Source organism: Erpetoichthys calabaricus, chromosome 2 (assembly GCF_900747795.2).
Source record: "Erpetoichthys calabaricus chromosome 2, fErpCal1.3, whole genome shotgun sequence".
Lineage (NCBI taxonomy): Eukaryota > Metazoa > Chordata > Cladistia > Polypteriformes > Polypteridae > Erpetoichthys > Erpetoichthys calabaricus.
Genome location: NC_041395.2, coordinates 208,601,206 through 208,673,294, shown reverse-complemented (window position 1 = coordinate 208,673,294; position 72,089 = coordinate 208,601,206). Strand labels below are relative to the sequence as shown.

Genomic DNA, 72,089 nt, shown 5'->3' with positions numbered 1-72,089 from the left:
TTCCCCACATGGCTTTTGTAAGAATGGACAATGAAGAAAATCTTTATTATAAAAAATGATTTGTTGACAATAATGAAAAAATATCAAAATACTAAAAAATGTAACAAATAAAAAGAATGTGCCAAAATGCAATCTACAGCAACCAAGCCCCAGTCAAAAAATCCATTAACTGAAATCCAAAGACAGGCATCATTTCCAACAAGTCAAGTAAATTGAAATAAGGGCACTACTCACAATGCACAACTCTACTCCACCAAAGTGCATTCAAGTGAAATGCAAAGAGCTCACTATGTCAGGCTGCCTTTATAGACTGGGGGCGGTTACTTACTGGTGAGGTAATGGTGGCCACACCTCTTAGGATTCCACTGTTATTGTTATTACCTTGTATTTACCAGTGGTGTAGCTAGAGTTCGTGCCACTCGGGGTGGGGCAGTGCTTCAATTTGCTGCCCTCCAACATATCTGAATAAGTTAACATATTTAAATAGAAAATTAAAATGATGTATACAGAAAAATTAAGGTAAAATTTGCATAGATTTATTCATATATAGAGAAACAGCAATAATTTTTCACATATAATTATTTATAAGTATCAACTAGACAAGTATAAAGTATAGATGCACTGATAAGCTGTGTTCTAATTATTAGTTTAATATAATTACGCTGCAAAAACCAGAACCAGTGTAGTGTACAAGTGATAGGTGGGGATGCTTTCTGCACAGAGCAAGAACGCATTTGGATTGATAACGATACGAAATTAAAAATTGTAAATTATTTGTTTATCTTCCTAGAAATTATTATCGGTGTAATGTTTAAGTTTATTTTTGTTATTGCCTGATAAATTTCAACTGCTGTGTCTGAGGTTGTCACAGAAGGACAGTCTGAAAATTATTTTTGAAACATTTGTGGATAAAAATCAGAGAATTTTACTTTTTTCATTCATGATGTTATATTTTTCCGAACCCTGCTGCTTACACACAAATTGTACTGAGCCTTTTGGCCAATAATGCTGCCCCCAGATATGTGCTGCCTGGGCCGGACCGCCCCCTCTGCCCAACCCTAGCTACACCACTGGTACTTACTGTGTAATACAATGTAACAGTATAATTAAGTACTCAGTTGTAATTGCTATTCCACAATTTATATAAGTATGTGTATATATAAATTGTGAAATCACAATTACAACTGAGTACTGAGTAGTTTTACATTGTATTACACAGCACAAGGTAATAACACCTACTGTAGTTACTCTGTAATGATACAGGTAATTGCATGGTAAGTACAACATATTTGGACACCTAATCTAAAGTCATACCACATATTTCTATATATGTCGCCAGACTTTATGTAGTTGAGGTGGATCACATGTGGAGTTCATGTTGAATTTATTTGCCTTAAAAATGCCATAAAGGAACATTTAAGGAAAATTCTGGATAATTTTATTGGAGAAGAGGGCACATAAGAACCTTTTAACATCATTTAGTTTTACATAGCTTTTTAGTTCTGTGTGTAAAGGTCAAAAGTGCACATGGGTTTTTGTGTGAAGTAATACTTCCTACGATTTGTGCACAGTTATCCTTTAACCTTTAACCTTTCTAGCAGCCATACAACATGCACTTCAGAACAGGTCATCCACCTGAAGCTAAGCATGTTCAGGCCTGGCCAGTACTTAGATGAGAGACCAACCAGGAAAAGCTTGGGTTGCTGCTGGAAGAGATATTGGTGAGACCAGCAGGGGGCACTTACTCTGTGTCCTGAATGTGGAGCCCAATGTCCCAGTGCAGTGATGGGAGCACTGTGCTAAAAAAATGGCACCATCCTTTGGATGAGACATAAAACTGTGGTCATTCTTCGTAAAGAGTAGGGTTTATCAAAAAAATTCTGGCTAAATTACCCACCACAGTATGGTCATTCTGGACCCTAATCATCCTCTATCTCTGACTGGCTAACTATCTCTCACCCCTTCACCACCTAACAGCTATTGCGTGGTGGGTGTACTGGCACAAAATGGCTGCCATCACGTCATCCATATGGATGCTGCACATTAGTAGTGACTGAAGTGGCTCCCACTCACTATGCTCAGCTATGAAAAGAGCTTATGTAGCAAGAAAAGTGCTATATAAATGTGAAGAATTATTATTATTATTATTATTATTATTATAACCAAGGCAATGCAGCATGGTGTCACAGTGGTAGCGCTGCTGCCTCTCAGTAAGGAGACCTGGGTCCTCCCTGCATGGAGTTTGCAAGTTCTCCTCGTGTCTTTGTGGGTTTCCTCCGGGTGCTCCAGTTTCCTCCCACAGTCCAAAGACATGCAGGTTAGGTACATTGGCGATTCTAAATTGTTCCTAGTGTGTGCTTGGTGTGTGTGTGTGTGTCCTGCGGTAGGCTGGCGCCCTGTCCGGGGTTTGTTCTTGCCTTGCACCCTGTGTTGGCTGGGATTGGCTCCAGCAGACCCCCGTGACCCTATGTTAGGATATAGCGGGTTGGACGATGGACCAAGGCAATACAATACCCAAGGCACTGAAAATCACTGAGTAAAATTCTAAAAATTTGCAAATGTAGGTATCTTTGTAGAACAATGTATTCAGAAAAATCTGAATATCCAGATGAGAAGGGCGCTAGCCAGAGAGTGTGACAGAAGGTCCATCACAGCTTGCAAAGAATTACAGTTTGGGTGAAACGGGAAAAACTGTTCATACGGCTAAGGTCAACTAATCTAAGTTTCATGTCCATGTGGAAAAATTAAAGCTCTTATATAAAAATAAAGGAAAAGCTGATATCTGCCAGAAAATACAGTATGTAAGAAAACAAAGAAAATAATTTTTTAATCTGGTGAGAACCAAATTCACTTTCTCTGCCCTGCCCGTGTGAGCCTACTGTGGAGCAGAGAGGTGGCAGCAACAGCAGATCGGATAGCTGTTTCTAAAGTCCCCACAAGGGGGAAGCACCTGCCTGCAGGTGACATTGTGATCTCCCAGGCACACCTGCCTGCTCATGGAAGTCTAAAGTTAGTCTGGAGGAGTTTATTTGCTCTTTGGCAGACTTGAAGGGTCTGTCCACTTAAAAAGAACTGCATTCTAACATGCAGGCCCTTCTCTTCAGGGCTGACCCCTTGACCACAATTCAAAACTAACACAACTCTGCCATTTTATTGTTTCCGTTTGAATTGCATGTTATACCAATAATGGGCCCTTTATGAGCTCATAACTCTTTTTGACATGTTAATGGTGCAAAGCCGATTTACTGCCAGCTTTGGGATTTTAGTGCAGTCTGGTAGTCAGTGATGACTTGTTAGGCTTCAGTATTAGGGGGTGGGTGAGGGGGCAGTGCAGCCAGGTGCTCTTTACATGAGTTGTGCTTCTGGGAATTTAGATTTGATGACTAATTTTATTTGAGCCAAACATGGAAAAGCACAAATATTTACAGTATATGTTTTTGTTTTCATTAAATTGCAAAAGTGGAGGAAGTTCTAAATGTGGCACCTTTTCTGTTGTCATTTCCTAAAGTAAATTGTATCGATGTGTTAAATAATTTCAAAGGACATTTCATGAACTTTTTAAATATACCACGATAATTGTCTGAATAGTTAGATGGTAGTATTGAGTGAAAAGTATGACGTTTGGAATGCCTTGACAGATGCTCTAAGTGCTAAGCCCATAGGATAAATTTACTGCTCAAAGGTTGATCTTTGATGGCTCATGACACTTAAAAGAGATTCTTGCTTATATTTCATATAAGATTCACCTTTGTCAGAGATTTTTTTCCTATAATTCCTTAGGAGAAATAGCTTTAGACAAAAAGAGATGCAAGATTCAACTGAGGTAAAAACGAGATAATACTGAGAATTTGGTTTGAAAAGTATGTTATATTTTGTGCAATCTCCTTCTAGTCTGGTTTTAATCTCTATCATGACTTCATATTTTTTATTTATTATCAGACTAATGCCTTTATTCAAGTGACTTACAATATTTGAGATGCGATTAGTTCCATTTCTTTTGTTTTTCCAATTGAAACACAGGGAGGTGAGGTGATGTTCTTATGGTCACATAGTGGTGTCAGTAGTGGGATTTGAAATCACGGCCTTGGAGATAGAAGTCCAAAGCCTTAAACCACTATGCAACACTGCCTGCCTTGTATTCTAGAATGATCTAATTGGAGCATGTGACGATGCGTGTTTGCTGCATACTCCCATCTGCTGTCCGGGAGCCCTTGAACCCATCACTGTCGGTAATGCAACCGATGAGCTAGGCAGTGAGGCAACAACATAGCAAAGGGGATGGTATATAAAAGTGCCAAGTGCTTTTATTTTAGAACAACAACAAACAATGTCCAAATAAATAAGTGCAGTGCTTATCAAAGTCTTCATGAAATAAATAATCCATAAAAACAATTGTGAAACATGGAGGTTAAAAACAATAGAAAAAACAACGAGGTTAAAATAATGCAGGAAGCAGTCTTTTTAAAAATCCGGTGCATCCTTCTACTACTGCTGGCGGCTCCCCTGCTTCCCGTTTGGGCTTCTTAATAGAGGAGTCACCCTAGCTGCAGCTGACCTGCTCTGCCTGCTTCAGCTGTTCGGTTTGCCTCTCTGACTCCTGGCTCCGGTAGGCTCCTCCAAACAGTGACTTGAGATTCCTCAATAACCAGGGCTCTCACGCTGGAGAATCCATGTCCCAAGTCCTGACTCCCGCTGCCTTCCGCGGAGAGTCAACGGCCTTCCAGTCACTCCTGCTCTATGATCACTCAGCGGGAGCGACCACTACTACTTCTCCCCATGTGTCGGCCCAACACCCAGGCTACCTGCTCAGCTGCATGCGAATCTGTACTCGCTCACTCGCTGGCTCTCCTGCACCGGCTTTCTCTCTCTCTCTCTCTCTCTCTCTCTCTCTCTCTCTCTCTCTCTCTCTCTGTCTCTCTCTCTCTCTCCCCTGCATCCTGCTTTGTCCTGCAACCTCCGTTCATTCTCGTTCTAGATTTTTTCTTTCCTCCCCTTAGCCGACTCGTGCTTCTATTTATCAAGAGGGCATGGCAGCTGTGCCAAATCAGCAGCCCCAGGAACAATCACGGATGTGGGCAGTTTCTCACCTGTGCACTTAGGTGAGAAAAGCCCACATCGCATATCGCCCTGAGAACTGCTTCAGCCACACAACCACCATTCCCCCTCACCAAGCCGCGAGCGCGGTGATTATTTATTTTAAAACTGGCCTTAGAATGGGAGCTGTGGACCCGCAACACCACAGAGCACAGCAATATAAGTTAGAGCAACTAATATTATTATTCAGAAGCAGGGTCTACAGCTTTGTAATCATAGTAAAGCATTTAAAACTGTCCACACATTTCACCAGATATTACTGAGAACACAATGCAAATACTTTGAAATGTCAAAACTGCTTGGAAAATCGGAGCCCCCTGTGTGACTTTGTTGAGATCTCTGCTGAAGCTCAAGAGGAGATGCCTGTTAAAATTCCGGGTAAGTTTGTCTCAAGAGAAACATCTGAGAAGCGTTTGACAAAACAACATGTCTTGATTTTATTTGTTTCTGATCTCATTATTGTCTAGGAGAAATCAAAAAGATATTACGGAGATCTCTTTTTTGATTTTTCATTCCTATGGGAGGTGTTGCGTGTGAAGTGGAGTTTTGCAGGTCGGCTGTGCTGGTCTAATTTCTGGAGAGTTATGGAGATGTGCGTGAAGTTCACCAGTTACCTGTGGTAAGACATGACTGGCTGAGTTGTCATTAACAAATGAGATGTTGGATTATTTTTATTTTACCCTTATTTGACTCCTTTATCCAAGGTTACCTACAAGCCTAGCATGCAGTGTTATTTTTTTTAATTGGATTTCAGGTACATTAGGTGACTCTGTCACACAGTGAGTTGAACATGAGAAGTGCATTGGAAGCCTTCTTTGTTAAAATCCACCCCACCACACTGTCTGCAATAAGACAATAGCAGGGGGTACATTTTTTATCAATGAGATTTGAAGTTGAAATGACAGAGCGCTGCCATTATTGAGGTATGTGGTGAAAACGTGGAGTGCCTTTGTGGCATTGTTAGTGAGATATAAGTGCAGTGTTATTGTCATCAAAGTCCTGAGAAGAATGAGATACGTGAGGTGTGTTTGTGACATTGTTAGAAAGTGCAGTGTGGTAGTGAGAGGAGGTGATAATCTCATTATTAGGGAGTACAGTGAAATAAGAGGAGCTGGTGTCATTCATACTACTGAGGTGAGGAATACACCATGAGTGGGGTGTCTTTGACTTTTTTTAAAGAACTATAATTGGGGGTGTTATTGAATTTAATGAGGAGAGAATAAAGGTGTGTGATGGATGGCTGGCTAAATATTCTGGCCCACCCCTCCAGGCCGCCAAGTGGAGCTCTCCCAACAGCATGGAGGTTCCCCGAATTCCAGCAGGGCCTCATGGACCTTGTAGTTTGTATGCGCAGCCCTGCTTGATACCATGGGGGCCACCGGGAGTCGCTGTAGGGAGGCTGTCAGACTGTTATGTGCCCTATAACCTGGAAGTACGTCCTGGTCACATGAACAGGAGAAATGACGTACTTCCAGGTTGAAGAAAAGGACTTTGACTCTGACCCGGAAGTAATAAGGACTTATGGATTGTTGGACAGGAACCACTTCCAGGTCAGGGGGTATAAAAGGACTGTGGGAATGCCCAGACACTGAGCTGAGCTGGGAGGAAGGGTGGCGAAGTGTCTGGGAGAGGAAGATTGGTATTTGTAGAGAGTATTGATTATTGTATGTATAGTGTGGAGTGGAGGGTGCTTTGTGCACGTAATTATTATAAAATAAATAAGTCTTGGACTTTTACCTGGTGTTTGGCGTGGTACCTGAGGGTTCAAGAGGTCAATAACAGCCTCTACTGCTGTTAGTGTCTCTGAGTCACTAGTAGACTGTGGACCTCAGAACGTTGCTGCCAGACTGCAGAATCAAACCAGATAAGGTGAGCACATCATCCCTCCTTTGGCCTTTCTACACTGGCTTCCAGTGACGCATTAAATTATTCTGAAAACCCCTGCTGACAGCACAAAAAGAGTTTTATTCCAACACTTCAGAATTCTCACTCTATGCTGCTTACACCACATAGACCCGTTGGAAATTCAAGGACTACTGATGAAGGTCTTCTTGTTTTTCCAAATCCCTGTTATGCAAATTTTTGCTGGATATTTAAGTGTCTTGTATGTCTGTTGTATTAGGGTGTTGTACCGTGTTAGCCATTATGAATGCAGTGAGAAGTCAAGCAAAATGACACCTTTTATTGGCTAACTAAAAAGATTACAATATGCAAGCTTTCGCGGCAACTCAAGATCTTGCCTGAAGAAGAGCCTGAGTTGCCTCGAAAGCTTGCATATTGTAATCTTTTTAGTTAGCCAATAAAAGGTGTAATTTTGCTTGACTTCTCACTATATCCATAATGGCTAACACGGTACAACACCCTAGTACTGTTTTGTATTGTACCTGTTTTTTGTATTTGTAGCTAGGGTGCGTGTTTCAGGAAGGCAGTGTGTTGTAGTGGTTATGACTTTGGACTTCAGACCCTGAGGGTGTGAGTTCAAATCCTACTACTGACACTGTACGACCCTAAGCAAGTCACCTAACCTGCCTCTGCTACAATTGGAAAACAAAAAGAAATGCAGCCAATTGTATTATAAATGTTGTAAGTCACCTTGGATAAAGGAGTCAGCCCAATAGGTAAAAACATACTTCATACTTTATTTAATCTCGGTTGCTCATAAATCAACATGTGATGCTGCATACTGACAAGGGCACTGTACAAAATAAGGCATGAGCAGTCCATATAAGTGAGGGTGTTAATTTCCTCACTGAGGTTGGGATTAAGGTGTGAGGAAGAGGAAGACAGAATTAGTGTTTGGAATGAGATGATATGACAACATTAGAAATTTTTGGGTAACAACAGGCCATTCACCCAAACAAACTTGTCAATCCTATTCACCGAAATCAGAGGCTTCGATTATTAATAAAGCACAGGGGTGTCTGTATAGTGTGTCACAGCGACAGATTATTGGGCTGTTAGTGTCATTACTGAGCTAAGGAGGTAAGCTGGTTTGTAACGCATGTTTGTCTCTTCATTGCCTTTATCAGGGTGAACAGTAAGGTGTGAGAACGTCAATGTGTGTGTGTGTGCTGAGATGGAAGCAGAGGGTGTTGTTGCCTTTAATGATGCATGGAATGAAAATGGGGGCTGCATTGCTGTCATTACTGAGGAATGGGTGATATGGCTGTTGGTGCATTTGTGTCTTTATTAAGAAGATGAAAACAACGACATGACCAGTAAGATGTGAGATTATTTTTTGTTATTTTGAGCTGTTAGACATGTTAGTGTCGTTAGAATTGCCACCATACATTTGACTTGCAATATTCGTAAAAGAATTTGCATTAAGGCGTTGAAAATATTTCTTTTGATGTGCACATATTACTGAAGTCGAGTCTCACTTTGCGTGGCCTACTTTTTTAAAGTTTTCCATTTTAGACAAACATCCAATTACCCTCAATTATACATGGTATACGTTTTCCTTTATTCACATTTTTTTTTTTGCTGGAAAAAATTCTCAAGAATGTAACACCAATAAAACGAAGCTGGGGAGAGAAGAGAACACTAAACTGTCAGACGGGAAATTTTATCCAGATGGCCTTTAGACTGAGCTCATTAAAAGCCCTCTTTGAATAAAATCAGGGAATTTCCTGTTTTAAAACAAAATCACCATGAAAAGACTCACTGGCTTTTTCCCCTTCTAATGGGCCACAAAGAGCAGGTCTCAGACTTCAAAGACTGGAGAAGTGGGGATCTGCTTTGGTAGTTTCGAAACTTCCCGTTCTTGTGGATTTTCGTGTTTTCTACATAGGGGGTCTCTGTTTTTTTTTTTTTTCTTTATTTTCTCAGGTAAAGCCTTCTGACTAAGCAGCTCTGCTGAGATGTCTGAACCTGCATTTCACTGAAAGCCTCCACTGAATTCAAACAATGAAGTGACCAGTTGTCTTGCATCACCTCGCTGATTCATGCCTTTGTTCTGGTAATTGCTTGGCATGATGGCTGGTCAGTCCACATAAATTAAACCAAGTATGACTGCTGTAAAATCTTATTAAGAGTTTCAGGTAACACCCAGGAGGCTGTAAATATCTGATTTTATGACCCAATTGTAGTGAGCTTATGTGACTCTTAGGGAGAAGACACCATTTGTGTAGTACATGCCTGAAAAATGAGCAAACTCGTCCTTCATGATTTTTAAGATTTTTCAAAATTTTTAACAAGCATTACAGTTGAACATTGGCCAGCACAACTGTGTCACCGTTCCAGGAGACTGGGCTGGACTCTTGGCCAGGTTGCTGTGTCTGTGATGTTTGTCTATTCAGGTACATCAGATATCCACCCACATCATCTAACACATGCATGTTCCACTAACATTAGAGGATTTCAAAGTTTGACATTCACCTAATTTCTCAAAAAAGAAAAAAAAAATCAAATGAGATTGCAACTGACAAGTTTAAACTGTTCCCATGCCTGTGCAGGTGGGTGTCCATGCCAGGGCTGACATTTGCCTTGCGCCAAGTGCTACCAGAACAGGCACCCTGCCTATGCAGCTCCACACCAGAACTTTATGGATGGGCAGATAACCTCACAACACTCCTTCAATTCAGCTCTTTATTGCTGAAACACTGTTAGATTCCTGCTAGGTGGAGTCTGGTCTTAGGTGTCTGGAACTTGTTAGTTACTGTGCTGTTTTTTATTTAATGCTTTGAATTATATAGTTTTTATTCATGTGGTTTACCATATTTATCTTTAATTTGATGACATCATTGCAAAAGATTCACTTTGATGTTTTAAGCTTTGCATTGTGTTTCCAAATCTAACATTTTTACTTTCTATGTGTAATACTTTATTTTTTATTTAATTTGATGACATCACTGCATAAGGTTTACGTTCATATTTTAAACTTTGCATTGTGTATTCAAATCTAACATTTTTACTTTCTATGTGTAATACTTTATTTTTTATTTACATTAAATATCATTGCTCACAAATCCTCCCAGGCCTGTATGCTGTTCAGGTCCCTAAATTGGATGAGTTGACATTATCTGCCTCTCCCCATTTCAGTACAAACTTGTCCAACTTGTATCTATACTCCTATACAGATGATGTTGTGGCAGGAGGCTGGGGGCCAGACCCAGCCGGGACACCTGGAAGGACCGGGAGGCAGATTGTACATCCCCTGAACCGCGAGGGGGCAACTGCCCTGGATAAGGAGGGGACCACAGGGACGCAGCAAAGAGGCTCAAACCCAGTGGGGCCCATGGCCGCTGCCAGGGGGCGCCCCGAGCATCGTGGAGCCCGGGAGATCTGTACTTCCACCACACCTGGGCAGGTGGAGGATGGAACTTCCAGGGACGCCCAGAGTGCTATTGCGGCACTTCCGCCACACCAGGAATTGCCGCCGGAAGGTCATCAACAAGCACCTGGAGCACATCTGGGTGAATATAAAAGGGGCCGCCTTCCTACAGTCGAGGAGCTAGAGTCAGGAGCTGGAGGTGGATGAAGCTCCAGCGACAGGAGGAAGAGAGGCAGCCCATGGACATTTAAAGGCCCATATTGGAAGGTGTTTGGTACTGGAGCACTGTGTGTGGTGCAGAACTGTTCATTTGTGTAAATAGTTTAATAAACATCCGGTGTCTGTCTGTCTGTGGTTGGGCTGTCTATCACAATGTATATATTTAAGTATACAGTATTAATAAGAGCAGAGACCCCATCAGTGACAGAACTCAAGGTCAAGATTGGACACTGCAGCACTCCGCCTACATCTTATTAAGCTGAAAAGTATAAGAGACGGTCTTTTACCATTCCATAAGAACTAAGAAAGCAATGGTCTTACTTTGGACTTGTATCTGGTAGGGGGTAAAAAACATGGAGCTGATGAAGTTAAAACAATTATTCATTTTAATAAGTGAAGTTGAGATTGAAAAGAGAAATGGAGCTTTGTCCGACCTTTAACAGAGGCCCCAGAGAAAAACAATTTTTAACACCATTTAATTCTGAAAATGTTCCTTTCACTGTAACTGTTTGATCAAAGCGTTTAAGCAGATTTTGTACCCTCCTTAGGCATAGTGCCCTGAAGTCACACTTTGTTAAGGCTGACCCCCACCCTACTGTGGGGCCTTACCAAAAGTTTTATGAAAATCAGTTTTTTTCTTAATAATTACACCTATTTATTTACCTGTATTGCATATTACACTTACTGACCTAGAGTTATTTGGATCAGAGTGATCACATTTTCATATAACAGGATAATATTTGCTAGCTTCCAGTCCTTTTTTTTGAAAGATTTATAATCCTCATATATAAAGTTAATCCACTTTAATAAAAGGATAAGTTTCTGTGTGTCTGTGAGTCCATCTGGCTGCTACAGTATGTCTCTATCATCCCAACAGATGCCACGTCACAAACATTTGTAGAAATAAAATGCATAGCATTTGTCATTCCAATGGATGGCACATTACAATAATTAACACTGGATTTATAACTGAGATATATACATTGCATTTGTCATTCCAACAGAGGACATGTCACAAACATTTGTGATAATGTATTTTATTTCTACAAAGCTTTGTGATGCACCATCTGTTGGAATGGAAAAGCATTTAATTAGTACTGTACATGCATTACAAAAACATTCCAGTAGATGGTGCATTACAAATGACAACAGTGAGGCCTACGTTGATTACTTAGATTTCAACCCATCCTAGAAGCATAGCACAGCTAGTAGATATGTAAATATTTACCTCATGCCTTTTATCTCACTATAATTTCCAAATCACTAACCCTTTAGTAATTATACAAAAAGGTACTCCTATGTGCTCAGATTCCAGAAAGTGAAGATCCGTTGCAACTTATTTGACATTTTTGGAGACCAGGATGACATTCAAGTTGACCAGAGTCTGCTCAGGCCTGTTTTCACGTAACCGAATCCTGATTTTGTGCTGATTTTAAAGGGAGAAGTGGGTTCCAGCAGTCTAACAGTTTATCTATAAACACACCAGCATTGTAGACTTCTGCTGTGTAGTATGACAGCACCCACCCATTATTTGTCACGGAGTACAGAAAATCCAATAAATCGTCACAAAACTATTTAGTACATTTGTAGTTTTCTGGGATAAATGTCTGTTTTGACACTAATGTCAATGAATTTAGCACAAGCAAAGAAATATGTGTGTAGCTTAGAGCAAAGTGTTGAGATCAGACAGACAGTCTTGGTGATCTCATCACTGCTGCTATTGTTTCAGTTTCCGGGTGTAAGATGGAAAACTGTCCAGACTGACCTCAAAATCCAGTGCTATAATCAGGAGTTGTCAAAAGTAATGCAGAACTAGCACAGTATGTTTGCAGCTGTAACATTCTACAATACAAAGATGGCATGTTAAAGTGGAAATCGCACATTTTACCTGCAAAATATGTGAGCAATTCTACCTTCAAAATCAGTTTGTTGGTTAACACTTGTTTTTGCTTTATTCTTGACCTCAATAGAGAGAGAAGGAATGTTCAAAGGTTTGGCCAAAAAAAGAATAATAATATGGAGCAGGCTATAACTGTTACCCAGGTCAGAACACCAGGAGCTCAACAAAGAAACTTAGGGCTAAACCCAAAAATGTGAATCAAAATCTCAATAAACAGAAGAAAACATACAAAAATAGTCCATGATGCCTAAGAAAAAATATGACAAACCACCACTAGAAAGCAAAAGTGCAAGAAGGTAGCTTTATAGCAAAAAAGAACCTGTAATAGGCTCTGAGAAGATGCTTGTCTAGGTAAGAGCCAGCTTGGTTCAATGTGGCTTAGGGAGTCTTAACATTCTACTAATGTAACAGCGTCAAATGGATAACGCCATGTGTTAGAGCACATTGATATATACGACCATATACATACATAAACAACAGTACAACATTGTACAGGTATATTTAAAATAACAAAGTGGCAGTGTAGCGTAGTAGGCAGGATGCTGGATTTTTAAATTGGAAATATGCCCATTCAGTCGTAATATAACTCACTTAGCTTTCCAGTGTCTAATTGTATTCTACATGTTTAAAGCACTTTGCACTGCAAAAAAATGCAAATGCATAAAAAACTTTAAATGGGAGTTGTTTTACTTTTATTTAGCAAACAAATCTGCCAATGGGGTAAGCAAAATTTACTTGACAAGATTTCTTAAAGTAATCCAAATAATTGTAAATAGAATTTTTTTGATAAGTCAATAATTCTTACAGTAAGGAAAACAAGATTTAATGTCGTAATATAAATACTTTTTACTTGCTTAGATTTCATTTTTTGCAGTGTGGGAGTATGTTAAATACAGAAGGGCACTGTCTGAAAGAAAAAATCTTGTTACAGCAACACAAAAACAAGTTCCCAAAAATGTACAGCATATAGTAATACAGCAATACGAATAATGTTGTTGGAACTTGCCTATCTGTATCTGAAACTGCGTCTTTTCCATGTTTCCAAAATCAAGCAGCTACAGTACTCTGAGTTGGCAAAGCAGGATAAAGTATGAGTCAAATGTGTAACAAAAGTCCAATCAAGTTCATTCTGAAAAGGTTAGCAAAACTTTGAAAAAGAACAGATCACAAAAGCTCAGGAAAAAGGTTACTACACACTCACAATAAAAGACAAAAAAGGAAAAGAGGTTTCATTTGCAGTCATAGCTTTCTCAAGTTAAACTTCACTAATTTCCCGCTCTTAAAGTTACATTTCTATGGGGAACTCAGACAGGCTTCAGTACGTTCAGCATGGATCAAATTACACCGATCTGTTCTTTTCTCAGAATGACAAGATATAATTAGAATATTCATCTTACGAGTTAGCTTGTAGGGATTATAATAGAACCTTCCACAATCTACTTAGTACTATACAGAAAACATTTTTACATATATACTTTAATTAATTTAACATAATTGACTAACAAATGACTCTTACAGTATTTGAATAAAAATCCTGACAATTTCTCAATTAAGCGCTGCCCAATGCTTAGCGGGGTCCAGGGATCCTGTTGCAGTTCTCTGCCCTGCTATTTTCTGTGTGAAGTTTGCCCATTCTTTCCATGGCTGCATTGGGTTTTTCTGATCATTCCTGCTTTCTGCCATATCTCAGAGATGAGTGTAGCAGGTGGATGGCACCTCTGAGGTTATCTGTATGAATGAGTGTCAGTGCGAGGGGTAAAGCAGGTCAAGAAAACACGTTGATAACTTTGATGTCCAATCCATAGTTTGCACCTACCTTGTACTCAGTGCTCCCAAAACAGGCTTTGGTGTCCACAAAACTGGATTTACCAGATTTAGTACATGGAATGATTTCTCAATTATCATCTATTTGAACCCCTTGGCTTTTCTAGACCCTATCTAAAGTGAGGACTCTCATTATAGTTTGAATAGATTGTACCTAAATCAGTCACTGGCAGTTTTAGACAAACAGACAAAGCCAAACCAAGGCGGTTGAGTTTTGTTGAGCTGTGCAATTCTGAAAAAGCAGAGAAAAGCCAGGCTACTCCACTCAGGGTCATTAAAGAGAAAATGGGCTTCCGTTTGCACAGCCTGCCAGATTGAAACAAAAAAATGGTCTGTGTAAACGCTAGTGCCTTACAGCTCCAGAAAGCAGGGTTCTGATGGAAGCCCAGTCCCTGACTTTACTCAGGCTGAATGTTCTTCATATGCTTATGTGCTTGCTGTGCCATCGCATGTAGTAGCCCAGCCACCAGACATTACACTGTTCAGTTCTACTGGGTGACATTAAGCCACATAACCTACCTGTGCATGAATTGAAAACATGGATGTTAACCTTAGAAAAAGTCTATCAAATACGTGATTTTTCTGGGCCTTCTTATTCTTTTATTTTCCTTTCCCATCGGAAGAATGTGCCCCTTAGATTGACTGGCGTGTGTAAATTAACCTGCAGTCAGTGTGCCCTGCAATAGACTGGTGTGCCCCTAAGGTCTGGCAGTGTCCAGTACTGCCAGGATGAGCACCAGTACCTCCTCCAACTCTTCCAACCGTGACCAGGAGTTGGACCAACATGGTGAATGGAGGCAAAAATTCTGAAACATCCGTAACTTGTGAGTAGCGTAAAACTCATAATATTTTCAAACTCACTTGTTAGAATCAGAAGAACTTTTATTTGTCAGTACTTAAAGAAGTGGAATGTAACCAGGTAGCTCGGGAGCTGCTTACCACATAACACAACATCACATACTGTATATATCACATAAGTTAAACAACAGACATTATAAACAGTTGGCAGAATAGTTTAATTATAAAGGAGATGTACAAATGATGTGCAAATGAATGTGTGTATCTATTGTGATGGACGTTGGGGACCTTGTCCCACCAGGAGACCTGCAGAAGCAGGGGACTCCAGGATGCAAGATGGCAGCCCTCCGGGATTGCATGGAAACCATGGAGCTGGGAAGCTCAACCCAGTGGGGACCCGTGGCCACCGCCAGGGGGTGCCTGGATGGTTCCAGAGCCATGGACTGCAGCACTTCCACCACACCAGGAAGTGCTGCCGGAACAGGAACCAGGTACACCCGGAGTGCTTCTGGGTGCCCATGCAGCACTATCACCACACCAGGAAGTGCTGCAGGAAGGTCATCAGGGAGCACCTGGAGCACATCCGAGTGCGTTATAAAAGGGGCCACCTCACTCCATTCAGGAAAAAAGAGTCAGGTGGCAGAGGACAACACTTGCGGGAGAGGAGTGGAGGCAGCAAAGGGAAAGAGAAGAAAGTAAAAGAAAGGACATTGAGTTTGAGCTATTTGTGGTGCTTTGTGAACTGTGTTTATTGTACTGAAGAAGAAAAATAAAAGCATATGTTTTGGGTCCGTCTCTGTTTGTGTTCTGGCCGTCTTTCACACTATACAACAACAACAACATTTATTTATATAGCACATTTTCATACAAATGATGTAGCTCAAAGTGCTTTAGAACATTAAGAAAGAAATGTTAATAAAAAAATAAAAATGTAAAAATAAGATTAGGGAATACTAAATAACAAAGAAAAAAGTAAGGTCTGATGGCTGAGAGGACAGAAAAAAAAAATTACAGAGTGCTGGAGAAAAAAAGAAAAAAAATCTGCAGGGGTTTCAAGGCCACAAGACCACCCAGCCCACACTGGACATTCATCTAACATAAATGATCTAGATCAGTCCTCATGGCTTTCAGGCATCACATGGAAGAATAACATGATGATGGTCATGTGGACACCTGGCCTTCAATCCATCAATGTAGGGACATCATGGTGCCTTGATCAGGTGGTGGTGGAGCAGATCGCCACCACAGAAAACCAGACAAAGAACAGCAGAGAAAGTAGGAGTTAGTACAGATTGTGGAGCCAGGATTAAAACGATAATGACCACACATACAGTACTTTCTACATGTTCTGGGTCATGGTGTCATTGGGTTTCAGGGCTTATGCAAGTAGCAACACGAGCAAATTTGGAAATAGCCCTGAAGAGCCCATCACAGGGCCTGCTCATGTACACAATGGTTAGTATCATAAATTAAAATAACCTGCACATGCATGAGAAAACCGGAACAGCCCATTGCAAATCCACTGGGGGACTTGTAAACTCCCACATACAGTGACTGGAGCTGGGATTTGAACTGAGAATGATGAATCTATGAGACAGTAGCACTAAGCTACCCTGATGGTCTGATAGTGTCTTACACAATTAAGCTTTGCCCTTTTGTAGTAGAAGATGTTGCAAAGTTCTGCTTTGACCTCATTTTTGTGGTTCACTTACAGCATTACTTTACATTTGTTAACTAATGCTGATGCCAGATTGCACAACTTCCACTCATGGGTTTGTCAGATTTGCTGACCACAATTGCAGATTGCATCACCAGACCACGTCAATTTAAACAACTGAAAATCAAGACCTATGTCTAACTTAGCGACTGCATGCTGACCTTCCAGCACAGTCATATTCACCTCTTTTTCTGGCAGCCAATAACTTGCTGCCTGACAGAGCCTGTGCTATAAAAAGGGGTAATCAGCTCCAGGCGAGTTCAGCAGTAGTCTCTGCCTCTTTTATATTTTTCCATTTTGAGACATCAGACAGATAAGCTTCTCTTCTGTTTATGAGGTCCAAAGCACCTGTCTTCCTTATTCCTTGGAGCTGCGTTATATGCATTATACTTCCAGATCGGTCATTGGTCATCAGTTCTCATGCATACACAGTCTGCTCCTACAACTAAAGACAACATCAAACCTGTTTGATTTTATCAAAGAAGGTCATGGACTATTTGGAGTGAGTCGCTGGGGATGTCGCATTAATCCTTTGTCACACTTTTTTTTGGATCAATTTTCAGTCAAAGCCTTTCATTTACATAATGTTAGCTAGTTGGAGGCACACTAATATGAAGCCGATTGCCTAATGTGATATACCCAGCAACTCACTCCAACTAGCCTGTGACTCAATACAATCAAATCAAGCCAGTTTGAATTTGTCTTTAGTTGGAGGGGAGGGATGGGTGTGAAGAAGATGTGGCAGCCAATTGATGCTCATCTAAAAGTATAATGCACATAATGTATTGACAAGCAGCAAGGAACATACGTGTTATGAACCTCACAAATAGAAGAGAAGCTCATCTGTCTGATGTCTTTTGTTTTACATACGGTCCGGCCGGGATGCCTCTTCACTGTATGGACCGGGGTAGCAAGCCTGGTCAGGACCGTACCTCCCTCGGAACACTAGATGGCAGCTCTCCTGGATTGCAGCAGTGCCTAGGACTCCCACAGGGTTTCATGGGAGTTGGAGTTTGGTGCAGCCCTGTTGGGATCCGTGGGCGCCACCAGGGAGTGTAGTAGCTGCTGCTGAGCCCTACAGACAGCTCTTCCGCCACACCCAGAAGTGTTGCCACAAATAGGTCATCAAGCACCTGGAGCACAGCAGCCACTACTCTGGGAGCCACAGTTGGGTGGAAAGTGGATGAAGCTTGCTAAGGAGGAGAGGAGGAGTAAAGACAGAGAAGAATTGTTAGTATTGTGTGCTTTTGTGTTTGTGGGACTGAGTTGTGCCTGTGGGAAATGGGGAAGGCGTTTCCCACATGGTGAAGAAGAAAATGAAAACATCTTTGTTTTTATCAGTGGGCCTCTAGCATCTGTCTGTGTCAGGTTGGGTGGCTGGCACGTCCCCTAGAGTTGTTACAATACTAAAATGGAATGGAAAAAAGAGCTGAGACTGTGGCTGCACTTAACCCTTTGTATAGCAGCAGCTCTGTCAGGCAGGACAGGGGCTGTGGACCTCACAAATAGAAGAGAAGCTTACTAAATACTAAAATACAGTGAAAAAAGAAATAAAGGGCAGAGACTGCATCTGAACTCATTGCCTCTGTTAACTTTTCACATAACACCAGCTCTGTCAGGCAAGCACACTATTCTCTGTTGGAAAATGGGATGGGCAGGACCGTGATGGAAGATCGGTACTCAGTCAAAAAATGTGACATGGCCTGCAATCTTGTCGTATAATTTGACATGGTGCAGCGACGAGATCAGCGACTGCTGACATGCTACATGAGAAAAAAGTTGCATAAAGAGACATCGGCTTTAGGCAACCTGGCTTCACGCAACTGCCTCTGACATGTCAAGACAATGCAAATAAAGGCTACAACTGAAAACGTCAATACTGTGACAAAGCATTGATTGATTCTTTATTTATTTGATCATTTGATTGCTAAGATTTTTTTTTTTTCCAAAGAGGCAGATGGCGCACACAGAGGTTAAATGACATGCTCAGTGATGAGGTGGAACCTGCAGGCCAATTCCATTACTGTTAGCTTCCACTTCCTCCATTATACACTTGATTATTCTGAAAGCTTACATTTTAAACAAATCAAGACCCTAGTTAGAGTTAATGTGTTCAACGATTTTCGCTTGCCCTTCCACTGGGTCGTGCTATTCCAAGACCCAAAGGAGGCTCACTTAGTCTGCCTGCACTTTGAATGGACGGCCTCATCAGCTCTTGCTGTGATGAAGCCCACATAAGCCTGTTATGCGATGACCTCTCCAGCCCATTCAAATCCCCATGTCTTATCTTTGTTTGGGGATGACAGTGGTGTTATCTGTTCCTGAAGTTAAACACGTTCAGACCTGTCGTCCTCACTTAACGGTGGTTTAGTAGGTGTGGGCCAAGGGGAATACCATTGAATTGCCCCATAAAGTAGATCTGAATTATGTTATCCAACTGCTATTTTAATGAAAGCAGGCTGTTTTTCCAATAAACCTGCCATGAGGCGTCTTGGGGAATTCGCTGTCAGCATTCTCATATTTTAAGAACATGGCAGACAGCCGAAGTAGACACAAGTCAAATTTGCACCGGGGAGAAGCAAGCCATTGATTATCCTTTCCGGACTGCACACAGTTCAGATCACTTCCACAATCTAAAAGTTGCACAAAACAATTTATCAAATGTGGCTCCGACGTAAATAAATTGTTCACTATCCAGGCGCCATCTAGCAGTTTTGTGACTTTTTTTTTTGTTTTGGAGCAGGAAAGAGAAGGCAATCTGGAGGAGCCAGGCAGCAGGAAAGTGAGTTTTTTTCAGGCTGCTGTGATGTCACTTCATCTTTCACGCACTCGATGGAAAGACTGAAGTGGAGACGGGGAGAGCAGCTGTTCTGTGGTTCTGGCAGCAGAGCCAGGGAGTGCTGGCACAGGCACGTACATACACGCTGTCACTCTTTATGCCCAAGTGCTGGCTCCAAGTGGAATACGCTGAGGCCGAGCTCTTCTGCTTTACTGCTGAAACACTTATTTTTAATGGCCAATAATCCGCAGTAGACAGCTATAGCTTCTGAGAGACACATCACTGAGGTTTAATGGCTCTTGGCACTTCTGCACAGGCTTTAGCAAGGAGCTAGGCTACTCTTTGTTTCACCAGGTGGTGGCAGGGGTACCTATTGAGGTATCAGGTGTCTGTTTCAAAGGTTTTCAGCTTTACCGTATGGCTGCCATTTGGCACTTCACTGGTGTACCGGGTGTCTACGCTCATCTCCTTTTATTACCATCAGGGTGTTAGGTTTTAACTAAGAAGTGTTCTTCTGTTTAACAAATGGAAATTCTGCTCCTCCGTGTTTTACCAGCTGGTTTTACTGTTCTCTGCACCAGTCTATCCTTTGCTCTTCCATGTTTTACTGGACAGATGTGCACTGCTTGCCTTCATTTGGTCAGATGGTTGAACTGCCCGCTCCTGGTTTGAACAGAGACCATGTTTTAGTAGATAACTTTTCATCTTAGAATGAAAGAAATATTCTAATCCAAAGCAGACATCCAAATATTTTTTAAAAATACTTATTCGACTATAGATTTCAGAAAGCTGCAGCCTATCCTGGCAACAATGCAGCACAGGACAGGAAGCAATCCTGTGATGGAGTGCCAGGTCATCAACAAACTCACACTCAGTCATAGTTGATCACTTTGGATCCACAGAACAACTTCACCTGCACATCTTTCCAACATAAGAAATAAAGAAAGCCCAGATAGATACAGAGACAACATGTCAATCACCATAAGGACAGTGACCTGGCCAGACTGAAATTAACATCTGTGGAAGTGTGAGGCAGCAGTGCTAACCACTGCCCCACAAAGCCAGTCTTTGTGATCAGTTATTTTATTGAATTAAAAACAGAACACAAACAGGAAATCTAAACAACCATAACATTTTAAACAATCCCAGCCAACCCACCCTAACCGATCCAACTCATCCTATCCTAACCTGAGCCAAGGGATAAATATCATGGGATATCCTGGTTCTCAGAAGTAAAGAGGGGAATGGGAGCATAATCAAACCACACCAGCAAAAATGAAAAGAGAGCAGAAAGTCATATCAGAGAGTAACAGCAAACCAGGATTGAGGAAACTGAGTGGATGCAGTCCAGCTTTAAATTGAATTCCTGGATGCACCATTAATCCATGACGCAGACGATTCAAGGTGGATTAAATTATAAAAAGAGGACTGCCAGTCGTCCATAATAACAAACTCAGAGGCTTTCCAGCGGAGGCAAGAATTAGTTTGGCAGCTATGTTACCGAGACAAAGTAATTTACATTGATGAAGGCTAAGTGGTCTTAAAGAAGGAAGGTTTGAAGTAATCAAATGCAAGATAACAAATAACATATGTGAGACCAAAATGAAAAGACAGGGATGCCCTCTGAGAACAAGTGAAGAAAAGTGCAAGGATTTCAAATGGGACATAAAATGGCAAAGAGGATCAGGATGAGGCACAATGCAGAATTCGATGAATGGGGAGTTGTGTTTTCTAGAGCAGTATCTAACATAAATATAGTATAAGTATAGCTTCCCATGAGATGGGGAGAAAAGGTCTCTGGACTATAGTGAAATCAAAAGATGAGGTTTATAAGGTGCTGTACACACCTATAACACAACAAGAAACAAATAAATTACTGTTGTGCTCAGTAACTGGTAACGAGTGGGTCAGATAAGGCAGAGAAATTTGGCTTATAATTGCAAAACTATAACAACTGCCAGTATAGGGGTGAGAATATTATAATCTACTGTTACCAAAAAGTTTGGACAACAAAATTATAAAGGTTGTACCATAAGATGCCAAACGCTCAAAAATATTAAAACAAAAAGAATAAATTTGAATTTGGTAAAAAGGTTATCAAGATTAGCCAATTGCACTCTGGACAGAGTGGACAAAAATAACCATGAATTAAAATGGATGGCAAGGTGAAAGCATGTTAAACAGAATAAACTGTAGTCAATCCAAATAACAGCTTGTGATGAGTAACTCACGATTGATTTGTTCTCTTTGAATGACTCATTTCAGTGAATCATACTAATCATTTAGCGATCACGAACGAGTCGATTCAGTGGAGCACAGCATGAGTATAAAGGCATATGCATGTCCTAAACGATGTCATCAGTCGCTTAGCTGATGCTGCTAGAGGTTTAAAGATTATGTGCAAGAATCACCGGAATCATAACTTATGAGTCTTTTGTGTATTTCTTTGAATCTTCAACAAACTTGTCACACAAAACTGAAACTTCTAAAAATATTCTAATTTCTAGCAATTATTTGCTTTCAACTTTAATTTAGTGCACACTTTTCTGTGGCTCATTGACTGCACTTGGCATGTATCATCTACTGATCTTTTGAGTTTAAAATTAATCATTACCTGAAAATGAGTCACATGATTTTCATGTGCTGCTCAAAAATATTAATTAATACATCAAATCTTGATGAACAAAATATTGAAGTGGAAAATCTTTACTGATTAATAAGTTCAATTCGATGAATGGCTCTGAGGATTTGATCCTGATACCTGACAGAAGACAGGGTATCATTGCCTAGCACATGGAGGTCTGTGCGTCCCTTCAAAGAAGTGCCTTTCCAGATCATCACAGACCACTTCCAAACCCGGTCATGGTGGATAAAGTTCACCACGGCATCTCCAGGCTCTTTCACGTTTATCACAAGAGCTCAGCATGAACCTGCTCACAGTTGTGAAGAGAGCATGGGGCCAATGGCGGAGCTGCCAATTGAGGTATTCTCTTGTAAGTGGCAATCGAGCTGCACAGTGATGGGCTGTGAGCACAGGTTCCAATAGAAGATATCAGGTACTCACACCACCTTCACAGAGTCTGTTTTTGACAGTTTGGTCAGAAACATGCACACCAGTAGCCAGCTGGAGGTCATCTTGTAGGGCTCTGGCAGTGACCCTCCTGTTCCTTCTTGCACAAAGGAGCAGATACCAGTCCCACTGCTGGACTAATGCACTTCTACAACACTGTCCAGCTCACCTTGTATAATGGCCTGTCTCTTGGTATCTCCTCCACATCCCTGAGACTGTACTAGGAGACACATCAAACCTTCTTGTGACTGCATGTATGAATGTGCCATCCTGGAGGAGCAGGACAACCTGTGCAAATTGAATTGGCTGCAAGTACCACCTCATGCTACCAGTAGTGACAAGGACACCAGAATAATGCAAATCTAGAGAATAATCAGTCAGGAAAGATAAGGAGAGCAATTGTCTGTGACACACCACCTGCAAAACCATTCCCTTTTTGGGGGTTGCCTTGCTGTTGCTTCTCCAGTGACCCTGTTGACATTTTCATTTGTACCAAAGCAGGTGAAGTTGATTCACAATCACTTATGCTTCCTAACTGGACAGATTGATGTCATTGAAGCTTACTTGACTTGGTGTAAGACTGTGATTTTCCCTTATTTTTTGAGCAGTGTAGATACAGTATATATACTGTATGTTTATGGTGACAAGCAGCCAGTAAGGATTCAAGGAAATGGGATCATATCTGGAATGGCTTATACAGTATAGCATGTAATTGCACGTCCCCTCTCCTCCCTTCTCCATGGTCATCCTCAAGAAAACACCACCTTTCCTGAGTTTTTATGTCCCCGGGACTGGAAGGGGTGAGACTTTCTTCTGATGTTACTGTCAGGCATGGTTGCCTTCACTGGGTGTGTTTTCTTGTCTGTGCAAAAAGGAGAAAAGATTAACAATAGCATCACCTCTGGAATTGCTTACCTTGGTTGAGCTGATCAAGGGGCCCCACCGAGCCTCCAAATCCTAGACACACACAACTCAACACAATTCCAGGTGTAAAGGTAAGGATTTTTAATCCAGACAGCTCAATACAATTACAGTTACAGCCACTATACGCCTTTTAAATTCTCTTTCCTTCTCTCCTTCAAGAGCATAGCCCACTGCCTCCTGACTCTGACTCCATGTGGTGCAGCGGGATCCTTTTTATGTTGGACCCAGGAGCACTTCTGGCGATGTGAAGTGGCCAGGTGTAAGCACTTCCAGGTCATAAGAAAGCCAGGGAGGTCCCTCTATCGCCAGGGAGGTCCCTCTATTGTCCTCCAGGGACCCATACAAAGTTGCTCTTCCTCCAGCTCCCATATGGCCCTGTGTATGTGTCCAAACTGGGACCCTATATGAGGGACACTGCCACCTATTTTAGTGGGGGATAAACTGCTCTCTGCCGTCCTCTTTTACTGATTCCTCCCACTCATGGTGGGAACCATAAGACGTCCCGGGTATTTCCCACATTTAGTCCATCCTTCTAGTATGGCATCCCGGTCAGGTAAGGGATTGATCTCCATCCTGGGTGGTTCTCCGGTGTATCTACAATATATAAAATTATGCCTGAATTATTTAATTATACATATGTGATGCAATCAGAGGAGGGGACCCCACCAACTCCAGAATTTACAAATGTGCCAGCAAATGAATTGAAAGAATCAATGCACTTAAAGTGAATCAAAATGGCAATCACTAATCATAGTATGTCACTTTTAAAACATAACAGAGGTAGTGTCATAGCTTCAGTATACATTGCTACCTGTGAGACCGGTGCTCTCATATTTACTGGTGCTATTACTTATAACTGTAGCAACAGATTTTTTTCAGGAGCAGGCAGACAAAATGCCCTTGAGCTAGAATAACTTGGCATACACATCTTTGGGATGTTAAAGGTAATCGAAGCACCAGTAGAAAATCCAGCAAAACAAGGAGGACATGCATCCTGCAGCGCCCTGGAGTCATGAAGCAGTAGCAATAACTCATTTACCATCAGATCATACATAAAGCAAACAGAAATGACTACATAATTAACAATTTTTCCACATATCAAAACAGAACAAGCTGTTTTCATACATAGAAACATTTTCGAAATCTTGTTTATAACTTGCATTGGTAATGTGTTCCACCAATTAAGAGAATGGGATGATAACGGGGGAGCAGGAGGGCAAACTTACTGCCCAGAACCTGACCAACTTATAACTGCAGTTACTGATAACTCTACTTCTGTGGTTGGGCAGTCTTTTACTTAGATATTGGGAGGGTGGGGTGTAAAGTTGGGGTGGGACTTCGAATAAGTTGTGTCCTACATATACGGCTGGGGATCGCCTTTCTGGCTTGGCTGTGGTAAGAGATACCACTCTGGGACAAGAGCGAATGCTGTTGCTAACTCTAGCTCCTCTTTTCACCTGCAGATTTGAGAAGAACACCAAGGAAGACACCAAGCCCCTCCCACAATGCCCAAATTTGGCTCTGGCCCTTCTGCTCTGGACATCATAAAAACAGGGGGGTCCTGGGAAGGTGGTGTCTCATTCTGACTGCACCCTCAACAAGGGCATAGCTCCTGTCCCGGACAGGACCCATTCTGTGAAAGCTAGACAAGGCTGATAAGAGCTGACTTTGCTTTGTGCCATGAGCACTTTTTCTGCTGTTTATTTTTCTATACTCTCCCTGGCTTCCTGTGGTTCGTCCTGCCTGTCACAGTTGTTTGGAACAAAATGCATACTAAGAGCTATTACTTTATTTATTCTTTTTAACTTCAGTGTTAGAAAAGCAAAAGCATGACAGACTTTTTAAAAGCTCAGATTTTGGGACAAATAAGCTGACCAAAGGAGCCTGATGGACTGAATAATCTCAAATTATTTGCCAAACTTTTTAAGTTCTTTTGACACATAATCACAGATACAACCAGAAAGAAAGTGTCCAAACATGTGAGAAAAGTGCACAGAACAGGCAGAGAAAATGTCTGAAAAACATCAGAGTGACAGAATTGGAATGAAGAAGGAAACTTCATTGCTCTTGTAGAATTAAAGACCTGTATCAAGGGAGAAGTGTATACCCCTGAGAAGTATCCATCTTTTTCATTTTTTTAAAACCTTCCTAATCCAACACAAGCGTTATGATTGGTAATCACAAACAATTTTTAAAACCTATTTTTCTGCACTTACAGGATTTTTCTGATGCCATCTTGGATTGCATGCAAGGCATCACTTTGACCAGCAGTTGCTACGACATTGTCATGCAAGATCACTTGGAGGAGTGAGGTGGTGAAGTCACCACTGCGATGGGATGAAAGGTCAGCAACATACACTTCCTGGTCACCAGGATTTGTGGATAATTCAAAAGAAATCTCTGTGTGGTTGTTGTTTTGCTTATTTATATCATTCAACTCTGTTTGGCTTTGACTTTGATTTGTGATTAGCAATTAGATTTTGACGACAGATAGGACAAGCTCTCATTTACAATATTTTTGCTGGTGTTTTCTTCTCCTGGTCATCTCCATTATTCTGGGTTTTCTCCTTTTATGGCAAACTATAACAACAAGGCTGGATTAAGTCCTGGATGGGGCGCAAGTTGCAGAGCCCACTCATGCACACAGTGACACTGAGCCAGTTATTAAATTTGAAAGGAAAAATGGAGCACCTGGAGAAAAGCCCATGTGGAAATGAAGGGAACATGCATACTCCATCCAGATACTGACAAGGCCATGATTCAAATGGAAGACTGTCGTCATGAGGTAGCTGTGTTGATCAAAGGGATCATGGGAAATATTTTCTTTTTCCAGTAATATTAGAAACAGGAACAAAGTCTGGGGAAGGTTCTAGACCTTCGGTATGTGAATCACGACAGAATTTAACGATTAGTTATAGTTGTAATTCACCAGACATTGCACAATTTCAAAACAGAAATGTTCCATTCAAATACAGGCTACCAGAGTCTTCAAACACAGAAAGCCCTGCCAGTTTCTATCATGTCCACCTCCTTTCATGGCAGCACAAAATGATGATATTTTTAAATCTTACTCAGAGAAAAATAATGGCAAATTGAACTTAACTGTAGTTTATTTTTCTTTAGTCTCAGTAAAAAAAGATGAACCACAAGCTCCTGACAGGATAAAGAGCCAGCCTGCCCCAATCCCTTGCTGCTAGCCAGAACCAACCTGCAGACACATTGAGTAAAAGTATGTTATTCAGGAAAACACTGATGTTTATTTGTATTTATATGACATGAAATGTAATACCATAAGTTAACTATGCTAGCTGAGTATATAGCAATCTAATAATGTAATCATTGTTTGTCTGCCCTACCTTCCCACAGGAGATCACAAAAGGCACAGTCGCTAGTTTGCTCCCACTGCGATTGTCCTCACTAATGCCAAACAAATGTTGCAGCACTGGACTTTGCTGACATGTCATATGCATCTCTTGGCGTTCACAGGCTGCGCTCTACACATCCAGAAGTGCAGCCAGCAGAGATGGGTACCTGACATTGGAAATTGTCTTTGAAAACACACAATGGTACACCAAAACAAAGACTCATGGGGGCGAGGAGATATCTAGAAACACAGAATGGGAAAGAAAAATCTCTAAATAATAGACGGTGTCATTCTCATCTTGGCACAAAATAAGAATATAAAACAAACAATAAAATGAAAAGACTGAGGAAACTGACAAAAGGAACCGATAAGGACATCATTAAAAACATAAGACTAAAAAGATGACTGTACAAGAACATTTTAAAAAGCAGCCAAAGATTTCTGACTTAGAGGAATACTAGACAGTGAAGATGGCGATCATAAAAACATTTAATAGGTCAAAAGAAAAGCTGAAAAAGAATTGCAAGTGCAGGCAAAATAAAAAGCAAACCATTTTTGAACAAATACTCTAGTAAAAAAAGTAAAAGAGAATTTAAGACATCTTAAAGGGTGGAGTGGTGGCTCTGAGGCTAGGGATCTGCACCAGCAATTGGAAGGTTGCTGATTCAAATCCCATAAATGCCAGAAGTGACTCTACTCCACTGGACCCTTGAACAAGGCCCTTAACCTGCAATTCCTTCATCCTGGGTATGACGTTAATCTGCATCCAGCCCGGCAAGCAGGTCCTCCAACTTGCAGGGAAAACTTGAGGGTTAGTGGCAGAATTGGCACTCCAGCCGCTGTAAAAAAAAAAAAAAAACTTACACTGTTCCAGTGTGGCGCTGAGATGTCACCCGTTGTACGGCTGCACTCAGGTCCCAATCTGGGTGGTTCATAGTGTGGTGGGTGCTGCAATGTGCTGTAATCAGATCATTCTCCCAACCTCCTCCACCTGCTTAGAGATGCACAGAGAAGATTGATCATTGATCAATAAGAAACAAATGAACAAAATAAATATTTCACCCAAGTACTAAGAAATAAATGGAATGCCTCAGGCAAAGGTAAAAACAAGCACAGAATTTACAGATTTTAAAATAGAAGGGTCAGATGTGCTTCAGGCCCTCGATATAAATACTGTAGGCTAAGAAATATATTTGAAGCTAATAGGATTTTACTATTGTCCTGAGAGAAATGAAAGAAGTTATTTACAAACTGATATTAAGCAAATTTCAATAGTCACGTAAAACAGGAAAAGTGTTGGTTAAATTTATGGCTGCAAATGGGACTCCAGTCTGCAAGAAGGAAGACAAAATCAGTACTGGTGACTACTGATCAAGATGTCTTACTTCAATACCATTCAAAATTATGTTAGAATAACAAGAAATAAAATAGAAGTGTACCTTCTTAATGAAAGCATACCAAATAAGAGCCGACATTGATTTATGAGAGGACTGTCCTGTCACACCAATCTGTTAGACTTTTTGATCTGTCTACTAGAGTAGTAGTTAATGAAAGCAAAGCATATAACATAATTGCTTAGTTTGACAAAAAAAAACCTTTGATCCAGTCTGACCCTGGAGATAAATTTTGAAACCAGAAGCTATTGCCATCAGAGGTAACTGACAAAATTTCATCCCAAGTTGGATAACTAGCAGGAGACAGAGAGTGCAGATAAGAGGAGAATACTCCATGTGGAGTGAGGTCATTCGCAAAGTCCCTCAGAGCTTTTTTTTATATTAATTCTGGAATAGCTATGACATTCACTGATGATGTTAAAATTGGAGGGACAGAAAATACTGCAAAAACAATTCAAAAAGACAATCTTTAGAATTGTGTGAACCCCTTGGAAAATGCAGTTTAATGTAGAAAAGTGCAAAGTGCCACACACGGGCAAAAGGAATGTCAGTTATAAGTAGAAGAAGGAGACTCCATCTTAGACTCCAATTTAGAGTTTTATGTTGATGGGACAATCTCATCATTGGTAGAAGCAATTAAAAATCAAATCAAATATCTAATAAATAAAGAAGAAAGTATGTCTGTCCCGGTGTACGTCACAATGTAATCACCAAGTGAGAGGAAGAGTAAATCTCCAAAACCTACGGTTTCGGTGATTAATAAAAAAAAAAAAAATGTGTGAACATGATTTGAAAAATTAAGGAAAACACTAAAAAAGTAAATTCTAATTTAATTTGGAAAAAAATTATATATCAAGGTTGTCAGAAATGTGGCAACACTGTCACATCATCCACACATAATCAAGGCTCCTATTATAACTGGAACCAGAAAGGGAGAGGACATTTTCATTTCATGTATACCTGTGATTTCTATTGAATTTCCTTTCGAATTCAAACAACTTTAATTCCCAGAATGTCTTGCATTTGCGATGTCCATAAATAATGCACAAAGACAATCACTGAAAGTTACTGGAGTTTACCTCAAAGAATCATGCTGTTCACATGGCCACCTATACGTTACCTGTTCCAGAGTAGGATCAGGAAAGAATTCATCTGTTCTTGCTCCTAATAGCGAAACGAAAACTGTTGTGTATCATAAGGCACTCTAAATGATTCGTAGTAGTTATAATTTGTTACTCGTTAATAATAGCAGTTTGACTTTTGAACAATAATAAATTCATTACCAAATAATAAATGGAAACTATTTCACTTTTTTCTAATACGAGTGATCCCTGCTAGTTAGGTTGTATTGTAAAAAGTGGATCTAAATTGAAGGACATTATGATTAGACTTTATAATGCACTACTGAGACTGCATCTGGAGTCATGTGCAGAGTTCAGATCTCTTCACTACAAAAAAGACACAGAAGCACCAGAAGCTGCACAGAGGTGAACATCCCAGGACTAAAGGGCCGGTCCTACTCTGGCAGGGAGTTGCACCACTTTAGTCCTGAGCACAGCTGGCTGACACAGAATTCCATTAGATACGAAAATAGCAAATCGCCTACTTGAGGAAATTAAGGGGAGGTTTATTTAAGACTGAATCCAGTCTTTCATGCAGGGAGTGATGGGAATTAGGAACAAACTCCAGAGTCCTGTAGTTGAAGCAGAAACTGTGACGATCATTTGAAGTATCTGGATGTGATATTGGGACAGCTTAGCTTTGGCTAAACAAACAAGCTTGATGTTAGTTGAGTGGTCTCCTGTTGTCTGTCACACTTCACACTCCATCATTACTTCTAAAATAAAAAGTTAATTGTATTTTACACACTGCCTACCTCAGGCTTTTTTGACATTCTATAACGCTTTTGATTTTCATCTTGTTCATCCAGATCTTTTAGTAAATTAATTGTGAGAACAGGCAGGTATCAGGATAGATGCCCTAGGCTACTGTCTCACAGTTGATTGCTCTTTTGGAACGTATAATATGCTATTTATCAATATTGTGCAGCTCCAGGTACATTAATTAATTACTTAATAAAAAGAAGCTTTGTTCTGTCTTCAACATGTTTCTTGTGTTTCACCTTAGTTTAAACTGAACTACCCACTAAATAAACAGACAAAAGGTCCCAGCTCAAAAGTCAAAAATTGTTCCACAGATTTCCAACAAGATAACAAAACATTTACTGATGCAAAGGCGAGCTATTCTGTTGTGACCAGTTCAGCCTGAATGTCATGTAGTTTGTGAGATTCTTATGACTTACAGTATTATAATGTGAACTTCATCAGGTAAGCTGGTTTGTGATTTCTGTTATATAAAATTAAGCAAGCTGTTTATCATGGCAGCAGAGAATGGTGATTTGTTGCATTTTGTTTGGACATGCAAGTAAGAATCCACCTTAATAAAAGTACAGGTGTCTGTGTGTCTGCCTGTGTGTCCATCCAGTTGTTGTGTTTCCGTCATTCCAAAAGATGGAACATCACAAAATTTTTAGTAATAAAATGCATTGCATTTGCCATTCCAATAGATGGCACATTATACATATTTGTTGTATGGCACATCATAAACATTTGTTGTAATTCATTTTTTTACTACAAATGCTTGTGATGCACCATCTGTTAGAAAGATAAATACAATGTATTTGATTACTACATGCATTACAAAAATACGTTCCAACAGAGGGTGCACTGCAAACAGTAACGCTGAGGTCTATGTTGATCACTTAGGTTTCAAAGCCATTTTAGATGGTAGACCAGCTAGTTTCAGCATAAATGTGACAGTACTGCTGCTACTGCTAAAAGTGGCACACCACACTATGATTTGTTACAAACTGTGCTATTGAACAATAACACTGCTTTTCTGGGCTTTCAAATTCTTATCATTTTTTGTGTCACATGTTATCTTTTATTAGCATCTTCACACACAAAAGATTCTCCAGGAGTCAAGGTTAGTATAGATTATGTGGAGTTTAACGATTCTGTGTGTGTGTGTGTAGTATTTTCAACAGATTTTGCAAATTAACAACAACTTTGCCTTCCACATCCCAAAGACATGCAGGTTAGGTGAAATGGTGACTTGGTGGGGCTTTGCCCTGCATTGGATTGTGGTTCCATTTCCATCTAAAAATGGTACCTACCTTGTGCCTGATGCTACCAGAACAGGGCTTGTCAACCATAGCCTTAAATGTTAATGGTTTTGAGAATGCATCTATAGTACTTTCAAAGCATGTTTTTTGTTGAGATACAATATTTATGTGTGATTATCTTAGGCTATCATACAGTATGCTAATTCATAGTCTTACCCTGGCACATACTGGACCTTTTGAGAATCACCAGTTAATGTCTTTTGAATATCTTTAGGAAGTAGGGACACCCAGAAAATAATCCGCACTGCTCATTAGTTAAAGATGTTTTTCCTAAAAGGCATAAATCTATTTTTTTGATTCTGCCCTTTCCATGACAGTATCATGCAAAGTCAGAGTCAATCCCTGCAGTAATCATCACAAGGCAGGAACTGTCCCTAAATAGGACAAAAGTAAATCAGGAAGCACACGCAAACTGAGTCACAACAACTACGTTTTGTTACATTTAACAGTATGTGTTTGGTTTGTAGCAGGAAACCAGTGTACCAGGAGAAAGACCATGTAAATCTGGGCATAGCATGCAACCACCACACAAAAGAATCCCAGATCAGGAATCACATCAGGTTCCAAGTGCTGTCAGACAGCTACATTATTTTCAGACTGCTGCCAGCACAATGGAACTGGCTCTTCTTACTTTACATCCAACATCCTTTGGAGAGACACCTTTTTTTTGTAGTGCTTCAAAGGGGAAAGCAGTAGACAGTGCCATTGAAGAGGGGGCATTTCCTTTTTACTTCTTTCAGTCATGACACACAGGACAGAGTCAGAATCATCAATAAGGTATATGACAAAAAGCTGTAACTACAGTACTTGAAAAATTAATGTGTCACAATTGTTAACAAAAAGCAGGCAGAAGGTCAAAATCCAAAATAAATACATTTTAATAATAGTGAGCAACAACAGGGAACTAAAGACAGAGACAGACGTACAACAGCATAAAGCGGAATTTGTACTTGTGGGACAGACAGACTTCAATAAAAGAATAAACAGGAAAGGCTCAGGCACTTCTTAAATACACACGCACACCCTGCGTCACATGACTGGTCACTAATTGACAGTCCAAAGTAAAAGGAGCAGATTAAACACTTGAGGTGTGTCCAAAGATGAATGAGTGGGTGTGGCTAAGCGTGTGCCACACCCAACCCCAGAACTCACTGGCTTTTTTATTTGAACAATTTTGTTGTGAAGTCCATTTAAGACTGAGCTTCTGGGTGCTGCTGTTTGAGCTCACTTTCCATGGTGACTACAATGTTGTTTATGACTGTGATACCCATTGCTAATCATGCGATTGCCAACTTCATGACAAGTTACATCATTACGTCACCACTAATTAAGAAAACAGCAGTCTGTTCTGTGTGTGTCACATGATGACTTAACTGACTACTAATGGTGAAATATCCACTTGAATAAAAGGATAAGTGTCTGTGTGTCTATGTCTCTTTCATTCCAACAGATGGCACATCACAAACATTAACACGACTTTTACAAATCCCATACCAAATGACATATCAAAGAGACATATGCATTGCATGGTGCCCGGCAAATGTTAACACTGACATCTGCATTGATTACTTATATTTCAACCCCAGCTTAAACATCAATTAATTTTTGGACTTATCATTTTCTGAATAGATTTAGATTTAGATTTAGACTTAGGCAGAAGTTTATTTGGTTCGAGGGGAAAATATAATATATATATATATATATATATATATATATATATATATATATATATATATATATATATATATATATATGTGTGTGTGTGTGCTATGGTCTGAACACACACACACCAGAATGACTAAAAAGCAAAAACATTAAAAAGAAAGAAAACTTCTGACTTGACAGTCCCAGTGAGGCATTATGCAGACGTATTGCTGTTGTATAAAGGAGCCCCAGTAGAGTTTCTTGACACACTTCTGCTCAATAATTTGTTGGGTGGAAGTACTCAGCTTTAGTGCATCAGAGGGAGGATGTGCTGCCTTTATTACAATGTCACTTAGTTTTGTTTTCATTTTTCTCTGTTGCTACAATGTCCAGGTGGTCCACAGTATGTCCTATAACTGAGTTTGTCCTTTTAATTAGCTTGTTGATTTGGTGGGCCTCTCCTGAAGTGATGTTACCAGTCCAGCACACTACAGCATGTAATATCGCACTGGCCATCACAGAGTTATAGAAGATGTGAAGGATGTCACTTCCCATCATCAGGAACACAGCCTCCTAAGGAAGAAGAGCCTGCTCTGTCCTTTCTTATAATGTTCCCCTGTATTACAAGACCAGTCCAACCTGTCGTTGATGTGGACCCCCTAAGTACCACCTCTACATCCACTCCCTGAATAGTGACCAGACATAAAAGCTCTTTGGTGCAATCAAAGTGAATAATCAATCATGTTATGGCAGTTAACTTCCATTTCCCTTCTCACATTTTGTTACGTTCCTTTTGACAATTGATTTCTGGATTTTGTTTTTAATGTTTATTGGCCTCCTGATATCTGAAGCTTTCCTATTTTCAGACGATTTGCCACTTTACATCCTTCATTCTGGGGAGTATCATAACATTTAAAGCAATGGTATTCATTGTTGGTCATGTGGTGTTGATAACCAGCAGTACATTGCAGCATCATATTTCCACTTTAGAAGATGGTGACCCTCATAGCAAGACATCCAACCTTCAACTAATAAAGTAAAGACTAAAGAATGAAAACAAAGAAAACTGGGTAACAACATTTAACTTTTTTTGTCATGTGAATCAATATAGGTGAATGTTACAAGATTTTTTTGATGAATTCAAAGATCTAATCAGGTTTTCTCTACCACACAAGGATTTTAAGCGACATGTGATTCAAATTTGCAGTAAATGTATATTTATGCTATACATTCTGGGAACAGATCACCTAAAAGGTAGACGTGTACAATTTTTTTGTGAACTTAGCTTCAGGGCTATCCCTCTTAAGGGTTCAGCAGTAGTCAGCAAGAATACTGGGACTCCACTTGCCTTGGGATTGCTTTTCCATTTCAGAGATGTCCTGATAAAATTGTTAGTCATTCTTGTTGCTGACCCTTGGTGGTTTTAAGAGAAAAAGTTAAGATGAGAATCCAAGAAATGAATTTTTAAAGATGTAAGCACATAGATGTTTAACACTTTGGCACCTGATCACCAAGTGGCGTGAAGCTGTGCTTCAGACTCCTGTCTCCACATGTCCACACGTGTTACAGCCTGCATACTCTGGCACAACAGAATTATTTTTTTCCCTTCTTGATGGTAACAAGATGTTCACAAACAGCATTAAAATATTTTAATCCTGAATAAAAAAAATGGTCCAATTTAATAAGGGTTTACAGACTAAATGTACAGCCTAAAGCCTAGCTCAATAACTATGAGTGTTAGAAAAATTCTGAATACCTTTCTGCGATCAAGAACATTTAAAACACCTTTAGATTGTTCTATAACAAAGTCTTTGTTGACCAGCGTAATTTTGCAGTTAGGAAATCCAAACATTGCACTCACCTGACTGGTTCTTGGTTTTTGTTCAGGCTGTGAAGTTTTCTTGTTTAAATGTATTCCCAAGTACCACCCTTTGCTACAACTGGCAGCTCTCAACATAAACCCTCAGGTTTGGATCTCTGCTGCTAAGAATTAAATCCTAACAAAGGCAAAAGGCCCAGGCCATACTCAAAGCCGTGACAGTAAAATTAATTTTGCAATTGCAAAACTCGAAAGATTATTCAAGTGGGTTAAAGGTATTGTGGGGTAAAAACAAGGAATACCGTTCCCTGAAGATTTGCTCACACTTCTGTATTTACCTGTGCTTTTCTCCACAGCTGCATAATACACGCCAAGTACCAGACAACTCATTAGGAGGTATAGTTGGCTGCCCAGGGTGCCATCTTCTGGGGGTTGCCAATTTCATTTTTTGTTTTGGATGGTGTGCACTGTACTCTCCATGCTCTTCACACCCTTAAGAATTGACGATTCTTCAACACCAGCACAGAATAGCTACACAATGTGCAGAGATGGGAGACGTGTCAAGGCTACTGTTAGGTGAGTTTGGTGTGACCAACTTCCTCACTAAAAAGTACATTTCAAGTAGAGTGGTGAGAAGACCTCACCAAGGAGTGTTTCTAAATAAAAAGGCAAAAGCTATCAGGGGTTTAATACCTCAAAATGCAAAAAGGAAGAAGAAGGGAGTTGGGCTAAACACAGAAGTATAAACATATGTGAAACTCCCCTTGGGATTAATACAGTATCTATCTATCTATCTATCTATCTATCTATCTATCTATCTATCTATCTATCTATCTATCTATCTATCTATCTATCTATCTATCTATCTATCTATCTATCTATCTATCTATCTATCTATCTATCTATCTATCTATCTATCTATCTATCTATTCTGTCATTGTGTAAATTGTGTTTGTTTAATGGCCTCAGCGTGATGGCATCAGTAACACTGCTAGCACAAATGTAAGCCAAATAATCTCACTACTCCAGATAACGGTAACTGCATGTGTTTAGCTACCTGCGTTTCTTCATATGCATAATCACATCATAGCATCATCAGGTTCTGTAGTGGATAGAAAGATTTTACAGTGAAAAACGCACATTCAGCCTGAAGTTACTGTAATATTCTAATAATTTATGTTATTAATCCTTCTAGTTAAGTACGTCCCCATGGAAATATTAGGTCAACAGGGAATATACCCCAGGGCTTGATTGGGTTTATATCTCTGATCATTTAATGTCTGCAATCAGTGACTTGAGGCAAGTGTGGTTTGGACAACTGCTTAGGTATATTTTACAACACGGTCATTTATGCCATTTCATGCACTTTTACAGTATTAGGGTCACCCTCAACAATATGCCTTCTGCAATGTCATGTCAGTCCTTAAATTCTGTCAAATGTAAGTTGTGAAAGCTCTGCAATTATTGTGTTATGTTTATGTGATAACATTGTTTCAGAGATAATGGTGTTATTTATTTTATTAATATTATAAATATATTTACATTATTATAATTATAAATACATTTATTTATATTATTTATTCTTACTTTCATATATTTTGAATGGTGCATTTTGCCTCAAAACATTTGTTTAAGATTATTATAATTATTATTATACTTTGCACAGGTTTAATTTGCCATTATTTTATCTATTGTATTAAAAGAAGGCATCCGTGTTTTTTACATCCATTGTTTGTGCCTTTATTTTGGTGTTGTGTTTTTTGGGGGGCACCAGCAGTGATTTTTGCCTAGGACTCCACATGTGCTTCAGTCATCCTCTGTGCACACCTTTCAAATCAATTTTGTTTTTTTAAAAATGTGATATACGGCATGTTTTCCTCACAAAGACACAGCAAGGCACAACGATTCACAGATTGGTGTTGTTTCTCCACAGGAAAACTTGCTAAACAGAAAGCCTCTTTCTTCCCTCCCGTCATGACCTAGCAATCATCCTTTTCCTTGTTTCTTGATTCCTGCAGACGGGGGCTCCTATGATCCATGCACTGTGGTGCTTTGAGTTTCATTTCTGTCTTCAATGCATCTTTAGGATTGTACTGTCCAAGACTGTCATCCTAACTTGCATAGTGAGCATCTTCTTACCACTATTAAACACAACACACATCTGATGGCTCAACAGAAATGTCTATATGTAAAAGTAAATACGTTCCAAGTTTTTGCACTCAAAATTTTTATTTAAATCAGCGGTTCTCAAACAAAAAAGGGGGTGCGAATGTCGCCATATGTGGCGTAATTTCGCTATTCGTAGGAAAATTTTAAACGAGTAGCGGTGTATCGGCAGCAAAAAATATAGGAATAAATTTTATTAGGGTTTCAAAAAAACATTAGGGGGGCGCGATTAAAACTGTTATGAAAACTTGGGTCGCAAATACTTAAAGGTTGAGAAACGCTGATTTAAATTGTAATTCACAGGCAGACACGTGCAGAATTATTACCTGAAAACACCCCTAGACAGGAAATAAAGAACTTTCTTCTTGTGACAATGGCAGAAATTTCACTAGAAGCAGTGAAGCAAGACACCAAGGTTTGCTGCAAATTCTGTCACACGTGAATCATTTCACTCGTCACTATTCAGGACTAAATAAAGTGAAAACTAAGAGCAAAATGTCTGAATTAGCATAAGCCGCTTTAATTTGACATGTTCATAAGAACTGTAACAATTTACTTCATGAGGTACATAATAAACAAAAACAGTTGCGTCAGATTTTTGAAATTTTAAAACAGGTGCTTCAATCTAAATGTGTAACATCTGAATTTTCTCAATTGTAATTGAAATTTATCAAGTTTCACCTTGTGATAGAGGTCCATAGAAAGCTAAAGTCCTAGAAAAGGATCAATAATCAAACATTCCAGTACTAATTTTGAAAAATTCTAAACTGATACCCCTCATGTTTATGTTTGAAATGGGTCATTTCTCCCTTCTGGTAGTGTCTCTTAGAGGGCTAAGACCACCAGTACCCAATAAAATATCAAAAATACTATCATGTTTATTATCACTGACCTTGAAATAGTCTAAAACAATACCCCACATGCTTGTGTTTAAATTTGACATTGTTAAACGTCTGCTAGAGTGCTAGGACCACCGGTAAAAAATCAAATATGAAAAATATTATCATATTCATGATCAGCAAGCTTCTAATAGAATAATGTAACACCACACAAGATTACATTACTGATTCCCATTGTTTTGGTGTAACTTTGACCCTTCATATCACATTAGGGGGTGAAACTCTGGGGTCAGTTGATATGTGAGATGCACAACTTCAAGTTCTTCTGATTATTTTTGATGGAGACACCAATTGATTTACTCTTTATCATAAGGGTGTTTTTTCAGGCACGAAATATGGTCCAGAAACGGTCTAGAAATTAGGCTATTTCGGGTCTAGAGTGGTAAAAATAGGGGGTAACCCCTAAAAGCTTGATGTCTTGCATAGGCAGATATCAAGACGAGTCGAACGGTATCTCATATGTGGGGGGTTTCTCATACCAGTGAGTTAGTAGGCATCAGACATGATTTAATTTAATGACATCTTGGAAAATGAAGCAAAGGCTGTAAGCGCACTGCTATCTGCCTCTTTTGCATGTGAAACTGCTTCCCTGTTTCATTTTGAGTTGAGAACGACTTCTGGTCTTTCCTCCAGAGTTCCTACCTGACTTGTACCCAAAGCTACTGCAGGACTCAGTTCCAAAAGACTACAGACAGGAGTTCACGGATAAATGGACTTGCTTTGCTATCTTTAATTTGCTTTGCTGCATAACTGAACTTACCTGCACTTAACGCCAAATCTCAGCCTGCAGTTCCAGCCCATGTTTGTTTGATTTGTCATTTCAGAGGTGAGAACCAAGGCACACAGTCAGCTTGTGTCAGGCTTCTCTCAGCACTCAGATGCTGTACTCCTTCCATCTCCGTTTCACGTCTTGTGTGTCCAAGTGGACTTTACGAGGGCAGCCTGTCACTGCTGACAATATCCCAGCTGGCGGTAGGGGGCTGGTCCTGAAGGGAAAGGTTAAAGTTGATTAGTAACGAAACATTCTTGATTAACAATGAAGAACAAACTTCCACAATAAAGCTGAGTGATTAGATTTAAAGAGTGACAATGAATGAAACGTCAATTTTTAACCTGTGTTTTCCCTTTTCAAAGAGCCTAGATATTTCGTTTGTAAATCTGATGCTTTCCCACTTTTTCTGATAACACTCCCCACAGAGAACCTGTAGGGTCTCATTTACCACTATAGTTTATTTTCCACATGAACATCATGATTAGTTATCAGACTAACAGATACTAAGCATTAAGATAAAGCAAGGCAAAATATGACCTGTAAAATGCTAGGATTTGCAAACATGATTATCCAAAGTGAATGGTGCTGAGTGAGCATAAAATCAACGAAGCTTTCAGTACACAATTACATTGCACACAATGTTATATTTTATTGTATTTAACATTTGTTAACAAGACAGTGGCAGATGTTTGAGGTGCTGCCTCAAAACCCCAGAAACCTGGTTACGTTCCAGAGCCGATCTCTGTCGAGTTTCTACACATTTTTGTGGGGCTTCTCTCACATCCATGTTAGGTTGACTGGAAATTTAGCGCAGTCCAGGGTGGCTGCCATCTGATGGACTGGCACTCTGTGCAGGACTGATTTCTGCCAGGCGCCACACTGCCTTGTAATGGACAAAGCAAGAACAGAAAGTCCTTCATCAAGCAATTAATCAATCATCTTTTGATTTAAATGCAGTTTAAAAGACCCACAGTGATCAGTACAAAAATTCCATGGTATATGATATTGTTATGGTAACAATACTCCATAACATATTAATTTAACAATACCGAAAATGAGAATCGGAGATTTGGCGTACGATCAAAGCATGACATCATGTGCAATGTGGGAAAAAAATATTCTGCGCTGTCGGCCCAAATTATAGTTATATAAATTTAAAATATAAATTTTCTGTTAAATAAAAAACTTCGTGTTTGACCAATACGTTGAATTAATTTCTTAAAATGAACTTCATATTTATTTATATTATTAATTAGCCCCTCTATCGTTCTATCCAAAACTGAAATTCTGCAAGTGAAACAAAGGCAGAAAGAAGGTATTAAGCATTGGACCTCTGCTACATGATAGCTCAAGAAGGCAAAGCCATTTAATGGTAAATTTTAGAATGATACTTAACAATGAAATAATAGAAATCGCGCCGACTCGATACAAAATGCGGATGATTTCAATGACAGAGGCGAAGCTTGAATATATTGGGGCGGGGCTACAAAAGGGGTGGCCTTTGCGCCGCTTTAGCAACACATGAAAGGCGTGGCTATTCGAAATAAGGCGGAGAAAAAAGCCTGACAGCGTTAGAGATTTTATTACTTTAAGTGGGGGGTGTAGAGGGGTGACACCTGTGGGCGGTGTCGAGTCAGTCTGCGAAGACCGGCCGGAGGATTTATAACCGCATCTCATTCATTTCGTTTCTGATCAAAGAGGTGGCAGTGAATACACGATAAGAGGAGAAAAGGAATCAGGCTTCGTCCCCGCTTTTATTAGTAAGGCATAACTCTGGGCGCATGTGATATGAAAGCAGAGCTGACATAGATTTCAGTTATTTCAAATTATGCACGACTTTTAACAACATTTGATTGTGTCCTGCAGGTATATCGACTCGCTACCGTGACTTATTTACCTGCTGGTAAAAAAGAAGCGTAATGGAACGCAAAATCCCCAACTTCGCTGGAAACTGGAAAATGAAAAGCTCAGAAAATTTTGATGAACTTCTGAAAGCTTTAGGTGAGTTGCAAAACAAATAATTATAAAAATAATAATACGGTTTAAAATAGAATGATGATTTCATCATTATGCATGTCTCTTTGGTTACTTAAACATAGGACTCAGGCCGCAGTGTCAGTTCTGCTATCCACACCTGGTGGAACGTAAAAGCAGCATTATTTTAAAACAATATGCAACGCAAGTTATTATTTGTTTTAAATATGGGCGCGGGTTTTTTATGTACTACTTTGGCAGAACAAAACTGACACTTGGCGCATTTCATCAGATTTCACGGTTTACAGAGGTTCATATTGATTATATCTGCATTTCTGGGTTAGGCAGAGGAGATGTACCGTAACTGATAGATATCTCTGCTGCAGTGTACTGTTGTCAGGTTATTTGACTTCGCTTGCAGTGTAGCAAAGTAGTCACCAAAAGGCAAGGCTTGCCTTCAGAATCGATGGGAAGACATTAGCATGACAATATCCAGTAATATCCACGAGGAGAACCTACTGCGAGATCAGTATACTGGCCAGCTGGAAGCATCGTTTAATTGCCGTAGCGAAGGAAAAGGTTCGAGTTAATCCAATTCATGTTAACTATGCCTGCGAGTAAATAAATAATCGGATTAAATCACTGCCTTTACATACCAAAGATGAGCTGTGCTAATTTCGAATTCCTTCCTTTTTTGGCTCAAGGGACATCTAAATCAAACCTGAAGAACTCCATTCATATGTTATCTTAAACCATTTTCACAATCGCCCCAGCTTCCCACACAAATCAGGAACCAACCTTGGTCCAGTTTAGAATCGTCACTAAACAGAGACATCGTTGAGGAATAAACATAAAAACAAAATGCACACAAAGTGATCAGGCCAACCTCAACCTATCTTCCTGGAGCAAGAAGTCAGCAAAGCACTGCACCGCTGGTCTTATCATGTCCAGTTTGTTAGAAATACATTTGCTTCAGCAAACCCCTTGACTCTTGAAGAAATGGGTATAGGAGCATAACTGAATTGTTTGAAAATTTAACCAAATGTCTGCATATAATATCTATACATGTCTGTCTATGTATATATGCTAATAAAATACTTACTCTTTGATGTCATGGCATTTTCTAACCGCTTAATCCAGACCAGGGGCACAGTGGCTGAAGCCTACCCCAGACAGCAAAGAACACAAGGCAGGAGAAAATCAGTTCATTACAAGGTGCACAAACACTAACACACACACACACACACACACACCAAACAGACACGGGCCACTTTAGCATTGCCAATTCACCTAACCTCCTTGTTTATGGACAGTAGGAGGAAACAGGAGCACCTGGAGACATGGAGAGAACATGCACACTTCATTTATCTAATGTCTTTATTTTTCCAATTACAGACAGACATACAGTTTAATGTGTTTTGCCTTCATTTCATTTATTGATTCTTCAGATATGTAGTCCGTAACTACCTGTTTAGAATCAACAATTATCCTTGATATCAACATTAAGGTTTGAAATATCAGGGGGAGTAATATATGGTGAGCAAGTACTTGTGTGAATGCAGGCTTACAGGGGGTCTTTATGACAAGAGCCCGCTAGGTTCAGTATTGATCACTAGACCTCTGCTTTCTGAGAGCCATTGTCCTACTTTAAGGCTGTCTGTCTGCTCAGACATGCCCAGATGAAACAGAGCGGCATGTTTCCTCCGCACAATGGCTTTTTTTTATTATGGGAATGAGCACACTGAACAAGCCTTTTAACAATTTCCATTCTGACTCAGAACCTAGTCGTGATTATGACTGGGTGGGTGTTAGCACTGATGTTGCACTGTGTTTGTGTTTGGGCTTTTTCTCAGTTACTTTGCCTGCCACCTCTTGCATGGTGTGAGTGCCTTTGTGCCCACTGTCTGCTCACCAGTTGTATCCCTGACTACATGTGAACATTTTCATGCGTGAATGCTAATGGCAGGGCATGTTCATTATGTTGCATGTATGATGCTTCTACTGTATGCAGCTGAGTGTGTCTTTTTACTGACAAGAGTTTTCTGCCTTTGCCTGCCCCTTCTCTCATTTTTCCCACTTGGTCAATTTCAGAGTTGGAAGAGAGGGGGCTCAAGCCTTTTCTGGATGCATTAGGTGGCAGGGCACATTCACATTCACATTCAGTCAGTTTAGACTCACCAAAGAGCCTAACATATTTGTCTTTGGAATATGTGAAGTACTAGGGTGTTGTACCGTGTTAGCCATTATGAATGTAGAGAAAAGCCAAGCCAAATGACACCTTTTATTGGCTAACTAAAAAGATTACAATATGCAAGCTTTCGAGGCAACTCGGGCCCCTTCTTCAGGCAAGATGTAATCAATATGTGAATATGTGAAGGAAAACTAAGTACTTCAACAAAGAGACAGATACGCAAAAGGAGAACATGTAAACTGCACACAGGGTGTGGCCCAATCTCTGCTGGAGCTGTGGGGCAGTTATGTGCCGCCACATACATATATGTGAGTACATAAATATTTAAATACTGGTAAACAAAGAGTGTGATTGTACACTAGTGTCACATACGGTGCCATCAGTGCAAGATCATGGCATGGAGTGTCAGCATGTGCTGTAGTTGTCAATGCAATTTTCACGTGTCCAATTTCTCATATATTAACAACAGAACAACTAAATGTCTCCATGTATGCAGGGAATTCTGAAATGTATTTTGGAGAAATGATCATTTTGAAACAAAAAAAAACAAACATTTAAAGCATTTATTCAGCTCTAAACTAATAAAGTAAATATGTTCATAAAAATGGGGTGGTGCAGCAGTACAGCTGCTGGTCCTGTTCCCTTTTAGAATTTCCTTTATTCCTTTTCCGTGGTGTTTGCCTGCTCTACCGTCTTCATTTAGGTTTCCTTTTTCAGTCCAAACGCATGCTGGTACTTTGATTGGCAGCTCTAAATTGGTTTCTTTTAATGGACTGGTGTCCAGTGTCCAGGAGTGCTTGCTGTAAGGATAGGCTGCAGCTTCCCATGACTGGTTTAGGAAAAAATTGTAAATGTCTGAAATGCTAAAATATCTTCTATAACAATCTGTTTAAGGTATTTTCATTGGCTGGCATTAGGAATGAGCACTTAAATAAACAGAATGTTACATTAAATCAACTCCTAAAGTATTTTTCTTTGTGTGTCTACACAATTATACATGGGAAAGGTGCTATTTAAAATACAATTTATTGTTATTATTTATTATGCTTTCACACATTTGGGTGTCTGTATACGCTTGTACCTATTTGCATTGCCCCACTATGTCACTGTTTGTGATAATGGCAGGGTGAACCACAATATACTGGCAGAGGTGGTTTCACACAAAAGGGAATTTCCCTCCTGCTGCTTATGTCAGTGTTGGTACAACTGGGCATTTGGCAAAATAATTGGATTTTACTTTTTATTTGTCTTAGGCATTGCAAGTTTATTTGTTAAGAGATTCCTCTTATGAATAGACACACCTGTATTTGTGTGTGCGTGCATAATAAACAAGTGCAAGCATTACAAGGATTGATTGTTCTGATAATGTTATTCTCATGCTGCCACTAATGAGTAATTAATCATCTTGCCTGGAGCTATATAACCACCCTATCAAGATTATTAAGTGACAAACTGAGAGATCAGTACAGAGATTTGTATGTAGGATTAGAAAAACAATGAAGATGATACAGGGTCAGATCTCTGCTCAGGTTACAGGCAGCAATTCAGCTGAGCAAAGCTGTGAATTTCTAGCAAAAATTGGCAAGAGCCACATATTCCACTAAGGAACATAAAGGCATACTTAAAGTTGTAGATATGAAGCATATCACCTTGTAACTCAGCAGTCGCGGTAGGGCAGAGATGAAGACTGTTGTCGTGTGATCCGTAGGCAACAGACAGTTGGGTAAATCCTGTTCCAGTCATAGGAGACCTTCTCAGTTTTTATGCTTTCATTTGAAGGCATCTTCCTTTGCAGATTCCCTTCTCTCAGCAATGGCTCTAGCCATAAAAACACAGGCTATTTATGTCAAGGGTCAGCTGTGTGATATCAGATACCCAGTGCACTAGGGCAGGAACTGAAGAGAAGAGAAACAGCAGCTTAATAATAACCATAAAACACGATCATGCTCCACACCTCAGTAATGGTATTAACATATCCCACTCTGAGCTCCCACCATACCTGAGTAACGACAGCAGCAGCCTCACTCTCCAGCTGCCCCACACCTCACTAACGACATCGACACCTGCTACTCTCTGCATACTCCACACCTCAGTATTGACACTAGCACCTTCCTCACTCTCCTCTGCACTGACTTCCCAACACTCTTATTTCAGATCTCCAGTAGTACCACAGAGATCATTCCTAACCAGAGCATGAGATGCTACAATAGAAAGCTCCAGCAGAAAGAGAGTTAATGAGCACTAGCAAGGGTCATGGAAGGGGGGAGGAGGGTCAAGGGCTCCATCCATCATCACTATGCAGAGCAGGCAGCTCAGCTGACAGTCAAGGCAGGAGAGGGAAGCAATTGAAGTTGTCCCTGGTGAACCACTAATTTGTTATACTTTCCTGTCAGCAGCTTGTTCTCTTACACCATAGTTAGATCTGTCTTCTTGCACTGCAGAGAACTCATAATTGTTCTAACATCCTCTTTTGGACAAAATTCAGATTGATAGATAGATGTGAAATACACTATAAAATGGAATATTCTGCATCCTTTGTCACTGTTTAGGCTCTATGTCAGCACTTAAGAGAATAACAGATATACCTTAGTGGCTGAACAAACCTTTCTACTCCTACAAGGACAGGGGAAGGGAAATGACCACCAGAATTCTGTGGTGACCACTCAGTAAATAGTAACCATGGCAAGTTCACAGATTTGTGAGATGTGTGACATTTTAACTAAGAACAGCAACATATTAGACTGTCTTGAGGTTTGCAAATTCAGGCTTAATGTCTGCAGCACATTTACAATGGTGGACAGTTGTAAACCTATCTATCTATCTATCTATCTATCTATCTATCTATCTATCTATCTATCTATCTATCTATCTATCTATCTATCTATCTATCTATCTATCTATCTATCTATCTATCTATCTATCTATCTATCTATCGGGCGGAGCATGCACTGATTTACAGTGTGTTGCCACACTTACCACATGACAGACCACCTGGATTCAAACCCTTGTGCAGAGGTGACACCTCAGCACCACACTTGAACAGTGTGAGGTTTTTCACGGTGACAGGAGTGCCACCAACCCTCAAATTTTCCCTGCAAGTTGGAGGACCAGCTTGCAGGGCTGAATGCAGGTTAACATTTTACCCAGGACTATCAATAGGCACTGTATAAAATTACACAGACTCTCTGCAAATGCAAATTTCCTAATTATTTTGCCGCCTCAACCCTATCTATTGCCTTGGAGTAGTGACTGAAATAATGACATTTTGAATATAAATATCTGAATGGAGGATCCATCCCCTTTAGGACTGTGGGGTGGCTGTTCCTGATAGTGTGAGACACTTTGAGCAGAACCAATACCACTGGGAGATTGGAAGGGTCAGATGAGGTTATTGCAGTTCTGCACTTAATTTTAGCATTACCACTTATTTCCAGTGAAACTGGGATATCCTATTTGTTGAGTTTTAGAATCAACAGCACATCAAACACATCTTGTAACTCTATCCTACCATGATGGCTCCATTTGATCCTTACTCGATATGAAGCCAGTAATGATTCTAGCTTGGCACTGCCTCTGCAGCTGAACTGCCAAAATTCTTCTGCAGTTTGTTATCTGAAGGACACTGGCCGATTTGTGGCTCCATGTTCCATGTTTTAAATGCATTACCACCTTCTATTAAAAAAATAAATACTCATTTCTATGATCTTTGTTAGACACATTAGGAGTTATTTTAAAAAGTTATAACATTTTTTAGGAGGCCACCCAAGCAATAAATGTCAAACAAATGCTAACACTTGTTACATAATAATAAAAATAATAATAATACACTGCGGTGGGTTGGCACTCTGCGCAGGATTGGTTCCTGCCTTGTGCCCTGTGTTGGCTGGGATTGGCTCCAGCAGACCCCCGTGACCCTGTGTTCGGATTCAGCGGGTTGGAAAATGGATGGATGGATGGATAATAATACATTTACATTTTGTTGATGATATGCATTGGTGACTTAAAAGACATGAGAGGAATCCCACCAAATGTTTCTTGCCTGACTTGCTTAATTAGTGTTCTTTTTTCCCTACTCTGTCCACTTTGCTGCAAAGAAACAAATACTTTCTTTGTACTGTCCATTTGTGTCCAGTGCCCAATTGCCCTTTCAAAGTGGCAACATGAGATCACTGCTGAGGAGAGTTCTGTCAAGGACGGGTGAGTGTGGGTGGTGGGTGAACTGCAGTTCCCATGCAAGAGAGAATCAAATAATGGGGCAAGCATGGAAGATGCAAGATAAATGAGTTCATCTTAAAGGTGGCCGCTATTCAGGTCTGAAGAAGCTCAGCTTTTGTTGCCACTGCTCTCCCACTGAGTTGGTGGCAGCTTCTGCAAGTGAACCTTTTGATATTTTCATGCGCCCGGGCTGCTTCATCCATCAAGTTGATCACTGCCTTCATATTACGCTCTTCAGGATAAAGCGAGATAAAAGCCTCGTGAATAAAAAATGGATGTCGGTAAAGCATCTAGAGCTACTCGATCAGTGTCAGCCAAAAAAAAAAAAAAAGCGTTGAGCAGATGGTTAATATTTCCTTCTTGACACAAGATTAATTGAGGGCACGACAAAGGTGAACACCTAGTGCTCTCTGTTGCTTAACATGAGTTAGGGGTTTGAATTGAATCTTCACCTGGTATTGTGAGGATCAGGGATTAGATATTTCTTCTTCTTCTTCTTTCTCCTCTTCCTCTCCTTAAATGGAAGATTAAAAACTTTGCACGGGCACAAAATGGTCAGCATAGGGCCGGAGGAGGATCTGATTGATATGTGTGGAACTTGAAAGCAGTCTTCAGCACCTCTCCTCGGCTTATGTGTGTGTCTTCAACTCCAGTAAGTGCAGGGATTAAGGAGGGTTTGAAACCAACATTAAAATAGATGATAGTTCAGCAGAGGACATATTCGATGCACAGATACAGTATGTGCTCCTCACTGATTTGGAAGGCAGCATAAAGATGGTGTTTTACACCGAAGAAAAATAGTTAAAGTTTTAAGACTCCTGGTCACCCAGTTTAGCTAAATTTGGACTTGAGAGAAGCGTTTTTCTATCATACAATACAACATACACAGTGCACTCAGCATTACTAGACATGCTGGGCCAAAAAATGAGATCTGTTCTTTGGGCTCATTGTGATAATTACACGGCATTTAGGATCTGATTACGCTGAATTCCACTGCATCATCTAAATACCTCCCTATCATGCGCCATTCTGCATAAATGAATCCTCTCCATATCAACTAAGGATCGGTTTCAAAGCGCCTTTGTTTAACTTTCTATTTGGCTTCTCCTAGTGACACAAAAAATATCCCACAGGGTTACATTATTAAAGTACTTCATATCATTGTGTAATTAAGCTTTGCAGTGAGCTGACATTCTCATCACAAAACAAATACTGCCATTTTTGTCTCTAATTTGACTCTACCATAGCTCATTTTTAGTGATTCATTGTACGCCTAAAAAGGGGGGTTAAATATGAGGCATTTATAAGGTTCCCTGCAGTGATAGACACATGTCTGGTCATCTCAGTAATACACAGTGATGACTGGATTAAAAGGAATGGCCGCTCTCCCTGATTTTCTTTTTTTTTCCTTCTCTTCATGCAGAAGTAAATGTGATGCTCCGGAAGATTGCTGTTGCTGCAGCCTCTAAGCCAGCAGTGGAGATTCAGCAAGATGGTGAAACTTTCTACATAAAAACATCCACCACAGTTCGCACCACTGAAATCAACTTTACAGTTGGGAAGGAGTTTGAAGAGCAGACTGTGGATGGAAGGCCTTGTAAGGTACAGTGGAAGGAAATGAGAGGTCACTGCGCCATCTTAACGTATGGGCATGATGGGCACTGGCCAGGGTCCTATGATGTTTCTGATGCCTATGTATGTTTCTGTTTTGCTATTAAAACAGGGACCCCAGCACACTACTATGTCCAGGGGCCTATGATGCTGTTAAGACAGCAGTGAGAGAATGAGAGCATGGAAGGGAAAGCAGGGTACAAAATGGACAGTACAGCAATATAAATGCTGTATATTTAAAGAGAATTGAAAAATCAAGCATGATAAGGCAGCAGGCTCACTTTTTGTATCATTTCCCCATCCATTTTCTCATACCATTTGCACCATTGGAAAGCCAACCCTAGCAGTATCAGACACCAGGCAGGAACCAACCTTGAATGGAACACCAGGTCATCACAGGACCCGGACACACTTTCACTCATGCTGACTTAACTTAAAATTGTTAAATAATTAAATACGCATCACTTTGTGATGTAGAAGAAGTTGGTGAATTCAGAATAGCTCATCCAGACATGGGGAGAACATGCAAACTTGATAAAGAGAGTGGGCATGTGGAGAATCCATCTGTAGGGATTCCAAACAGCCATGTTATGTATAGTGCCTCTGGTGTCACTCCTATTGAAGTCACCTATTGACTCCCATAGACATGCTTGTTAGGTTAACTGGTGATTCCTAATTGGCCTTATATGAGTATGAGTGTGGGTGTGCAGATGAGAAGGTCCTGTGATGGACCAGTGTCCTGTCCAGCGCTGGTTCCCACCTTGAGCCCAGTGCTGCTAGGATTTGTTTCACCACCCCAACAACCCTAAATTGGATTGAGTGGATTTGAAAATGTTACATTATGAAAAATGTTTTTCAATATAGGGTCTTGGCAAGGGCAGCATGATGGAGCAATGGTTTACAATATTACCTCACAGCTCCATGGAATTACGTTCATTTGCTGACTTGGTGATTTTTCTGTGTCAAACCTCCATGTTTTCTAAATATCTGAGTGTTCTTCTCTGGATATCCTGGTTTCCTTGAAAGACATCCAAGTTAATTTAAATTAAAGCCCCCAAAGTAGCTAATTTTAGAACAAGTAAATGTACTATGGTACAAAAATAATGTTAAAATAATTTTATGTGTAAGAAGAAGTCATAGAAGAAGAAAGAATAACATATCTTGGTTAAAAAGACACATTAATATCATACCAGTCTCACGTATGTACCACTGTATAGTTTGTAGCATATAAAGGCCACGGCCTGTCTTGTGGTTGTGCTAAAATAATCCATGTTTCCTAAATTACCATGAACAGTGAAATTTCCCACGTGGCTTTTTAACAAGATAAACTGTCACGGAGATTCATGGCATACCAATGAATGTCAGGGGAGCTTTGTATAGGGGTGGAGTGGGCACTCTCTCACACGCAAGCACCAATTACAGTGTCCAGTCAACTTAACAAGTGTGTCTTTACGACACAGGAGAAAGCTGGAGAGCCACTAGAAAATCCACATATGGACTGGGACGACAGGAAAGCACACAGAAAGTAAAAAGGGCAGCAATCAAGTTGTGACACAGAAGAGCAGCTCTTACCACTGGACCAATATGTGGCTCGTTGTTTATAAAAAGGTTTAGATTTCATTTGTATGGCAGTTAGGAATCATAAATGAAAAGAAAGTATAAAGTATATACCCAAAGGCAGTAGACTATCCCGTTGTGCACCGATTAGCATTGATTTTTTTTTTTGACATTTAGTGCATTTACACATATACATAAAACCGGGATAAGGTGAGTAGACCCGTTAAGGCCAAAGTCTGTTTTCTTAAAAAGACCCGTTTATATGCGTTTATATATGGAGTTCTCCCTTGGCAAAATGTCCTGACGTCATGAAAATGCATAAAAATGAGATAACGTCATCATCGGGAGTTGTGAATCTGAAAACAAGTATGGAGCCCGTGTCTCCCAAGATTGTGCTGCTGAGCCTAGCACTGTATGTTCACTTCATCAATTTAAATGTATATGATTTCTGAAATATTGAGAAAGATTATTTCAACAAGGAGAAGGAATAATGCGATTGTCAGAACAGTTGTCACAGGATATGTATCTTTGTAGATGCTTCCACCATTTTCTACTCACCGCTGATGGAAGCATGTGACTGGTGGGACAGAGTTGTTTTTAAAGAGTTGACCTACAATGAATGGAGGTGTATTTGTAAAATTATGCTGTAAATTGAGCAATGTGATGGCCGGATATAACTGGACATGGACATGCGCAGGCCAACAGAAGTGCAAGGGCTATGCACCGACCACAAAATCCTTAACTACAACCCGGTTAAGAGTTTACATGGCCATATAACTGCGTTACTCATGGAGAAATCTAAGTGTGTTAACCCAGTTACTCAGAGACCAGTATCCTGGTTTCTATAACTGGAAAAAGGGTATAGATGGCATTTTTTGAAGCTGGGTCATTTAAGAATAACTGTTTTTTTTAGTGCTTATAAATACACAAAGGGTAAATGACAGTGAAGAGTTCCGCAATTTTTAACACGATCAACATTCACCCAGGGTGCACATGCACAGTCGATGGGTCTTTATATCTGAGAATTTTGAGCCTTTCTTCAGTAAAGAGCCATATGTATGAATCTACTGAAGTGAACACAACTGAATAATCCACGCAGGTGGCACAGTGGTAGCGCTGCTGCTCTGCAGTCAGGAGATTGTGGGTTTGCTTCCTGGGTCCTCCCTGTGTGGAGAGCATTTTGAGTAGTGAGGAAAGTGCTATATAAATGTAAAGAGTAATTGAAGAGCTCAGTTCCAAAATCAGCTAAGTACAAAAGATAAATTTTGGAGATAAATAGGAAAATCTGGGTCCGTAAGCAGATTTTGAAACTAAATCCCTAAAACTATAGTGCTACACTGTTGCAATTAGCAGGTTTTGAAGCTCAAACATATTTTCGGCGCATGACCAACTGCATGAAAAGTCACAATCACATGTTTGCTAAATTTTACCAAAAGGTGTAATTAGCAGATTTTGGAACTCACATCTTCAATTATTATTATTAAGCACTCTCCCTCATACACACGCCTGCTTACAATGCAAGTTTTAATTCCATGGTGTAGTTGTTACCTTTGCAGTCTCATGGGTCCAATGTCCTCTGTTTGAATTGTCTGTGTGGAGTTTACATGATCTCTTGAGTGTGCAGATGTTTCCCTCAGGGCAGTCCAGTTTTCCTCCTACATCTTAAAAGTCAGTGTGTTGATGGGATTCCAAATCAGGCTGTCTGCATTCACGTATAGACGTGTGCATGTGTTTGTTCTGCGATGGACTGGTGCAGTGCTGCTTGGATAGGCTCTGGCATCCTACGATTCTGAATTTAATTAAGAAAGTTTACAGATTTTAATGTATAATTATGAAATGTAACAGGGCCAAGTTATTAGAGTATATCACAAAGGCACAGACACTTTTGAGGTTGTAGAATGCAAACATAACTCCCTACAGGGGAAAATATTTTGAAGGATTGTTTCCTCAGTTCAGTTGCATCCGAACATTACAAAAGGCCATTTAAGTGAAAATTGGCCTTTTCTTACATTTATACTTTTATTTTTGGCCACGCCACCCGTTTAGTAGGAATAATTTAGTCAACACCGGGAGAGGCCATGTGGCCACTTCCAAAGTTTATTTTGTTCTTCTAAAACAGACATTTGACTTCAAGGAATTGTGAATCATAAATGAAGACAATATACGAGTCAAAATGAAAGTTAAGTGGAATCGGAAGGCTTCCCAGCTCTTGAGAGCCATAAAAGCCAGTGATGTAAGCCACTGGCAGGTTGTAGGGAGCCCCACCATTCCTTGTGTTTCATACTTTTGTGTATCATTGCTGACTGTCATATCAGTGTATGGTGTGTGAAATGCTGAAGGAAGACGTTAGGCCTCCTTTGCCACAGGGTAGGCACAGTCCTGAGCTCTTTTCTGTTCTGTGGCTCTGGTTAAAGTGTGTGCAGTCCTGCTTTATGATTCCTGGCAATAAGCTGACTGTAGACATGTGTTGTTTGGTGGGGTTTTCCTGTTACTGTAAATAACCCAAATTAGCAGGAGACAGGCCATTAAGTCTTAGAATTTTAAATGACCAGTCATGGCCCTAGATAAAGTGTTGCCCCAGGAAAACCATTTACACCACACGTTGCGTCACAAACCAGTTTCCCCCCTGGAGGCTTTCCTTTTGGTATTCTGCCATGAAAATGGGCATTTTTTTCACAAATAGTCATTTTTTAACTGTGGTTCATTATGGAATTTTTTTCCCTAACTGTGTTGCAATCCACAGAAAACGTGATGCCCTAGGCAGTCACCTGCTCTGCATATGTGGTTATGTCGTTCCCCGCCTCAGACACTTTAATAAAACCTTTTGGTTTCAGAGATGCTCTAATTGTTACTGTTTTTACTGTGTGTTCTCATTATGTAGCACTGTTGCATCATGGATCCAGCATCCTGGAGTTGAGTCTCCTGCCTGGTTATTGCCTGCAAGTTCTACTCATGCTAGGTTTGGTTTTTCTCTCACATCCTAAGCATACCCTTCTTTAAGTAATTGTTAACTCTAAGCTGGCCTTGTTGGTGTGTGCTTGAGTAGGCCCTGTGATTGACTGTTTCCTGCCCTGGGCCCAGTACTGCAGAGATAGACTGTGGCCTCCTGTGGCCATGAATTGGATTACATGGACTGGGAATGTTAAGTTCTAACTAGCGCGTTACCTACAGACCTCTTGTTTAGCTGTACCTTTAATTTTTAGACATTTGTTTATTTATATGATTATTGAAAATGAGTTCTCACTCCTTTATGGGGCAATTTGTTATTGTACTTACAAAAGCTGTCTAGGTAAGTATCCCACATCAGCCATATTGTCTCGTAATGATTAAATCCTTCAGATCAGTGCAGGTGATGCCATTACTCCCATCTGCTGTGAGATACTTTTGTCAGGTCAAGAGAGGTTTCGTCATTATCCATATTACTAAATGAGAATGGCAAACCGGATGGACATGGGCCATGAACGCAAAAGACGTACTGCGCAGGCGCCCCACAAATCCCCCCCCCCCTCCAAGCAACAGAAACCGGATGGAATGCAACGTAAAATAAGAAATGAGGCGCCGCGCCCATAGCACACAGAAAAAAGGAGTCGGACGCCGGCGCCGCACACAGCGCCACACAAAGCCCATTGCACACGAAACGGGACACACACAAAGAAGAGGATTGAGACCCACGACACACAAAGCCCCCCTCCAGTAACTGAAATAAGAAATGAGGCGACGCGCCCCTAGAACACCAAAAACAAAGGAGTCAGACGCAAGCGCCACATAGCACACGAAACGGTTCGCACACAAAAAAGACGATTCAGACCCACGACACACAAACACCCCCTCCACTAACAGAAATAAAAAGTCAGGCAACAAGCCCCTAGCACACAAAAAAAAAAAAAGACGCGACCGCCACACAAAGCCCATTGGACACGAAACGGGACAGACTACGGACATAGCAGGCGAAACGTACACAAAAAGGAGGATTCAGACCCACGACCACACTAACATAAATAAGAAATGACACACAAAGCCCCATTTCTGAACGAACCGTCCGTCTTACACATACGTCATCTCAACACATTCACACTATGCAGCATAGGTGGATCTCATTACAATGAGGCACTATTAACCGTTCAACCACAGAAAAGGCTCCATATTAACAGTGAGTGCGATCCTCCTTATTACTTATCCATATTTCTAACGCTGAAGAACAAACAAGTCATGAATTTACGATCACAGGTACAAAACGATACGGCTCGGGTAACGGGACCAAACACACGAACCCGCATGAAAAAAAACAATAGACGTCGGCGCCTACAATGCTCTTCTGAAACTCCGGAAGAAAAAATGTCTCGGCTCCAAAAACGCAAAGCTCAACTAACACAGTTACAGAAACGAGCCCAGATGTACAGACACAATGAACGTAGACGCATGCAGCGCGCGTCTCAAAGTGCTGCATCGAAACAGGCACAGGTTCAAAACGAAACACCTCGCGTCTCAGATATACAAAAACGGCAGCGAAGGGACAAAATAAATAAACGCAGTGGTCTACAACGCGCATCTGAAATGCCGGAAAACAAGCAGGCAAGGCTCCAAAAAGAGAAAGCTCAACTGACCGACATACAAAAACGGGCAAGGCTCAATACAAACAATGCACGCCGTAAACTACAACGGGCTTCTCACACAGCACAGGCAAATCGATTACAGCTCCAAAACAGCACGTCCCAAATACTGGACATACAACGACGCGCCTCTCAAACGGCACAAGCAAAAGATACACGTCACGGACATCAACGACAGACACCTGCTAAACGCTTGCGCCAGTTAGCTGACAACGCCTTCAATAATGAGTCCACTATTCAGGAAAATTCATTGGGATTAATGAATATCATTTGCAATCATTGTCATTCACTTAACTTCCCTGAAGAAACAACTGGCAATACAAGTAATGAATTTACATGTTGTTGTCAAAAGGGTCAAATTAGACTGCCTCCTTTACATTCATATCCTGAATATCTACAGAAGCTTCTAACTGACGATGTACCTGAAAGTAAAAACTTTATGAACTGCATTAGATCCTACAATAGTTCATTTGCTTTTGCATCTACCGCAGTAAATATCAGGCCACCAAAAGGCAATGGCCCATACTGCTTTCGCGTATGTGCACAAATATTACATCGCATTGGAACAGTGCACCCTCAAACAAATCAAGAATGCAAATATGCACAAATCTACATCTTAGATCCAGATGATGCAATCTATCAACGCATGAACCTTCCTGAAAACAAACAATGCACGGAGCTTATAATGAGAAACGTCACTCATATCATAAACAATCACCCATTAGCTAAGTCTATAAAAATGCTACATGAGGTTGAAAAGGAGGCCAATACAAAAGCAACAGCAGAAGGTATAGCAGCAACTACAATTGCTTTAGTCTTGATAAAGTATGCTCACATAAATAACCAAGTCATTGCATTACTTCCTGGAGAGTCACAACTCTTTCTAAGCTCTGACAAACTTGACTCTGATGACGACAATGACCATCTTAATTTCCCCTTAGCATATTTGATCACTATTAACCCAGCCGGATTACCACAACACAATCTTAGCCTTAAAAACGGAACAATACTCATGCTATTAAGAAACCTTAACTCTAAACAGGGTTTATGCAATGGCACACGTTTAGTCGTCAACACCATGACACACAATGTTATTCAAGTGACAGTTCTTACAGGATCACATGCTAACAATACTGTTCTGATTCCTAGAATTGACCTTACAAGTTCTGACCTGGAATTACCATTTACACTTAAACGGCGACAGTTCCCCATTAAACCTGCATTTGCCATGACCATCAACAAATCATAAGGACAAACCATGGACAAGGTTGGCATCTACCTCTCTGAACCCATTTTGGACATGGACAACTTTATGTAACCTTCTCACGAGTTCGACGTTCATCTGACGTTAAAGTTAAGGTTGTAAGTGCTCCATGCCAAGGAAAACTCATTCAAGAACAAGACACCATCTTTACTACTAATGTTGTGTACAAAGAAATTTTCCAATAAACCTTTACACTGTGCCACACACTTTATTGTTTGCTTTCTATATGCATCATCTACACCTTCACACTATGCTATATCTCATTCATTCATCATGCTCTTTGTCATTTCCCAACACCAGGGGTTGGCGAGCGAAGCGAGCAGGGGGTGGAGCCCCCTAGTAATTGTGCTAATATACAAATACCTACGATTCAGACAAAGTAAGGATAATTGGAATTGATTTAACAAAGGCTAACAGTTATAACCAATGAATAAAATATATGACGTCATGTAGTACTACAGCATGAACAGCCACATCAAGATGACATTTTTGCTTAAATGACACATTTGCACCATTAAATTAAGTGCTATGTTCTATGGTGTGTCCTCTCATGATCATTTCGGACCCAAGGGTTTTATATAGCTAAAAGTTCTAATTACCCCTAGAGCATTTTTTAGCCTTTAAAAAATACCATCTTTAAACTAAATTCTTTGCTCTGGAACATGGATGCTAATAAGTCTGAGAGGTAAAGGGGGCTAAAGCAGTAATGAAGGCAATAACTGGAAACGGATTTCAAATTTAACTGGAAGCTGATTAAGAAAACTTGATACCTAGAGGAATGGTGTCATACATACTCTTTAGTTTTGTTATGATTCTTGATGTGTCATGTTTCTATGTAATTAAAACTACCAGGTTCTCACATTATAAACCATGAAAAACAATGTGTTCTGCAAAAATAGCCTGCTATAATACGAGTGTGGTTTTGTAGTTTTTAAATGAATCACTCCTTTGTGCGATAAGCAGCGGTTAAGTGGTAGACAGAACATTCTTGTCAAGGACAGGGTAAAAGTGTCCTGGCTTATTCTGAGGATTGAGTCCAGGAGATTAACAAAACATTTTTTTTCATCTTCTGGACATAATTTAGGGGAATGGCAAAAAGCAAGATAATTAAAAGTCAGAAGGCAAAAGTCAGAACCAGAAAACTCACTAAGAAAGATCTAACAGCAAAACCAAATGGGAAGAAACAACTCATAATCAAAAACAGGGAAGCAAATAAAAAATCAAAGAAAGCTAGAACTGGTTTGGTATTTTTTTTCCTAATTACACTCACAAGGAGCTTTTAGGGTGTTTCTTTAATGTACCGAGGGATACAAAAGATGCTGGACACTGCCCTTTTATAGTAGAGGTCTAATGATGTCTCGTGTGTTACCGTCAGCCATGTGGTAGCAACAGACTGGTAGTAAAAACAATATGGGGGCATCCAGGAACAACAAGAGCACTAAATGTTGACCAGAATATAAAGGAAAAATATTTAAACAATGTTAAACATAGGATACATTACAAAAAAATCCATTATAATTAAAAAGCGCTCATATAATAACAAGAAATTATAACAACTACAAATACTGTTTCAGCATTTCAGTTCAACAGTCAATTGATCTTTAAATAAAACTCCATTTTCTCTTATGGTTGACTCCACCATCTTTCTGATAGAGAATCTCCAGCAAATCATACAATGGCAGAGTGTGCTGTGTGAAAGAAGTACAAAAGACAAAGGTAAAGGTTTGGGGTTCCACCCTGTATATTAATAACATAAAGACTAGTCTCAAAAAGAAGCAATGAGCGCAGAGTAGTGTCAAATGACTGAGTCCAAGACGGGACTAACTGGGGAAGGAAAGTGGCTGGCTTTATAGGCGGTGGGAAAGAAGAGGAGGGTCCAACAGGGAGCAGGCGGAAGTGATGTCAGTAGGAGGGTGTGGTCTGGAGATGGAAGTGGAACATGGTTGAGGTTTAAGAGGTCTTTCCTTCTGGTGATCTACAGAGGAGGGAGAAAAGACATTAGTGCACTTTGTCAACCCCTGACTTGGTGTTTTACCCTCATTTTAGCTCATTGACTGCCTCCTATATGCACGTGTGTGACAGCTGCTAGAGAAAAATACAGGAAAAATCCACCAAACATGATGTTTGGTTACTTTCTTCTTCTTCTTGTTCATCTTTCCCATGATGCTTGTTACGCCCACTCACACCACCTATTCCATTTTTCTTGATCTATTGCTACCTTCTTTACCTGTCTTAATTGTTCCCATCATATCTTTTGTTGGTCTTCAGTTCTGTTCATGTAAGGGTCTCTCCATCTGTTCCGGCCTGCTTACACTCCATCATGGCTTCCATACAATGTTTCTGTTTCTTCTCTGGCCCCATTCTGTCTAGATGGCCGAACCACTTAAGCTGTTGTTCTTCAGCTTCCTTCCATAGCAGTTTTCAGTTCAATTTCGACAATTATTCGTTCATTCTTTACATAATCCTTCCTAGTCTTATTAACTGTGTGCCTTTCAGTTGGACTGCTTTAACTGCACTTAGGCATTTGCTCTTGGCAATCCATCTTTTACTACCACACACCAGCTTACCTACTTAAACAGAACTGTACAGTCGTTTTGTAGTTTCTTCTTGCCTAGCTCTGTGTTATTGATTTAGTAGTAAATGTGTTTAGCCTTCATAAACCTCCGCCTTAGTTCTCTGTCTCTCGCTCTGTTAATTGTCATCACCGTCCCCAAGTATTCACAGGAGGTCACTTGTCTTTGCCATTACACACAGCTCTTAGTTGTTCATTTAGCCCTCCTCTCCTTTCTGATTCTCCTTACTTTAATTTGTATTCCTTCTCAAATCTGTTTGGAGTTTCTCGTGTTATCCTGATGTCTCCTTCCTCTCGCTTGTGCAAGCCCTTCAAACTCCTGAAAAGTTTCTCCATTGCATCTTCTCCTAAAAGACTCTCCATATTTTTTCCATTGGTATCTTCTCAAAAGAAGTTTTCAGGTTAGGAAATTCCACCCTTTACCCTTTATAGAATTCCTAGCAACAATGACATGTACAAGCAGAAGATAGACAGAAAAATGATGGAATTTGCAATTAGTGTACAAACACATACAATTGTTTTTGCCAAGTCCTATATGATAGCAGTGCTTCATCTCTCAGGCCAGGTACAGAATGTTGACACTTTTTCCAGTCTCGGGCCTTGACTGTAACTTACTCCCATAAACTGCTCTTTGTGGTGGGTCAGCTCAGGACACTTGATTATTTTGTGTTAAATGTAAATCACTACAATATGGAGATGAATTTACATCAAATACAGATCTCAATGACCACGTACACTTCAATTAGACAAGTGAAACATGCAATGACATTTATATAAGAAGGTTCATTTCTGCTTATCATGTTAACTAGGCAACAACACTGTGTGTGAACAGAGGTATATCTTAATGTCACTAAGTCAATTTTCATCATTGGATTGGAGGAGATAAAGTTGTCCAGTGATCAGCTTGATCAGGTTGCTATTCAGGCCTGTTTTGAGTATGTGAATGAGAAGCCCTGTGGGAGATTAAAGGTGTTGTTAGCGTTTTGCATTTGGATATCTGAAGACCATTCTAAAATCAATATTGTTTTTCTTTTCCACGAACCAGATGCTTATTTAAATGTTACAAGGGATATCTTTGTACACCATTTTGAAATTGCCTTTGAGAAAAGGAGTCAAGTGTGTGCACTTGGGAACCTACCCATGTCCACGTTCAGTTCATTTACACAAGTTGAATGTCTCCCTTCATGCAGAGCATGCCGAAGTGGGATGGAGAAAGCCGCATCAAATGTGAACAGACACTGCTGAAGGAAGGGCCAAAAACATCTTGGACGCGGGAGTTAACAAATGACGAGAGGCTTATACTGGTATGTAAAGCAGAGGACAAATCCGCCGTATCGTGATGCTTTTTTCCCAGCTGATGATCAGAGGAATATTGTTGCTGCACTGGCTGACGCAGCCCATTTGTCCATCATCTGTTCTGCACCACATAAATGTATCTTACTCACTTACTTCTTTTACTTAGTATAATGGTCAGTGCTGCCCATAAATGACACACTGGAATCTGGACAGTTGAACTGGCCTTGTAAGGGTGTCTGCTCCCTCTCTGTTGACTTGGATATGTTTCAAAATTTTAATATATTTGTATTTTATATTTCAAAATTGAATTGAATATTTTTGCTCTTTTTTGTAACTTTTAAGCTCTTAGTATTTAAAAGGATAACAGATGAACCTAAGTCACTGAACAAACCCACATACTGCTACAAGGATAGGGGACCACCAGAATTCTGTAGTGTTCGCTCAGTAAATAATAACCATGGCAAGGCCGCAGTTTTGTAGACTTTGCCAAGAGACAGTTACGTTTTAACTAAGAACAGCAACATGGCAGAGGTTTGCAAATTTTGAATTAATAACTACAGCATATTTACAACGGTGAACAGTTGTAAAATTAATTAAACACAGCATTCTGAGATATGCAGTGTAACACTGATTCTCTTAGAGTTTTTGACACTTGTAACAAATATATAAGGATACTGCCTTGAAAACATAGATAGATAGATAGATAGATAGATAGATAGATAGATAGATAGATAGATAGATAGATAGATAGATAGATAGATAGATAGATAGATAGATAGATAGATAGATAGATAGATAGACAGATAGATAGATTTATGTCCTCTTGTTCTCTGAGATTATCAGAAACTGATAGCATCTGCACACTGTCTAAAAATAAACTGAATGAACACAACCAAACAACCATTATTTTATATAAAATCATTATGTCCTGAATTCCTTTTCAAGGAGGATTGTACTATAGAGCTGTGGTACAGTTTTTAACTTATTTTTACAACTGACCAACTTTCAGATTAAATTAAGTGCTCAAAGTCTCACAGTGAACCATAAATCAAGTCCCACTAGACACCTTAAAAGTGACTTGTGACAGGAGGCCTTACACTTCAAACAGGATTTAACTACAGACGTGGCACTACAGGACCAGTCAAGACAAAAGCAATTCCCTTTGCTTGATGAAGATGTATGTTCTTCCAGAAGGTTTAACCTAAAATTCTGTTTTTACATTATCTGGACTGGCAGGAACAATGCCCTAATCATATTGTAGTTTAAACAGTCATGATGATAATCCTTTTAAGCCAACTTGTAACATATCAGTGACATCCCATGTGATATCTCTTATGAAGGAGGCCAGCCGGATCACCTTAGTTCTTTTCTCTCTGCTCATTTTAATGAATAGATGTATCACTTCTCACAGCATCTCTTTAGCCTAAACTCAGTCATTCTTCTCAGTAATGCAGGTTCCTTGATGGCCCATAAATCTTAGTATCAGCTTGCTCAATTTAGAGCATTCATCCACTTTTCCCACCCAGTTTTTTCCAGTGATGGGGTTGAGCTAGAGCCTATCACATCCTGTAGACCACAAGAACATGTTTGCTTAGAGCAGCATCTCACAGATTCACTGATGTTGAACCTTTTCTCTTTTTTTAGACTATGAGTGCCAATGATGTGGTCTGTACCAGGGTCTACGTGCGAGAGTGAACACAGCAATGCACAGTCTGTCATAAATGTCTGCTATTCAACAACCGTGGGCTTTGAATTTCATGCTGGCTGTGGGTGTAATGCTTGACTGTGCTATGACTTCTGCTTCCATTGGACTAAAACATGTGAAGAGTGACACCAGAACAACAGCCTTTTACTTTGTACCCAAGCCCTACTGACACCTCCACCCTGTCTGGTACCCTCAGGAGCCAAGCAGAAGCTGTAGGCCCACAATGGGACTGGTGACAGTCGGCGGCATGAGTGACCTTGCAGCTCAAATTCATTGCTCATGTAATTGGAAATTAAAATGCTAGCGACATGCCAGAATAACATAAATACCTGTAGCTCTCTAAGTATCTTAAATGGAAATGTGTAGTCTGTATTTCATGTTTGTCTGTTCAGAGTGTTTTTTAATTAGCCAATTTGTTTTCTCAGTGTAATCCCTGCATTGCTTATGTTTTTATAAGTCATATTTATTTTGATAATATTTTATACATTTTTTTAGTAACTTCTACTTGTGTCATTTCCTGTGGACGTGAAACTTTGCCAAAAATAAAGCACAGGTTAGACCAGAAAAAAATGTATGAAGTCTATTTTGGCCTAATAGCATAACAGCATGCTTACTCCAATTCAGGACTGCAGGGGGCCAGAGTCCATCCAGGCAGTATGGGCATAAGGCAGGAAAAAAAATGTACACTGGATGCCAGGCCATCAATTCAGCTTTCAAATTGTTATGTTGTTGTTGCTTTGAATAATCACAGTTAACTAAGACAATCTGACTTCAGAAAGTATACAGGGTAATGTAAAATGACTTTTAAAAGTTTACCATGGGGCAGATCAAGATTCATCCATCCATCAGTCATCTTCCAAGACTGCATATTCCATGTGAGGGTCACAGATTGCCAGAGAGAGAGTGTAAGGCACAGACCAAACATGCGGGACACAACACTCATGCTCTTATAAAACACCAGTTTTGAGTCACAAATTAGCAGAGTGTGTTGTGTTTAGGATGCTTCTGGAAAGCCAAAATAAAAGCAGCAAACCACAAAAAGAACATGCAAACTTCATAGACTATGAACCTGCCGGAATCAGTTACTCGAGCTGTAATGCAATACCATTCTGTACTACATCACCACTTACAATACAGAAATACAGAATTTTTTTTATTAGTTGTACATACACTCACCAAGTATATTATTAGGAATTCCGTACTAATACTGGCTAGGGTATGCTTTTCCTCTCACAATAGCCTAATTTCTCTGGGGCATGATGCTGGAGATTCTGGTCCATGTTGTCATGATAGCATCACATTATTTCCTTAGATTTGTCAGCTGCACATTCATGTTTCGAATCTCCTGTTCTACCACATCCCAAAAGGTGTTCTGTTGGATTCAGATCCAGTGACTGGGAAGGCCACTGAAGAACACTGAATACTAGACATTCAATACTAGACACTACTATATATATATAAGTTCTGCAAAGAGGAATGACGGACAGCGGCAGTGTCCAGATGTGAAAAGCTGAAAGAGAGGAAGAGATCTGTGCACACAAACTAAAGGCCATCTTGGCTGCCAAAGGTACATCTACTAAATACTCACTTGAAGAAGAATGAATACTAACAAGATCAATTAGTGTGTGTGTTATATTTGTAATTAATGTAAACCACTTTGCTGAGATCTGTTTTCATTTTGACATCAAAAGTCTTTTTCTGGTGATCAGTGTCAAAAGAGTTGAATTAAATCCACTCTGATGCAATGTTCCATAATAATAAAAAATGAAAACTTCCAAGTGGGGTTAATATGTTTCAAAGGCATTGTAAAGAAATAAGCAAACACAGCATAAAGGTTTGGGGTTTTTAGGCCCCGTATACTGTAAAGCAAAAGGTTTTCGTCAGTGTTTTCAACTATGTACAACAGACAGTTAAAAAATGGCGGGGTGGACAATTTATAATGATGAACAGGAAGTGACGAGATGATGGGGAAGCCGTGGTGATGGATGGGTAAATGACATCATCAGGAGGGGACCAGAGGTAAGAAAGGAGCCCGGAAGTGGGTGGAATCAGCAGTCTTTCAGGGGGAATAGTTATGGCGACGGTGCTTCGTTTTTTCTGGAGAAAGACAGAAAGAGAGGTTAGTATCCTGCCATTGTCCCCTGGCACGACTTTTCGCAGCGCCAGTCGGGTCCTTAAACCGCTACCCATGTGCTCGTACGTGACAGCATATAAATGCTAGACATATTGTAAATACTTTTGCCAAACATGCAAATATATTGAATTTTGGAATACACCTATCAGTCACAATATTAAAACCCCCTACCTAATATTGTGTAGGTCTTGAAACACCAGAACATCTTTGACCTATCGAGGCAAGGGCTACACAAGACCTCTAAAGGTGTCCTGTGGTGTCTGGCATAAAGACTTTAGCAGTAGATCCTTTAAGTCCTATAAGTTGCAAGGTGGGGCCGTCATGGTTCAGACTGTTTTTCTAGTACATCCCACAGATGATTGATCAGATTAACATCTGGGAAATTTGGAGGCCTAGTTGTCACCTTAAACTCTTTGAACAATTTTTGCAGTGTGACCATACACATTATAGTACTAAAAGTGGCCACTGCCATCAGGGAATACCATTGCCATGAAGGGGTGTACGTGGTCTGCAACAATCTTTAGGTAGTTGATATGTGTCATAGCAACATCCACATGAATGCCAGGACCCAATGATACCCTTCAGAACATTGCCCAGAACATCACACTGCCTCTTCTGACTTACCTTCTTCCCAGAGTGCATTTTGCTGCCATCTCTTCTCAAGGTAAATGACACACACATATACAAAAGAACATGTGATTCACCAGACTAGGCCACCTTCTTCCATTGCTCCATGGTCCAATTCTAACATACATGCTTCCATTGTAGGCACTATCGGCAGTAGACAGGGGTCAGCATGGACACTCTGGTTGGTCTGCAGCTATGTATCCCCATAAGCAGTAAGTTGCAATGCACTGTATGTTCTGATGCTGTTCTCATTAATGGCCATCATTATGTTTGTCAACAACTTGTGTTACAGTAGCTCTTCTGTGGCATCAAACCAGACACACTAGCCTTCACTCCCCATACACATCAGAGAGCCTTGGGCGCCCGTAACCTAGTTTCGTTGGTTGTTCTTCCTTGGATCACTTTTGGTAGGTAATGACCACTGACACCCCCAAGACCTGCTGTTATGGAGATGCTCTGACCCAGTCGTCTAGTCCTCACAATCTGGGCCTTGTCAGAGTTGCTCAGATCCTTACACTTACCCATTTATCCTGCTTCCAACACATCACCTTCAAGAAATGACTGTACACTTGCTGCCTAAAATATCCTGCCCCTTAAATCGTGCCATTGTAACAAGATAATCAGTGTTATTCACTTGTGGTTTTAATGTTGTGGCTGATCGGTATAGCGGCAGAAGCTAATAGTAATAGTAATATTGTCACATGTAGAAAGTATCGTGAAATTCTTACTTGCATGTCGAAAACAAAATAACCACACTCTAGTGCCATGATAAACAGCTAAACAGATTACACTCTTTGTCCCTGTGACTGGGCCAGTGTTAAAAAAGTGATGTTAAAGGACCTAAAAAGCACTAATATACATAGCTGAAAAGTGTTCTGAGAAATAATATGGCTTTTCCAGAGTTGGAGCCTCCCTTGGCCTCACTGAGTTCAACAGGATACTGGTTTATCGATGGTCTCCTTTGTGCTCACACATACTGGGCCAGTTCAGAGTCCCCACTTAACTTAAAATCCACAAATTGTATATAGGAGGTTAGCACACACAAGGGACAATTTAGAATCGCCAATGCACCTAACCGGCATGTCTTTGGGCTGTGGGAGGAAACCGGAGCATCCGGAGGAAACAAACGCAGACACAGGGAGAACATGCAAACTTCACGCAGCGAGGATCCAGGAAGCAAACCCAGGTCCCCTTACTGCGAGGCAGCAGGGCTACCACTGTGCAAATACAGTAATGTAAGACTAAATACCTGGGTGTTTTTGTTGTAGAAACAAAAAAATATGAGGACTGACAGTTCTGCTGTTCACTCGCCACCAACATAGCATCTTCAGCACTTCTTTTCAACACTATGATGTTATCTCAACTGAACAGGCAACTTATTTTTTGTCCTCATGTGGGATGGATAACCATGTTCAAAACTACATGAGGTATCAAAGGACACTGTGTTCACATAAGCATCAAGGAGTGTGGAAGATTAGTTCAGGTGTCATGGCTCTTGTAGAGTTAGCCACAAAACAGCCAGAAGACAAGTTGCTTTACCCAGTTAAACTAAATGATAATTGAACTTTAAAAAATGCTTGCACTGTGACAAGGTGGTTAGCAGTCCATGCTCACAAGTTTAAAAATGTACACCTTAGGGGTTACAAATGGCATACAAATCTAATCAAACTGTCATATAAAACTAAACTGGAATCTCCAAGGGAAAGGATGGATTAATTAGTATATATTATTCATTTTAGACACATTACTATAATATGAAATTTCCAGTAGTTATAACCACAAATTTGGTACGTTTACTCAATATAACTTGTAAGGGTCCTGTTGGTCTTACCAGAAAAGAACAGAGTCTTCTGGCATTTTATTTTAAAAAACTAGGGGGCTTCACCCCCTGCTCGCTTCACTTGCCAACCCCCGTGTTTGGTTTTCCAGGTACACACTTTTTTTTTTCTTTGAATTGTTGCTATTTCATTAGATTCACTTTTATTTCAGAACTTATGTAAAAACAATATTTGGAATCTTTTGAGTCCCAATATGCTGAATCTTTTAAATGAGGTCAGTGAGAGATGTGTTTAATGACTTTGTACCATAATTCAGGATAGGTTTCTCTGTTTGGAATTTCAGCACAGACAAAACGATCTACATCATGGGCAGTTAATAATTTTTTTTTGCAAAGTAACCAATAAATGCATGTGAGATAAAACACGTTTTTGAAATTCTCTGACTTAAACTTCAAAGCCTTACAATATTTACATACTTCTGACATATCACCTGTGTCCATATATTCGATCTCTATTTGCCTTTTAGTTATTTCTCCGAGTAATAATTTCTCTTTTTTTTGACACTGTCATTTTTTTCTGCTTTCATATTCTGTATCTTGCTCTGCATGTGTTTCGCACCTATGTTTTTTTTGAGTATTTTGAATTCCAGTTTTTGTTATCTCTAACCTTTAAATGTTTTGTAACCTCTTTATGACGTTTTACTTTGTTTTCTACTCTGTCTTTTATTTCTGACCTCGCTTTGCCCTGATTTTTTTTTCAATGACACCTGGTCCGTGGTGATTATTTTCCCTTTTTCGAGTAATAATTCGCATTTGTTTGCGCTACTGCGATCTTTACTTTCTTTTTTTTTATACTTTCTAATTTTCCTACTTTCATTTTCTTTAACTTGTCCACATTTGTATCGCGCATACTTTTTTTTTTTTGAGCCTTTCGAATTCCACTGCTTTCATAATCTGCTCTGCATGTGTATAGCACCAACGTTTGTGAACGTGTTTATGAAGTTCTACTTTGTCTTTTACTCTGTCTTTTAATTCTGAGCCCGATTGGATGTGCTAACAGTTCCACTTGTTACGGGCTGATAATTACTTTCCTTATTTTCTGTATTTGCACCTAGATTATTTTTTCTTTTTTGCTCTTTTTTCTCTCCAACGCTTTTGAGTCTCATTTCTCCGCGCTGCTTTCTTCTTCGCTTAGTCGTCGACATTTCATTTATAACGTATTGTCCTTATACACTTTATATGCACTGAGACCCTGGATCTGTGTGTGCTCAAATCCTTCACAAGACTGAATGTTTTGCTGCCCTGTTGTCTTATTTGATATTGTAAGTAGGGTGTGTCTTGCAAGAATCTCATGTTCTACGTCATAGAGAGACGGTTCTGGGTCAATCTCTTGGCACAATGTTTCATGTTTAAGGTCCTCGCAGGTCTTTTAACTGTCTTCCATGATCTTAACGTGAAGATCACGTCTTGAAGCCGTACTGTTTCTCTCCAGGATTTTTTTTTTATAATAGAGAGATAGACTTCCAATACTTCAAGTTAGACTTTATATATTCTGAATTGAATTCATATGCCACCAGAACACCTCTTGCTCCAACTGTTGATGCCCCTTCACCCATCTTTACATACTGATTGGTCATTTCATTACGTTTAGTTTTCACATAGTTAATGCATGGTCTTAAATGCAAACCTTTCACTGTAAGCAAAATGCAATTTCTGCAATACGATTAATATGCCACCCTTAAGTCAATTCCTGCAGAAGAGGTGTGTCTTTGCTAGTATACTTCTCGATCATTTCTAAAAAATAAAACAGCAGGCTTTAAATTCTTAAATGCTGCCACAAGTGGCCAAGACAACAGTCCTAATATACTGTATAATGATACAGTATAATACTGTTGACACATTTGGATCCAGAATCCTGCATTCAAATTCCATAACTGATTGTTGTCTGTGTGACATTTGCTTGTTTTCCTTATATCTGGTTTTCCTCTCACATTCCCAAAGAGATGCATGTTACGTTAGGTTAAATGGCAATTCCAAACTTGTCATTTGTGTATGTGTGTTTGTTTGTGTGTGTGTGTGTGTGTGTTTGTGTCTGTGTGTGTGAGTGGGGCCTTACCATAGAATGGTGCCCAGTCCAAAGCAGGTTCCAGTCTTGTGCTCAGAGCTGCAAAGATAGACAGAGACTTCTGTAACACCTCTGATATAAGTGGGTTTGAGAATGTTATGTGTTAATAGATAGATAGATAGATAGATAGATAGATAGATAGATAGATAGATAGATAGATAGATAGATAGATAGATAGATAAAATTATTATATTCAAAATTAACTCCATATACAGTATTTTTGACTTTATTCAGATGCTACAATATATATTTTGTTTGACTTTATATACTCAAATTTGACTCAAAAATTTTATATTAGACTGTTTTTATTCTAATTTAAATTTTTATAACTTGACTAGATGATATTTAACAATTATTAGGTAAATAAGGATTGGTAATCTGTGTTGAGCTGAATGACATGTTCTTGTCAAAATTGTTCTTATGTTCTTACACATTTCAAATTTGACTATATACAATTCTGGATTAACTCCACATATATTTTAAGTTTGATATGTTCAGAACTGACTCGATATATACCACTTTAATTTACAGTATGTATGCTCAAACTTGACACCATATACAGTGCATCTGGAAAGTATTCCCAGCGCATCACTTTTTCCACATTTTGTTATGTTACAGCCTTATTCCAAAATGGATTAAATTCATTTTTTTCCTCAGAATTCTACACACAACACCCCATAATGACAACGTGAAAAAAGTTTACTTGAGGTTTTTGCAAATTTATTAAAAATAAAAAAACTGAAAAATCACATGTACATAAGTATTCACAGCCTTTGCTCAATACTTTGTCGATGCACCTTTGGCAGCAATTACAGCCTCAAGTCTTTTTGAATATGATGCCACAAGCTTGGCACACCTATCCTTGGCCAGTTTCGCCTATTCCTCTTTGCAGCACCTCTGAAGCTCCATCAGGTTGGATGGGAAGCGTCGGTGCACAGCCATTTTAAGATCTCTCCAGAGATGTTCAATCGGATTCAAGTCTGGGCTCTGGCTGGGCCACTCAAGGACATTCACAGAGTTGTCCTGCTGAAAGATGAACCGTCGCCCCAGTCTGAGGTCAAGAGCGCTCTGGAGCAGGTTTTCATCCAGGATGTCTCTGTACATTGCTGCAGTCATCTTTCCCTTTATCCTGACTAGTCTCCCAGTCCCTGCCACTGGAAAACATCCCCACAGCATGATGCTGCCACCACCATGCTTCACTGTAGGGATGGTATTGGCCTGGTGATGAGTGGTGCCTGGTTTCCTCCAAACGTGACGCCTGGCATTCACACCAAAGAGTTCAATCTTTGTCTCATCAGACCAGAGAATTTTCTTTCTCATGGTCTGAGAGTCCTTCAGGTGCCTTTGGGCAAACTCCAGGCGGGCTGCCATGTGCCTTTTACTAAGGAGTGGCTTCCGTCTGGACACTCTACCATACAGGCCTGATTGGTGGATTGCTGCAGAGATGGTTGTCCTTCTGGAAGGTTCTCCTCTCTCCACAGAGGACCTCTGGAGCTCTGACAGAGTGACCATCGGGTTCTTGATCACCTCCCTGACTAAGGCCCTTTTCCCCCGATCGCTCAGTTTAGATGGCCGGTCAGCTCTAAGAAGAGTCCTGGTGGTTTCGAACTTCTTCCACTTACAGATGATGGAGGCCACTGTGCTCATTGGGACCTTCAAAGCAGCAGAAATTTTTCTGTAACCTTCCCCAGATTTGTGCCTCGAGACAATTCCTTTGACTTCATGCTTGGTTTGTGCTCTGACATGAACTGTCAACTGTGGGACCTTATATAGACAGGTGTGTGCCTTTCCAAATCATGTCCAATCAACTGAATTTACCACAGGTGGACTCCAATTAAGCTGCAGAAACATCTCAAGGATGATCAGGGGAAACGGGATGCACCTGAGCTCAGTTTTGAGCTTCAAGGCAAAGGCTGTGAATACTTGTGTACATGTGCTTTATCAATTTTTTTATTTTTAATAAATTTGTAAAAACCTCAAGTAAACTTTTTTCACGTTGTCATTATGGGGTGTTGTGTGTAGAATTCTGAGGAAATAAAATGAATTTAATCCATTTTGGACTAAGGCTGTAACATAACAAAATGTGGAAAAAGTGATGCGCTGGGAATACTTTCCGGATGCACTGTATTTCAGATTTTATTTCATATTTTCAGAAATTGAATCCATATATATCAAACTTAATTCCATATATTTCCATTTAATTATCCTTGCCTTTCTGGCAAGCTATCACATCATCCATAAATACGTGTGATTCTTTATAATCTAATTTTTATTACATAAGCCAGAAAACACTTCAGAAAATGTTTTGTAACAAGACATTATGATTGCATTACTTGGATTAGAGTTATTGACATTTTTGTTTAAGACCACCAGCACAGCCCTAACAAATACTATTTTATATAAATGTAATGAATTATTATTATTATTGATTCTTATCTTAAAAGAAAAATTATGTTTAATTTCAAGAATTCCATTTTCATGTTATTTCATTCCCATATTATTGCTTGTGTAAGCTCTAACAGCCTGAAATTGCGTCATTGACTGTGAATTCTTTGTCAGCCCTGCTTTAACGTACTTCTTAATACTGAATTCATTTTATTTTTTGACTGCTTCTGTCATTATTGATTTATCTTTAGTCAGAGCTCTGGCACGCGCATACTATTTTGAAGAAAAGTCTGCTGGCCACCCAGAAAATCAGTGACAAGCCTGGAAAGCAGAGAGCCTGGAAGTCTTTCATTACAGTAATTTTTATTTTCCTATTTAATTCACAATACATTTACATTTTTACCGTTATGTTGGTTTTTGAGGTTTTTTTTTTTTTACTTTTTTTCCTCCGTTTTACCCATACTATTTATTCTGTTAAAATGATACTATGTTTAGAAAACGTCTGATAATAATATTGAAATTTTAATATTAAACATGACCAGAGTGTGTGATTGTATGTGATCCTCTTTAACACATCTGATTCTTCCCTTTGGTGCTCTGCGTTGTGTGTATTAATCATTTTGATGTCGTTTTCTTCCAGGTTGATCTGTTTCATTAGTTCTGTAGGAGTAGCTAAATGATTACTTGAGTTTATATAAGGATTCAAGAATAACAAACCAGGGCTTTTGCATCCTGTTCTAATTTGTTACACATTTATCTTCATTTTAAGGAAACTGCATCAAGGCATTGTGATTTTGTTGCAGGCCTTTTGGGATCTTTTGATATTCAGCATATGTGAAAGGTGAATAGCTGACAGCATCTCCTGTTCCCTTTGAGTTGCAAATTTTGGGAATTCTTGGCATGCTGTTAGTCATTTGAAAATGAGGGAGAGCAAGAAGAGAAGCTCTCTACTGCAGGAAGAAGAAGAGAGGAAAGAATCTGTTTGAAATTAGATTACCCACCTCCCTGCCTCCCTCCCCCACCAGCCCTGACCCTCTTGACACACACGCACTCACACAGCCGCCATTTACAGAGATGACCCTTTAACGAGGCCTGTCCATCACTATCGATTCCCGGCAGAATAGTGTGTGGCCATTATCATCACATGATGGAAACTCTTTGCTAAATATGCAGAGCTAACTTGTAGCCCCCGACCCCCTATCCACAT

At 39.9% G+C, this 72,089-nt stretch overlaps 1 protein-coding gene across 1 annotated transcript; it reads left to right on the top strand.

Moving 5' to 3' along the window:
• The first annotated feature begins 40,450 nt into the window (after nucleotides 1-40,450).
• crabp2a (cellular retinoic acid binding protein 2, a) lies at nucleotides 40,451-62,404 on the top strand. Its single transcript, XM_028795085.2, has 5 exons — nucleotides 40,451-40,599; nucleotides 40,706-40,840; nucleotides 48,643-48,821; nucleotides 60,024-60,137; nucleotides 61,774-62,404. Exons 2-5 carry the CDS (start codon nucleotides 40,759-40,761, stop codon nucleotides 61,822-61,824), a joined length of 426 nt encoding a protein of 141 aa, XP_028650918.1. The 5' UTR covers nucleotides 40,451-40,599; nucleotides 40,706-40,758; the 3' UTR covers nucleotides 61,825-62,404.
• The last annotated feature ends 9,685 nt before the right edge of the window (nucleotides 62,405-72,089 follow it).

Coding starts and splice junctions, on each gene's coding strand:
- crabp2a (XM_028795085.2), top strand. CDS start 40,759: ATGGAACGCAAAATCCCCAACTTCGCTGGAAACTGGAAAATGAAAAGC. Junction 48,822..60,023: donor TGGATGGAAGGCCTTGTAAG/GTACAGTGGAAG, acceptor CCCTTCATGCAG/AGCATGCCGAAGTGGGATGG. Junction 60,138..61,773: donor ATGACGAGAGGCTTATACTG/GTATGTAAAGCA, acceptor CTCTTTTTTTAG/ACTATGAGTGCCAATGATGT.